Raw genomic sequence first — 72089 nt, forward strand, 5'->3', positions numbered from 1 at the left:
TTGAGCCTGTCAACAAGCACAGGAAGCTCCTCCCTCCTCCCTTGTCTTTACCCTACTTTTTCGGTTCTACCAACCCCCCCCGCGCCTCCCCAAACACCGGTTTGATTTATGGGCCTGTCGAGCTACCTGGCCAAGGACGACAGGTTATTTCCATTACTGCTGGGATTCTCTGTAATAAGGGTATCCGATGTAAGGGCATAGCACGGGGGCCAGCTGTCTTGTCCCAGCTAAGCAACGACAACAGACCTCCAGAGAGCGAAAATATTCATATACTTGTGTTCTAACGCTTGATGTTGTCGGGTTTATCGGCGGCAACACGTGTTTTCAGCTACATTTTAATCAAACCTTGAGTGATGTGATGTTTTGTAATCTCTATCTATAATTTATGTTTGAGTCATACAATGGAAATCCACCACACACAGCCGCTTACGTAGGCAAGCAGCCGGAGAGCTTGTTCACATTCGCCCAGGAGCTTTGGCTTCTGCACACAAAGGTATCAACACTGAAGCCATTGAAACATCTAAATGTGTGTGTGTGTGTGTGTGTGTGTGTGTGTGTGTGTGTGTGTGTGTGTGTGTGTGAGTGACACCAGAGAAGTGGCATCAAACTGAGAGACTTTCAAGACTTTTTTCATGCCTGCTCCGCTGAAGCACCTTGTCTGTCAGCGAGGCAGGACGGCGCGTTTGAGCAAACGGCCGGCCTCTTTGATTTTCAGCTCCGTGTTGTTTTTGAATCTCCTGGCTCGACGTTGCATCACTTCCCCTCTGAGGCAGACTCAGACAAAAAGTGTCACTCACCTGTCGTTACCTCTGACAAAGGTGAGTTTGCACGTTGTTTGAAAGCTCAGCGCCTCTAACAGCTACTTGAACACGGGTTATCTAACATGACTTTTGCTAAAGAAGTTAAAGGCATAGCACTTCTTATGGAAATACCACTCGCGTGTTTAAAAGAGTGTATGACAGAAATATTGTAATGCAAAGAGAAATTTACTTACCATTCACCTAATGGGTGCTGTTCTGGAAACAATGTCATTGGCTGAGCTATTTATTATCATAAAAACTACAGGTTTGTAGGCTATTTGAGCCTGAAATGAATAGAAAAGGTATTAGTTACAAAAACCTGAATGAATAGAAATGTACCTATTTTCTTAATTTGTATTTTAGTTTTTTTCTAAGCAATTTAGTTAATCTCAGCTAATGAGATTATTTCTATGTTTCTGTATTACATTCAATTTACAGGTTAAAGAAAAGCTTGAGATGAGCTTGATTGGCTAAGATTCCATAATTAAGCACACAAGCACTAAAACATACAATAGGCTGTTATTTCAAGAGAGCAATACCTTTCAGAATGAACCAACAAAACACACATATGTCTTCAAGAAACAAGATGGAACTTTTATATAGACGCTACCATATATGGTCTCCCCTTCAGACCCACATTTTCTCATGGCCATCAACTCGCAACTTACTTTTATAGAATCAAAACCAAACAATCTGTATTTTTCTAGCAAACACATACATTGTCATGTCGATACCTGTACATGCTTAACATAAAATGTACACATATTTTCATCCCTGCAATCAGAGCACATTACTGTAATAATAGGAGTATGAACATCATCACATTTACACACAAAATAAGTAGGGCATACAAAATGGTATGGTGGAAGGTTTTCTGTCAAACTAAAAGCCAGACATCAGATAGGTAAGCATTTAAAACAGATTTGTATGCTCTTCCATTCATTCAAGTCCCATTCAGAACGAGTCTGCAACCCACTTTTGGGTCTCGACCCACCAGTTGAAAACCACTGCCATATACTATAGTATATTATCTAGATTTTTTCAGCCAGCATTTAAGTACCACAAACATTTGTGTTTGATCTACACATTCTAGAAAGTTGTGGCTGTTGCATAAACATCTTCACCCACAAGAAACATACGTGTACATTGTATTTGGGTTCATTACTAACCAATTCAATAGCTGACTGATACATGAGACACCTGTCACTTTAACAAAAATATCCCAAAACATACTTCTATTGAAACTTTAATGCCTCCAGTATCCACCAACCACTACTAACACTTTATCTTTAAGCCACTATGTGTAGAATTTGGAAATGACACATCACATTACATACAGCATAGCATGGGCTTAGAAGAGGGATCCATGCCCGGTATTGAGCCAGCAGTGTCCAAGGCGGGGCACAACCACCAGATGATGAAAGAGACAAAGCCTAAAAGTTCATTAGGAAGTGTAAGATGAATTGACAGATGCTTGGCCCAGGCACCTGGAAACTATGCCACACACAACTTTTCAGCACAATGCATGAATAAAACACTTGGCTGAGATGTGCTGTAGACCGCAGCCCACAATGAATCACAGCAGTCTTTAATAATGGGAAGTTGTTTATGAACCTGAAAAGGCAGATGACTTATAATTGTCATCAGGCTGTTGACAGCAGTGCTGTCTGCCCTGTCTGCCTCTCCTTCTCTCTTAGTTTGTTTACTCCAACATTTATTAGGATATTTAGTAGTCAATTTAACACCTGAAACAATTGTAAACACCGTACCTGTTTATAATAACTGATTGTAATTGTAGGTAAACTGAGGTGATGTTTCCACGAGGTATAGTGGTTTCATGTGCGATGGGTTTGATTCCTCAGGAGCATGATAAACATTCCTCCTCTATGGGAGATGTGGGAAAGACCTTAGACCACCTCTGGGCCAATGTGTGCTGTAGTACAATCTTAGAGTTATAACCGAGTTAAGTGTATATTCACAGCATTACTAGATCAAAATTGGGTGCACCACACAATGCAGTGAGTAGCGGGCCCACACGGAATCTGTGCATGCCGAATTCAGGCACCTACACAGATTTTAAACTAATAGAGATACTGCTTGTGTAACACATTTTGTAAGATAATTTGCACCTGGATATGGTAGAGTAAGAGTCTTGAATTTTCAGCGGATGCATAGTTTTGGAGCATCTGGGAAAGTTTTATGTTTTAGTGTCATGTTTTATGCCTTTGCGGTTTTCAAAGACTCTTGGAGTTTATATTTTGTTGTGGATGAGTTGTGGTCAAGCACCTTACCAGTTACTTATGTTTATGTTTTGAAGTGGTAATTGTTGGGAGATGATTCATCAATGGTTACTGGTTTAAGTTTTGACATTGAACATTTTAGTGGCCACATGTCTTACATTTTATGCTGGTTGACTTGGGTTGTTTTAATAACAACCTAAAGAAAAATCTAAGATGAGCTGAGTTAACTAATAATGTTAGCTTGTAAATATAAAATAAAGTGGGAAGACTGTTAATAAACTGTTATTTTCGGAAGCAGCTAATGATGCTACAGTGGCTACATGTTTAATTGGTTGATTTCCTGATTGGATGGTACACTACGATGACTTCCTGGCAACCGATTCAAAATACCTTGTCTTTACCAGCTAAGACATTATGTTTCAATGCTGCAACCCAATCCTGACTCTCCTGTTCGGACTGCAGGCAAAGACACATTCTGTTCACTTCATTATTTCAGGCGTGTCTCCATAATACAGTCTGTGGTTTCCATGGTAACTGTTAAAATGTGTCTACATTTACAATGACAGCAAGAAATTGTGACTGAGATTTTGAATTAAGCTTTTACCTGTTTATTGTTGCTACGTGTCAGGATCACATCTAGTGCCAAGTCCAAGTGGTGCACCAGGAATTTGACTTAATTAATTGGTGCTGGCACATTACAAGACAGTTACACAATGCATGAAAAATAAGAGGACCTCACATACAGTGCAGACAAGATGTACTGTTTGACAGTAGACTAAACAGTACCAATAGTTTGAAATAGGGAAGTCATGTTTTTGCATCAGCAGTTTTATTGTAAACAGTTTTCCTTTGCTTCTATTAAAATATTCTGTTTATAATAGTGCAGTGATAACTATGATACATAGGTGCATTTACATGCATTATTGCTCATGCGCTGTCTGTGGCTTTGCTGTTATGTGTTGGTCAGGTGGAGTACTGCCTTGCTGCTGCAGAAAAGGACGCAATGAGAGGGGTGAGAATGAACAGACTGGAAAAACAAAACATTGGCCTGAAATCTCAGTCGAGCTGGGGGGAACTTCAGAGGCAGGTGATGATTCTCTTTATCACCATGAGTGACCCCTTTCTGTATACTTGGGCCTAAACACTGAAATGGAAAGTTGACCTCGCAAACAGTAGTTGAAAAAAAAACATCAGCATAAGGTCCATTTAGTAGCTGCTTAAAGGTCCAGTGTGTAACATTTAGGATGATCTTTGTGCAGAAATATAATATAATATTCATAGGTATGTTTTTATTAGTGGATAATCACCTGTATAAAGAGCTGTTGTGTTTTTGTTAACTCAGAGCCATTTTCATCTGCAGAGTGAGCAGGTCCTCTTCCATGGAGTGCGCCGTGTTGAGCCGCCATGTTTCCACAGAAGCCCTAACACCAAACACTGGCTCCAGACAGGGCCTTGGGCTTTTTTCGCAAGTTTCACGATCACCGTGGTTCCTCCTACATGCTTGGAAAGGGAGGGGTATTCAGTCACTGCTAGAATCCACTAAATTCTACACACTGGTCCTTGAATATAAAAATCAGAAACCACTATAAAATGTACGAAAAAGATGAACTTTCAGTCTCAACTGTATAATATAATTATAATATGTGGTAAGTGTATGTGTATAGATATTTTCAAGATGAACACAATTCACTCTCACATCAACAGGGACGCTGAATTTAACTCACTTGTGTAATTATATACACATACTAGTATACAATTTTGACTCTTACTTCTTATTTGGTGTTGAACATACCCTGTTAGTGTATACGTGATTTGAAATGCACTTGTAAATGACAATTATGATGTGAACATGCACTGTGTGTGAACATCTGGTTTGGGCTTGAGCACCTGATTTACTTCATGTAGGACGATCAGGGTGGGTTTCTTAAGTGACATTCGAACATGTTCTTCATGCACTATAAGGTACTTTGCATAAAGATATACAACAACTCAAATGTTATATCTAGTTCACTGTCACCCAAACTGACCCCAACCTATTTCATCACATCAGTTTTCTCAGATTTATTAACTTTTCCAGATACACTCAGATTCACATACAAATAGATTCTTTGTAAAGCGAAGAGTTCCTCTCCTCCGAGGTCATCCTCATCTTCCTCTAGATAGTTCAGAGCCAGGCTCAGTGTGGGCCACCTGGCAGGGAGAGGCAGGCCAGGGGTGGGGAAGCGTTGTGGGTGTTCTGCAGCGCCTGGGCTGGACCGGGCTAGCGCTGTCTGTGGCTCAGCGGGCGGGTGTGTGTTGTGTAACCCAAAGCTGTGGTTGGATTTTTTTCCCACATGAGCTGTCAACTGGCTTCATGGCACGCAGAGAAAAAGAGAGAGAGAGAAAGGGCCAAAAAAGAACAATAATTAATTCAATTAATTCCCACAGTGACAGTTTTCTTTATGAGAAAATAATAAATCAAGTATATTGTTAAAGTAGAACTAGAGAGAAATATGAGATGTTTGTACTGTAAGGCCGGCTCTGACAGCAGCTTCAGTAAAAGTAGGATATCTGAATTATTTTCCCTTCTACAATCACAAATATGAACAAAAAAGTGTATTTTGTTTTCATTATTTTTATTCTTTTCCCTCTTTAAAGACTGTAAACCTGGATGACTAACATTAGTTTGATGCCACTTAGTGTAATATACCCTATAAAGATTTTTATGTCTCTCATAAAAAGTGGTACCTGTAAATTAGAAGGTGTTCAATTGGATTTACCCTCCATTACATGCTGAAATTTGCCTTGGATGTTGGTGGGTGAGCGAGATCAGGGATGTAATTGAGCAGAAAAGTATTGCTTTTCCAGCAAAAAAAGTCTGCAGCAGAAAGTCGTTGCGAGTAAAAACAATTGTGTCGATGCAGATTTTACCTGCAACCCGTCCTTTCTCCTCCTATTTCCCAGACAAGACACTCTCACACACCCAAACAGGCGATAGTTGTGAGTAGAGAGGAGAGGGGGTAATTTAAAGCTGAATTAGGACCTTTTATACTGATGCTATATTGTCAACACGGCCCGTAAAACCTCCTCCTCCACTCCTCTTCCCCCCACCCTCCTTCTCTGCCATTCTCCCTTCAGTTCCTCTTTATTTGTTCTAATTCCAGGGACCGGCTGGGTCTTGCCTGGATTTGGAGAGTGCTTGGTTTCAAAGGGTAATTGACACCTTACCTGTAATTTCATGGTTTCACTCCACCTGCCTTTGATGTCTGGGTCTCGGTTGGGGCCAGGATGCGGAGGGAAGAGACGGTGGCGGTGTGCTGCTGCATGCTCTGCCGCGAGTCTCTTTCAGCCCGCCTGAGCGGGTTTCTGAACATGAATGACGTCTCATGCGAACCCAGGTTATTAAAGACGAAGAGGGGGGTTCCACGGGCCGCTGAGAAGCTTTTCTTGTGGTGACAAATAGGCCTATAGAGTTGTCAAGACTGACTTAGAGACAGAGGATCACAGATGAGTCAGGGGCAGAGATGATGACCTCAAAAACATCACAAAAAAGTCAAAGATGAACTTTTGTGGGATTTCAAAAAGAACAATTAGCAGTGCAGTTTTTGCTGTTATTATGTATTCCTTATCTTTGTTCAGCAGTCCACGACCGTGGAATATCCAGAGTGATTCAGTATTATCTTGTTAATCACCTTTTATAAAATATTCACTTTCTAGCTTTTTCCCAGAGCTTTTGACCATATCTGAGATCTTCAGCTAATGTATATGGGGGGATCTCAAACCTGTATGACAGCTTGTGATGGCATGAAGTTTGGTTCTTAGGTCACAAGTTCCATTCGCGGAAGAAGGCCAAGGGGTTTTGGTTGAAAGATTGGTTTAGCATAAAACATAAATATTAGTGCTTTCAGTTAAACGCGTTATTAACGGCGTTAACGCAAACCCATTTTAACGGCGTAAATTTTTTTATCGCGATATTAGCGTTCTTTTTGGCCTAGCACACTTTGTAGTTTTTTTTCACATGCTGTTGCAACAACTAGTAATGTTAGAAAAACTACAACACCACACTGGATCTAGCTAGACCGGAAACAAAACAACAGGCACGATGCACACACTTGTTTAAGAGTAGTAGACGTTACGTTTTGAGTGGATGGCGATAAAATAATCATCAACCATTAGTTTTGTTATCCCATCAGCCACCGCAGTCTGCTAATCCTGGGCTGTTATCACCTAATTCTGCTTGGTTGTGAACTGCATGTCTGCATGCTCACACACGCATGTTGACTGGAAGTAAATGGGTCGGATTGTACACTTGAATCATCCGGCTCGTTCTTTGTCGGCAGCAAATAATAATATTCAAGGAAGGAGCTGTTTTGGTGTGTGCGATGAAAGAATCACTTTGCGCTGGAAGGTCCGGTGCTACCAGAAACTACGTAGCGAAGACATTAGCATTAACATGAATGAATGGAAAGTTTTTTGCGTGCCTAACGTGTTTAATGTGTCTGGTTAGCACAGAAGAGATGCTCCTTGCAGGGGTGAGAAGAGGGTTACCTGCAGATTCAGGCGAGCAGCAATGAGTGATGAGAGGGGAGTGACAACGAAAATTGCATTTGTGCAACCATGAATCATTACAAACAAGCCTTTAAAAGGCAGCCCTGACTGTAATTACCTCCTCTGCGATGCTCTATTACGGGGTACTTTATTACCTTCTATTACTTTGCTGTGCCTGTCTTGGCAGATGTAGACCTCACACTGACTTACAAAGTTTGGCAGGTGAAGCTACAAGACTGCTTTTCTGTTTGAGTGCAAGAATAGTGACACAAAAAAGAGCAGTGTTTTAATGGAGGATTACATAATCTGTGACTTGTTGACTCCAACAACACTGACACACCACAGTTTAGAGCAGCCTAGGGCTCACACAAATATTCAAATCACATTTTAATAGTGGACATAAATAAACAAGCTAATTTGAGGACATGTGTTACTGAATATGTTATATGTGCCTTGTAGGGTCTTTTAGCTCATTGGTTTGGTTTTACAGCAGCAAATTTACTGTTTTGGTTCACTTTCAGTGCTCTCATAAACCTTGTTTCCACCACCAGCAGGCCGCTTTTTTCTGAAAAGAGATGGCACATTTTATATGTTTTGGACATGCAGAAAAATATGAACTCTGGTGACCATCAAGATCACAGTCAGGTAACATTGTCGTCATGGTAACAATAATAAATATGTGGTTAATTGTGAAACAGTCAGAGTTTGGTTAGAAAGTTAAGTATGTCCGGGCTCCCGGTTAGCTCAGTGGGCAGCGCTGGTGACCCACGTACCGAGGCCAAGTCCTTGCTGCAGAGGCCCAGGGTTCAAATCCAACCTGCGGCCCTTTGCTGCGTGTCATCCTCTCTCTCTACCCCCCTTTCCTGTCCATCTTCAGCTATATCTATCAAATAAAGGCTATAAAAGGCAAAAAAAAGTAAGTTCTGTTTTGGCTCTATACAGCACTTAGTCACACACCACCAACTATGTCGCTAATATTGGTAAAACTGGATCATATTTATAGAGTTGTGCCAGAACCAGAGTCAGGTGAGCAGGCAATGTAACCTAGTTCAGCAGCTTTTATGGACAAAGGCAAAGAGACTGAAGAGGATGACGGAGGAAGCTAAGAAGAGAAAAGGAGAGAGAAGCCGACGGACAAGAGTAAATTATTATTGTTGTTTATTTAATGTCATATTTTTTATTCATGCATAAAACATATGTTTTTAAAGAATTTATAATAGGAGAACTGTATTTCTACTGGTATGCACTCTTAACAAAGGAGTTGATGAACCGTCCCAAGGAGTCGAGGCAGACTAAACTGATCACAGAGAAGTGGATCAGTACAGTGAGAGAACAGGAGGGGAAAGTGGGGGGGCGCACAGAGAGGCAGTCTGAGGAAAAGCAGAATGAATGAATGAGTGAAAACATATTGGTCATCCTGAGTTCAGCCCCTCTCCCCCGCTGTGAGCCCCGACCGCGGGCTGCTTCACTGCCTCGCTGCCCAGGCTCTGCTGGGCACAAATCCAGTTTTCTGTCCAAATTACCAGCTCCGCTTCGCAGAAGAAGGCCAGCGGGGTGAGAAGATCTCACCCTCCACCCCCCCCTGTCTGAACCCCTCGCTGGCCCGGCGCGAAGCTGACGGAGCGTCGCGGATGGCCCTGGATTGCACCTGCACTGGGGGCTTTCCAGCCCCCCCCTTTAGTTCCACACACACACACACACACACACACACACACACACACACACACACACACACACACACACACACACAACCCCCAGACCATAACCCTCATTCCCTTTCTGTGGGTTTCAATCAGGTGGCCTAAAATTTACCAAGACTCCAAAAGCTGTAACCTGAAGTAACAGTTTGAACTGAGGGCAGCTTCAAAATGAAGCTGAATGAATGTAAAAAAGGTATAATGAAAATGTATAGTGGGACAAATAGCAGACCACATGGAGAAAATAAGAAGGAAGCATTTCCAAACCTACAAAATTAAATTACTAATTAATTTGCCACTTGACAGGGAAATGATGACTTCTGTCTTTGATACAAGCAACTGATTTTGTGTTTGATATCGTCAACCTTTTAGTTTTCCAACCATCTTGTCAGCTAACTGTTAAGTGTCGCACTCTATGACCACCATGTGTCAGAAAGCTTCACAGAGACAGAATGGAACAAAGCGAAATGATATGTGCAAAAATGTACTGTATATTCTATTAATACATTGCTGTTGCATTTTGCATGAAAATGTCTTTGTCTAAAAAATACATGTCCTGCTATTATCAATCTGTTATGTTCACAATCCATTTTTGTCATGAGATTTTGTAACTTTGTGTTGTTTACTTCATAATGTACCATATTTCTTTTAGGGTCTTGCTCACTTTTTAAGGCGAACCTATGTGACTTGTGTGGTCACTGTGGTTGGAAGGGAGAATTACAGGGAACTCCCAACCTCATTCCATCGCCTCAGCCAGGAAATGTACAGCATTATCTCATCAGCTCTAAAAAAGCTGAAACATATTTCTGGGCTTCTCTGTTCCTATTCTAATATAATTTGAGAATTTGATGACCCGTTGCAGCATGTCGCATCAACATGAGAAGAAAAAACTGCACTCACAAACACAAAGGTGACATTAATGCTTCATATAAAGCGTTTTCTACTAATGTGTTTTACTTTTACAGGAGGAAGGGCTACAAGGAGACTGATCTTCCAAACTTCCGATAAGGAGCAGAGCCTGTACCCTAAACTTTACAACTAGTGTCTTGGGCCTGGGCCTGGCTTGTTCACGGTGTATGACTCCTTGAGCTAGAGATACCTGGGCATGTGTAGAACTTGATAGAAACCTTGGAAAAGATATTCTTCTGCTTGCTCTTTGGTACGAACGAGAACTGAGTCAAACTTGGTGAGAGACGTTCTTTTTATTGTACTGCCAAAATTTCACACACAGAACCCTTTGAGAAGTCGTCCTTGGAAAAAAGGGCAGGGAAAAAATACTCAACAGGTGATTGGATGAACCATTTGTTTATTACCGTCTACCACAGGCTAACTTCATCCAATCCGATCAACGAACCGTATGACGCAGTAGGAAAGCGTACCCAGATTGAAAACATCTTTTAAGCTTTCAGTTAAGTGTTGCATGATTTGCATTGAAGGTAATTCACATTTCATACAGAGGGTAAAGTCAAAGTAAATTCACTGACAGAGCAAAGGGATATGGCGTCACCTTGCGTAATGTTTGCAATGCACAATATGAGTAATTTAGTGCCGCTAAACCTGGTCCAAACACGCAAAACGAAATTATATTGCTGGGACGTCTAAGTTTGAATCCGATCCAAATCTTACCCTTTCATTACCCTAGTGATTATTTCGCAGATAAACCTAGTAACCCCCCACCCTCGAAAGAAAAAAAAGAAAAAAGAACGATGAGTTGTTCTCGGAAAAGAACAGAGGCATAAGATCCGGACGTAATTCCCATCACTACCCTGGAAAAGACTGTGGACAATGATATCCGTGTAAAATATTCACTTTTCAAGTCATTTACTGTGATTTCTGGAGAGATTTGATTCAGACTTTTTCACTCTCTTTGTGCACAAATGTCTTCCCCTGGAGGTTTGGAGCACCGGGGTATCATGGATGACGGGCGGCTTCCCGGGGCTTTGCTGTTTGTCCTGGCCCTGCCTCGGGGTTGGGGGTTGTGTTTACCACATAACAAAAAGCAACATGGTTTTGATGCTCTGCCAGTGTGCTGCTGTGTAAACTGTAAACAATACACACACGCCCCCATCACACACACACAGACACACACACACACACACACACACACACACACACACACACCTACTGCTGCAGCGGCCACTCCCCTTCCTGTTCCCTGTTCTCTTTGTCGCTGTCTCTAAAATTTGCACACACTAACACCGTAGCTCTCTCTCTAATTACCATCACCATGGTGCCCTTGAGCAAGGCGCTGCAGCTCTAATTGCTCCAGTAGAGGTTGTGCTGCAGTTCCACTGATTTCCTTCCAGGTGGGTACTGGCTTCAGTTTCTTTCATTGCAGTGTTAATATGAACTCACAGGAACTTGAAACTTCATTGATACATACGGCGTGGTCAGTATTAAAGGATTCTGATTTGGCTGCAAAACAGCATCAATACAAGAAAAGACCACGTTGGCTTGCTCCTTTTCAGAAAATATACTTTTGCATTAGGTTTGATTTTAAATAAGCATACAGTATCTTTGTGAATTCAGTGTTGTAAGGACTTTAGTTGATGAGCATCATTTAATGTACAAACAAAAACAATGTACCAGCTTTTATACCCAATGGTGATGTTAAGAATATGAATATTATGTTAGAGAATAATAACAATTAAGACATGAAACCATTCATCTAAAGGGAGGATCTCCAGCAAGTTTCACATGTGATGATTTTCAAACACATGGAAAGCAATGGCTAGACATAAACAAGTGGAAATGAGTTTGAAGAGTAAGTAACATCTGTTTATGTTACATTACAATTACAATTTCCAATTTGTAGGAATCAACATGCAGAAACTACAACCTGTTCTATTTATCCTAAAAAGGTCAAGCTATGGTTAGGAGAGTTGAGGGTAGATTCCTATTTTCAGGTCATTATACTCTAATTAAAACATACAAGTATTATATTCGATTTCTGCCAATAGATCCTCCTAAATGTTACACACTGGACCTTTAGGGGCTCGGTGTTTCTCAGACGTCCTAAATTGTTCTGTTTGTCTCTTCAGACAGCTGCACTCTGCTTCTCTGCTGTCTTCTTTCCCTCCAGAATCTGTGGCCTCAGCCGCCGCAACCAGGCGCTGACCAGCAGCTTAGAGCAGACACTCAGAGCAGTGAACCCAGACAAATGTGGGCGAGGAACCACAGAACCAGTGAACCTCCCACACACACACACACACACACACACACACACACACACACACACAATAACCCAACCATCATGCCTACTCCAAACCATCGGGAATGATGCTGTCTCTCACTCAAACAGCCCCTCCTCAATTCTTCTCCTCCAAACACCCTCATATACAAACTCATATGCACCCCACCACATTAAAAACCCTCCACCCCACCCGACTGAATGCCCCCCCACCACCCCGCCCCTTCAACTCTTACTTTGCCATGGAGGCTGATTCCGCCCTCTGGATGAACCTTTCCCTGGGACCCTGAGCTCAGAGGGGGCTGGATTAGAGGGTGGAGGCAAGAAGGGTGTGTGTGTGTCAGTGGAGAGAGGGATAGATAGATAGGTAGATAGATAGGTAGGTAGATAGATAGATAGATAGATAGATAGATAGATAGATAGATAGATAGATAGATAGACTGATAGATAGACAGATAGACAGATAGATAGATTGATAGATAGATCTTGTAAAGAAGCAGATGGTTGAGACTGATGATCTGCATCTTTGTAAATATTTTGCATATGCAAATGTTTGCATTAAATCATTTTATACTTTCAATTCATTAAACACAGTAAAATTATGAAAGTTATTAAAATTTATATATATAGTATATATATAACAAACATTTGTTTTTACAACTTGAGTCTGCAGTTCAAGTTGTGGAAGTAAAGACCCCCCACCCCCCACCATGAAATCCAACCACACACACACACTGCCACTGCCAGTCTCATACTGAACCACAGGGGCTCCTCCCTGGACTCCCACCCATCATGCACCTGTTCACAGCTCTGTCCCAGCCTGCCCTCCTTCCCCTGCAGCATTCCTCCAAACACACATGAACAGACTCGGACATCTTTGATATCCCGAAACACAAAACCCTAAAAGAGACGGCACTATTTGGGTTTTCAGTGAGGTAATTAAGCATTGTTCATATCAACAGACTTCCTCACTTTTGATTTATGTGCCTGTACTGTATATTAATCCTGCAACAGCATAATTCAGAGTCTCCTCCAGGTGACAAATGAGAGATTGACACTCAGCGATGAACGTGAAGTCTGTACATCCCCAACATAAAATACTGCTCCCTCCCTGCCAAGCTGTGTGCAAGTATTAGCTCCTCAGACAGGCTGCAGCGCCAAGGCCTCGTCTAACCCCTTAATTTTCGGCCTGGAGGTGTTGGGACTTGTTCAAGAGATGTAACGTGGTTTAGGAAGGTTCCTTCCTCAGTGCCATCGTGCAGAGCAAAGCTGCACTCATATTAAATACATTTTGATCTGCAGGAGAATTTAACACGGCAGGTTGAGCACAAATATGTGAAAACAATACATTTTTCATTTATGATTTATGAAGTGCTGTCTGTCAACCCAAACAAGGCAAATATATTATATAACATTAATAATTTGTATTTCTGCTGATTTTTTCAGGCAAATTGAAATGTAAAATACAGCATTTTTGAGGGAAGAAAAGAAAAACAAATGATACTTATATATCAAACAAAAACTGAAGTCAAGAAAATACCAAGAAAATAATAGTATATATCATCTATCTTGTTCTCAAGTAACTGTGAGGGACGTGGGAGAGACTTGTGTGCTTCATGTCTAAAGTTTCTGGCACCAAGGGCAAACTTTAACTTGATTCATGATGATGTTATTTAAATAAAATCTGATTTATAGGAGGATGGAAAGCATGAAAAAATGTTGGGGAACCACTTTATTAAAATATAAATGTACTCAAGAAAGAAAAAGTTAGAGAAACCACAGAGATCGTAACAAATGCTGTTGCTCTCACATCTGTTTTTATGTTCACATTAATGATGGAAATGTTACTCGGCCAGTCGGTCACCACTTTGGTTCAGACTAAAATTTATGTTAAAACGATTTGATGGATTGTCATGTTTTTTTTGTGTCCGTGGTGCCCAAAGGCTGACCAAAAAGACTTTGGCGATCCCCTGACTTTTCATCTAGCGCCACCATGAGGTTCACATTTGTGGCTTTGCATAAAATGCCTCAACAGCTATTGAATGGATTGCCATGACATTTGGTTCAGACATTCATGTGCCTCTAGCGATGAATAATAATAACTTTGGTGATACCCAAACTTTTCATAGTGCCATCATCACGTTAAAGTTTTACATGTCCAACATTGTCAGTCATGACCAAACACCAGCAACACTAACAACATTCCTATCAGTCTCAGCTGTACTTTGCCGACTTATAAGCAAATATTAGCATGCTAACATGCAATGATTGCACACATAGTATGTTTTTTACATGCAGAACATCAGCATATCAGCATTGGTGTTGTGAGCGCCTTGATTTTAGCATTTAGCCCAAGTTCAAAGCACAGATGTGTCCAAGTACGGAGAGCTACTAACATGGCTGTGGAGTCTGGTTTTTAATCCACACAGTAACTGAATGTGTCCAGTTCAATTTTACAATGTTGTATCTGTTATATGCTTCCTCAGTTCAAATATGTCTACTGTTTGTTGACCCTACAAATGTGAGCAAACTGCACAAAAAAGGCTGAAAAAACTTGTATTTACCTTTAAAAATCTTGCTTAATGTGGCTCCAAACTCTATCTCTTACTCATTTCTGAATGTGGCAAGAATTGAGCCGGCAGCGTTATGTTAAAGCTGAGTTGTATTGTTAATTGCTACTGTCTGAGCTGATGGGGGGGGGGGTCTGGTTTTCTAACAGGTGCTCCATTGTTTTGGGACACGGCAGAAAGTCATATTTTTACCAAAGCAAGATGGCTGAACCAAAGGTGTTACAGTTTGTTTTGTTGTTTCCTAGGGGGCAGTGGGAGCGAGTTCACCTCTCCTTGATCTCCCCCTCTGTTTACCTCCCCCCTCCCCCTCCCCGCCCACCCCTCTTTCAGCCAGGGCGTGGGCGTCCAGGCCCTGAGGTTCAGGCAATAACAATAGCTGGACTGTGCTGTCCTGAGTCCCAGTCCCACACAATGACCATGTCCATGTCGATTAGCGTGGGGTGGTGGCGGAGCCCGGTCCGGCCGGGGCTAATAGCTTATTACACAGTGTAAAGTGACAGTGTGATCTGGAGAGGTGCCAGAGAACGGGCCCAATTAAAGGAGAAAAGAGAGCAGGAGGGAGTGTGTGTGCGGAGGGGATGGGGGGTTGAAGACGAGGGCAGCGACGTGCATTCCTCTGAGCTTCGGTCTAATTCGCCCATGACGGGTTCCCTGGGGACTGACACCCTCCTTCGTCGAAAATATTTGAGTATCCTCCTGCTCTGTTGTTCCAAAACACATCTGAAACAAACCCCAAACACACTCACAGGCTACGTTACCGCTGCACAGTTGTGGGTAAACAACGCTGTTTACTTGTTGATACAGTTTCAGAAATGGGACACAGAGAATATGGATGAATAGTATTCTTATTTAACCCAAATACAGCGCAGCATACAGCACGTACAGTATGGCTGCGTAGTTAAGGACATTTAAGTGTAAGTTGACGTGATCAGATGATGCTCTTACCCGGAGCAGATAACAGTGAGTGATAAAGCAGTATAAGCTTTTAGGACCATGCTGCCGTATTTTAGTCCATTAACCACAAACCACATTGTGCTGACTTTCAAAAGCACCTTTCTAAAGGGATTTCCTACCATCCAGTGAATAATACTGTATTACATATGCATATTCTCTCTTTGTGTCACATATCCCCATCTGATTAGCACCAACAAAGCTGTTTGCTTCTAATTTTCCTAATTTCTAACTTCTTGTCACTTGCTGCGCTGATTAATTATTGTGAAGCAACCATATGATTAGATCACGGATCACTCCTACGATGAATCAGATCCCACCACATCTGGTCTCATGAGCCACGAAGTTACTAGATGACGGTCTAAACCACTTGTTAACTTTTCATTCATTCACAACATCAGTGAAGAAAATTAGTTGATATGTTTGCACTCACATTAGAGATTATTTTTACGGATCTGAACATTCAGCTTGGAATCATCAGCTCCCATTGGCAATTATGCAATTATACCCAGTAGGCTGCAGATGTTCCTACATGTAAAAAACAATGAATGAGCCTGCATAGCGCCTGCAGGGGAGTGTGTGAGGATGGAAACTGTATTTAGGCGAAGTGTAGTTTGGTGAAAAAGTGACTTTCTGGAACATACTGGGCCTGCTGATGGACAATGGAGAAGTTGTAGGATGCAGAAATTGTTTGACAAGTTTGTATGGATGTTTTGATGCTTTTTCACCATAACAGCATCTTACCAGGGAGACCAGGTTGTTTCGGGGTTGAGGCTTCAACCATGTTCAATAACATCGCATTAGCTCGCATTCGGCTGAGCTAATCATTGCCCATCGTTCTCTCCCGTCAGTTCTCGCCATCTGTATACTGTTAAATACCTATAAAATCCCTAAATAAATGCCTAAAAGAATACTTAAAAAAAGAAAACTTACGTGGACCACTGCGGCCATTGTCCATAAGGGCTCAAAGTACAAACTTTAGAGTCACTTTTCATGTATCCAGGGAGTGTTTGATACTCAGCTAAAATCTGTTGTCTAAGACACTAGTGATTACTTTTTGAGCTTTGTGTACGGACACCCGACTCACTTTGCTGAATTACTCCACCCTCACACACTGAGTAGACCTTGTAGGTATACGGACATGTTGTTGGCTGTCTCTGCTTCTAAAGAAAAAAAACTGAACAGCCAACCTCAAATTCTTCAGCTGCCTCCTCAAGTTTAGTTTTGTGGTGTTTCTAATGTGTTTTTATTGCCCTTTACTGCTTTCGTGTTACTTTTCTTACGATCTTGCTTAAGTACTTTTGTACAGTCAACAGCATTAAGTACTGTAAGTAAAAACCAGTCAGCCAAAGTTTTACCACAGCTTTACAACACTTCACCAAGTCGTCACACAGTTTAACAGTGGAGACACAATACTTCCCCATTGGTGGACAAATTGGAATAAAGCTGTTGTAACAAAGTGTTACCGGGATTTTTTCTCAATGGGATGTGGAGTCTGTCAGTTCGATGTTTAAGCTCCGGGAGAAACAACAGAAGAAGGGGTTAATGTAATCCATTTCATTGGTGGGGGACTCTAATAACTGGTCTCTCCCTGCGTCTCCATTGGCCCGCGGAGTTTCCATTGTGCTGGCCGGTGCAGGTGTGGGACATGCTTTGTTGATCATAATCCCCCAGGCAAGGGGAGAGGCTTTGAGTGTGTTTGACGTACCCCACCGGCAGGCCCTTTGCTCCTCGGCCGCCGAGCAGCCACCGTCTCCAGCGGCCGCTCATGGGATCCGACAGGCGGAAAAATAATGAACAACACCTCAACCCGGAGCTGACCTGGCTCCAATTCACCAGCTCCACACGAGGGGTAAACGAACCACTTAATTGAGCCTTCCAGGATCAAATCATACTCAGGACCCCCCCAAGCCAAAACCCGCGATCAACCCTCCCCACCCCCAACCCCCCCACCTCAACCTCCTTCCCGGACACAACCCATCAAGATGTTTTCCTGCACACCCCGCCACTCTCATTCCTCCACTTCTTTACTGTTTGCTTTTAACAGTTTATGCTCATCTAACAGCACTCATACACAAGCTGCTTTACAAACTCATCTCATTCATTGTGAATATTCCCTTTGTATGTGTATATGAATATTTTCACTTCCAGTCTTTTGTTTTAAAGTCATTATGAAAAATAAAGGAAAGATATATGGGCAGCGAGTTTCAAAACCAGTTATGGAGTGTAACTAAGTACATTCACTCAAGCATTGTCCTTAAATACAAATGTAAGGTTCTTTTAATTTACTTACTATATCAGTGGGAAACATTGTACTCACAGCTAGAGTTACTCAGTGCCATACTGTTTCAATACAAAACATATGATGTGTTGTTGCAGACAATATAGAAAAAGTTAAAATTAGCTCCACCGCAACCAACTACAAAATATAAATGCAACTTACACATCGATGCATCAGTAATAATAATAGTACTACATTTTTCTTATAATGCTGTGTACCTTTACTTAAGTAACATATCCAATGCAGGACTTTTACTTGTTTTACAATATGTAATTGCTATTCTAAAGCAGCTACAAGGAACTTTAATTTTCTATTGATTCTGGCGGTTACACCTGTTTACACTGTCTCGTTTTCCTGATTACGAGGGAAATCCGAGTGGATGGCAGGCAGTGGCGTGCGAGAAATAACTAATAATCTTCTCGCTGGTGGTCTTGTTTGTTTATATAGGTCGTATACAGGCATCAGTTTTAAATTGATACTGTTTCATAACCAGTTAAAAACTAATTTTTAGTATGTTAGTTGTAAAAGATCTGAATGCTACATCTACCACTGTTCAAAACACACTGTTGAAGTGTCTGTTTTATCAATGTATCTAATGTATTTTCACTGTTTTTTGGACATACTCAGCAAAGTTTCTTGAAAAATCTGGTTAGAATAATCTAGTCCTGTCTGCAAGAGTTGAAATAAATCCATAATTTATTGAGGCTAAATCATAAATTAGAGCTGCAGGAGAAAAGAGCATCCCATTCCTTCCAGGTGAGACACCTGAGAGTCAGTCAGGATCACTTGTCCATCAACAGGATGGGGTAGTTTTATAAAACATAACCGACTGGATGTTGAAAAGATCGTGAGTTTGCAAATTAAAGCCATCAAGCTGAAGCGAAGTTCAAACTGTTACCTCTTGCCCCATTTGGAACTACCTTGATGTGCAGTTTGCCTGGGTTGTTACTTATTAAATTAAATAAAATTTTGTCAAAAAATAACATTTTACCACAAATTTACATACCATTTTCTTTTGTTCAGTATCTTCATTCCAGCATGTACTGGATGTAATAATCTATTAACAGCAAAACATTTCAAACTAAACTTGTTAAATCTAGTTTGTCCTGGTTTGACTGATGCCTGTGTCCTAAAATAGGCCACTAGTCTGACACAAAATCACTTTTCTGTCCTCATTTAACATCACAGTCAGAGATCCTCGATGAAGTTGAGCCCCAGCCCTTCACGTGAAACATGCTGACAGGACCAAATAGTTGCTTTCTGTGTTCCCTCTAAGATGTTTCTCATTAGCGAGGCGTCACCTGTTCCCTGTCCATTATCAGAGGAACAATTTGGGTTGGGGGGGTCCTGTGGGGTTGTTTGAGGACATGAACCTACAGTATACAGTCACGCACCGGAATAGCACTCACAGTCCCATGTTCAACCGGGTTCCCAGCCAGACCAACAATGGCGCTTTTCAAATGTCACCCGATAGAGCCATGTGGGTGCCAAATTAGGATGGGGTGCCTGATGTTCCAGGCGCAAAAGGAGGTGATCAAACAGAGCCTGGGTCAGTGGATCCCCTCTAATTGAGAAGTTCACACTTGGCAGCGGGGGTCCTCATTCAGCAGACAGCGCTGGTGCAGTGTGCCAGAGTGGAAAAGTTTTGCAATGTCTATGCAATGCATACAACAAGGTTTGACCTCTGTAGTCAGATCTGGGTCGTCAGATTGTCGTCCAGGAGTCATGTTGGCATTAGAGAGCAGACCAGTGCCTCACAGACAAGGAAACTCATATTTAAGACCAAAGACCAAGACCAAAATGGTAAAATAAATGCCATATTATGCACATTGGATCAGTAGTATCAGTATCAACAGTAGTCTTTGGCTAAAAAGTTGTTTTCATAACTGGCTAAATTCTTAAGTCTTAATTAGTAAGTGGCCATGTTTAATCAATATAATATGACAATCATGGTTTTCACCCTTTAACTATATTTAGATCTAGTAAATAAAAGTAATACAAGACAGAAACGTAGCTGTGCAGTTATTCCATAATAATTATACACTAATTAAATTAACTGAGGGCCAAAATGGACAGTAGTATCATATCAATTTCACGGCATATCTCAGAAGTACCTTGAGCACATGCATGATGTGAAAAAAAAAAAGAGTGAAAACGAAATAAATTATTAAATTATTGTCCCTAATCTGCATGATGGGTGGCAAATATTTGCAGGGGGAATTTCATGATGCGTTGTTTCTTAGCAAGAACAAAGCAAGATGGCCTCCTCTCAATTTGGGGCAAACACTGCCAGAGAATGGAGACAAAGGAGATGCTTAAAGCCCGTCGGTCTAAGGGGGATATCTTCACCTCTGTTCAGAGTCCCTAACTGATACATGGGGATTGGCGTGAAGGACCAAGGACAATACCTCTATTGTTTCACTGTTTTCTGATTCGAGACGTCTGTCAACTGCGGTGTCTTTGCTGGCAGCTTGGCTCGCCTCCAAACTTGAACTTTCTCTTTTGAAATGTGCCGGAGTTTCTCCTCGCACAGCTCGTCTCTGCCTGTGGCACTGGAGAGCGCGTTGCAGTACATCACCTGTGATATTTCCTTCAGTCAGAATAAATAAACACGTTCAGAAAATGTGCTTGTCACTTGCAGGATGGAGTGTGATTGAAAAGTCAACATTTAACATTATTACATATTATAGTTTACAGTTACAGTTTGTGATTTTTTTTTAGTTTCTTGTAATGCTGAACATAAAATCTTGATTGAACATGAATAAACCCACGTAAATATCCATTAAACAATTATTCAGCTCTCCATATATCTTGAATCATATGTTTTCCTGTATAATAATTTCACATTTTTGCAGTTGTTCACCACGTAAAAGAGTCCTGTATTATGTAAGCAATTCCAATGAATAATGTGTTGAATTAAATAATTGTAAGTTGAGTATTTGTTAATTTCATAGAGCTTCTGTTTTGACATGATCTCATTCAGGGTCTTAGTGGTAGCAGATGAGATTGTTTTGGGGAGGCTGAACAGTGTAAGTGGGCAACTTTCCGACTTCACAGCAATATAAAACAAAGTGAGACAAAGTGTAGATGACTCTTTACACATTTCTCTTCTTAGAGTAACATAATTCCTCAAACACTAATCACTGATACGACAGGAGGAGAAGCTGACTTAATAGAATAAAAGAGACAGGTAGATTAACTTTGTTTTAGTTGGGCGTGAAGTTGATCTTAAATCACCGGCATGAAAAGTAAAACTGGCGTTTCAGAATACGTGAAGAATGATGGGATTTAGGGAATTTATCGGAGTAAAATCTTAGTTTAAAACTTCTGCAGCAGGCTTTGCAATAAAAAAAGGACATGTAATGTACTCGGATACAGTATGTTAAAAGCACATATATTAAAGGTTATGTGAAAATAATTCTAACATGTTTCTGGAGAAAAAGGTCACCAAGTTTACAAAATTAAAATGTTCACAGTAAAGAGTCCTGCAGGAATGCAACTAACGCATGAAGGCTTTTGTTGTTTTTATACAAATGGTAAGAGGCTACATTGAGCTGAAATGGAGTAGAAGTAATTAAATATGAGATTAAAGTAAATTTATGGGTATGTATTCAAATGATAATGAAGCCCAGAATACACTGGTGGCCTATTTGAAAATGATGCATGACAATACAATAGAGACCACATGATATTTATTAATAGTCACAGTTGAAACTGCCTGTAAGCTGTATGTAATGTATAAAGATTAAAAAAAAAAAAAAAAAGACCAAAAAAAAGATACAAAAGCCATTCAATGATTGTCACACTGAATCCTGAGAGAAACCATGATATAGCATATAGTTTTTAATATATATATATATTTATAACATCTGGGTTTTAGTGATACTGTTTTCGGCCCATTTTGTAAGCTAATATCATTCACTTCTGCTTTAATCAAACTATGTTCAGACAACAGTAGAAAACAATGCCTATTAGCATAAATAGCATAAATAGTCACAAACTATCTTTATAATTTACAAAAATACACATTTATAAAGTCCACATGTATTTACAGGAGCCATAGTGCTGTGGTTTCAGTCAACATGAAGGATATAAAAATAAGGCCTGTCTCGGATTATATTTGTATTAAATCAATTGTTACTGCATTTGGAAACTGTCTAAATATACAGGTAAACCCTTCAGAGCAGGGCACTTTCATCTCACTTGATTGTCGTTTTGAGGTAATGGCGGTCTCACAAAGGCAACTTTGGCAGATTTGAGTTGATAATGAATTAAACAGTTTTCAATGTATGTAATCAACCGTGTGAATTTGGCCACTCCAAAGAAATATGGGCTAGATTTGGCAAAACTGGCAAAATATCAAACGTACATTTACATCTTGGACATGCGTGGTTTGGACCACGAGAATAGATAGGGAGAGGTTCTGTTGAAACTGCCAAAAAATGTAAAAATAGATGTTTGAAATATTATAAAAGAAATTAGTGTTCAGTGGTTGTCTCACTTTGCAAGTATAGTTTAGCATTAAGAGCAAAGTAGGAGCTTTTGATATAGTCACAAAGAAAGAGAGTAAAAAGATAAGTGCTCATTTTATGTTTGACTTTCCGGCTGGTGTTTCCACAGTTTGAGTGTTTGTCAAGTTGGATCAAGTTCAACTAAAATACTCTCTCTAGTTCTCTAATCTCTCCGGTGGACTGATCAGTGAAGTGTTGTGTTCATGGTGCAGAGAAGCTGCTACCCAGCCTGCCCTCTGACCTCTCTGCTGAAACGCATAATGCTCGTGTGTTTTTGTGTGTTTCAGAGGGATTCACCGAGCAGCAAGTCCCTAAAACAGTGTGAAGTTGTGGTAAATCGGCTCCTATAGCTCGGTCCCTTCCCTGGGATAAATCAAGCTGTTGACGCTGAAGCTGTTGTAGAAGTGACTGTTGAACTGTCCGCTCTGCCCGCTGCCAAACGTGTTGTAGTAAACTCCACGGTTGAAATGCAAACCCTCGCCGTGCTCTGACGCCCCCGTGTCCTGCCCGCCGTGGTTGAGGTGGTACGGGCTCAGGGCCGTAATGTTCCTATTCGACAGCTCGTTCACCAGTCCCAGGGACCCCTGCCGGCTCGGGGCCCCCGAGCTGAGCGTCGACATGCCACTGTAAAAGTTATTAAAACAAGGAGCGGCTGAGGACAGTCCCGGTGGCGAAGACGACGACGAGCTCTTGTGGTTCTCGTTCATCGCCTCCATCTCCGGTGAGGACGGCCCCATGAGCTGAGGACTGTCTGAAGGCTTCAGGGAGGCCGCCACTGCTGGCCTGCCATCCTCCGCTTTTGTGGCCCCTGCTGCCGCCGCCACTGCTGCTCCTCCGGCGCTGCTCGGATCAGACCGTCTTTTCCTTTTCCTGCGGAAGTTCCCGTTGTCAAACATCTTTTCACAGTTTGGGTCCAACGTCCAGTAGTTTCCTTTTCCTGTAGTTGAAGATGAGACAGGAAACATGTTACGACTTAATCATTTCAGTTTTGTTGAATGAAGCTTTACCTGATGGAAGTTGTGGGGCCTAAAATATCTAAGTTAGTCTAAATAAAATACTAAATTTCTTGTAAATGCTTGAATTTACTTTGTCAGACTTTTCCTCTCAAGATACGACTTTACAAATCAACACATCGGGAAGACTATTTCAGCAATTAGACGTAGTAAACATCTGCCCCATATATTCAAATGAATTGTGATCATTTATCTCATATTTCTGTTTTGAGCATTTTCTGAAGTATTGGACTTCTACATTAACAAATAACACCTTTTCTGAGTCATTCTAGTCTAGACTGAATGTCAGGTTAGGATTAAAAAAATAAAAAAAACATTCCACTCATGATCGAGTACATGCACTATTTTGTAGAGACAAAATACTGTAATATTAAAGTAATAGGAACATCTCTACTACTTAACAGTGACCCTTGTGTTATTACATTGTGTTTAAAATGTGTTTGTGAGGAGTTAATATCTATTGGAATTTCTCTGTATTCACCTTTTAACCTTTTTTACAGGGCTGCAACAGTATCTCACTGCGTCATATTTTAATAACTTTGAAAACAGATTAAATCACCACACAGCATCATAAAGTGTTGGGGGAAAGGTTTCAGAGAAAATTGGAGTCACATATATAACTGAATAAGCTCTATAAAAATTTAAATAATTAAGTGTTTATACTTAATTATTATTATATGGAGTTTCTCTCTTGTTTTTCACAATTTTAAGGGGACAACAGTTTAATTTTTCGTTCATTTACCATCTAATTAAACAATGAGACTTCAAGGAGAGTAATCTGTACCTAAATACCACATTATTAAACCACATATTATTTACTATAATTTTGCCCCTGGTGCGTTCACGGTACCTGGATCGTCCTCGTCCCTCGGCACTTTCTTGAAGCAGTCGTTCAGAGACAGGTTGTGCCGGATCGAGTTCTGCCAGCCGGCTTTGCTCTTCTTATAAAAGGGGAAGTTGTCGGCGACGTACTGGTAGATCTGGCTCAGGGTCAGCTTCTTCTCGTGCGCATTCTGGATGGCCATGGCTATGAGCGCAGAGTACGAGTAAGGCGGCCGGACCAGCTTCAGCAGCTCCTCCTGGCTTGCGATGGACAACCAGCCCAGGTCGGGCCCGCCAAAGCCAGGTGAGTTTGTTATGAACTGCCGCTGCGAGCCGTAGGAGGGCGGGATGAACGACGCCGGGTTGTTACCGTGCAGGTAAGATGCGGAGGAGTTGACTCCCGGCCCGTTGAGCCACAGGTACGGGTTTGGAGACGATGCGTAATCTCCGAGGCCGTAGCCGGCGGGTCTCTGTGCGCCCTGGAGGCTCTGCTGGTGGTACATGCTGCTGAAGTTGTCGCAGTAGACAGCGGCCATGTCCGGGGCCTCCTGGGCGCCTTTAGGTGGGAGAGAGCCGACGGTAGGGGAGGTGTGTTGGTGGTGCTGGTGATGGGACTGAGGGTCGATGGAGTTCATCACTCCCCGCGGGAAATCCCAAAGGAAATGCTGAAGCGGTTCAGGTGGCCTCTCCCGGTGGTGCGCTGGCAGCAGCAACAAGTGTCAGGGAGGATGGTGGAGTTTGGAGAGTTTTAATAGTATAAACCCTTGACAGCAGCCACATCCAGGCACCAGATAAATCCCAACAGCCAATAGACTCACGCTGAGTAACAGGGGGTGTGGTCATGTTCTACCTCGTTCAGCAGAGAGTGGGTCAGTGATTCCCAAATGTTTCCCCCTGGCAAAACCTCCTGGATGACACCACAGGTCTGCTGCTGGGTTCAGGTTTTCTATGAGGGACTGAGGCTGTGATTATATAACCTCAGTCAACAAACAACAAACCTTAGTCAGACTGCAATAATAACTTTTAGAATAACTTTTTATTGCCCCTCTCAACAGTGAGACTTTGAATTAGCCTGTGTGTGCACTGCTCCAGTAGGAGTCTGCACATTTTAATACATGGCCATGTTTTACCTTCTTTTATTGAAAGTGAAGATGAAGAAAAAAATTGCTTTATGTGAGATAAGACTGTCAATATTCAACATCATATAGCAGAATTACACTGTGGCAACACTTTCTAAAAATATCTCAAAATTAGTCTGACACAATTTATGGACTATTTAGTAACACTGAATAATATATATATATATATAAAATAATAAAAACTTTATCAAATTTTAATTTAAAAACAAAATATATGGACTTAACCCCACAGGTTTCAATGGATTGAACATTTAATGTGAGATTTAGCAAATTACTGATCAAAATAAATTGTGAGGACCCGCATTTGTCCCTCGATGGGAGGTAAGTCCGCACAAGGTGACTTTGTTAAAAGATTTTTGTCCCAAGAACAGACACAAAACTCTCAGACGGACCTTGTTTGTGTATAAAGATCTCAACTTAAAATTGCTTGACAATCCAGACATGTTTATATCATTATATATCCTTAGGCTAAAAATAACAAATCAGTGTCTTTGAAGAGTTTAAAACTTGGTTTTGTGGCTAATTAATGAAGTGTCTGGAGAAAATTCAGACATTTGCTTTTCATCTGTTCAGATGAGAATCTGCTTGCTAAAAGACGCCTTTATTCATTTGAGAGAATTAATTTTGTGTAGCAGAAAAACTTAAAATTATATACCTGAAGATAAATGAATAAGAAATGGTTATTTTTGAAGTATTGAACTGTGAACCATGTACCAAACTGTGAGTTGACTGTATTATAATTGTAATAAAGTCCTATTAGTCATAAAGTTGACTTTTGATTTCTGCAAATCAGAGTAAAATATATCACCTCCAGTGACAGCAGGTACATCAGACCAGCTGATTTCATGAATTAGATTTAAATTTGAAATAGGTTGAGTCTTCTACACTTGGAAATAGTAGTTGACATATTTATATAATGTCAAGCTCCACTTATTAGCCTTTTCACAGATCTCACAGGCTTCATCAGTGGATGAAGTTTACCTACCTGTCATGGAGAAATAAGTTACCAATTCAAGAAACTACACATAAATTGTCCTGTACATTTATCTTTTTATTTTGAAGAACATTCAAACTTTAAAACTTCTTTGATTTGCTGTGTGTTGTAAATTCTTATCTTATTGAAGTATTTTTTCTCAGTTATTGTTTGTCTCAACGTTGTCAAGACAATGTACGCTCGGCACGTCACTGACTTTAGACTTTTTGAAATGGATGAACTCATCTCCTCTCTTCTGAATATTCCTTTCTACCTGTTAATCAGGCTAATTGATGATTAAAAACAGCAAAATTACTTCTAGAACTGCCTCAACTTGATGTTTAATTTGATTTCTCCTAAATAAGCTGCCACTGTCTGTTTAGTGTCATATCTTGTATTGTCTTGTTGCAAATCAACTGAAAGATTACACTGATTGAAACCCCTGACTTCATTATCTTGATGACTGTCCAATTAAATTAGAATATTCTTGATGTCTTGTAGAAAAAAAATATTTTAGAAAGTTTTCCAGACTTCAGCTTGACATAAAATGCAAAATAAGAGTGGCTATCTTACTAATGTGGTGTGGTGATGTTGCTCAAACTAAAACACAAGCTGTTATAGTGCTTTAGAAGGACTGGGTCCAGGACTGGGTCCAGGTGATCCCAGTTGCACTGATGAGGCAGCCACACCTACCAGTTCCCTGCAAGAACAAACAACAACACCAAACTGAAACTTACTGTGAATATAGCACCTGAATTAAACCTACTTGTTACCTGCAACCTTAGTTTGCAGGTCAGAGCATTTATTTAGCAAATGACCAAAGAAGGAAAAACAAATCACTGCAGGAGCACTGCAGTCAGTGGGGTCATTAATCTGAACCAAACTGAGACACCTTTTTGATCTTCCTATAGTTTCTATAACACTTTTAAAACAAAGGAAATTCCAAATGTATAAAAAATTCCTGTATCAGCCATACTGAGGTCATGAGGTCCAGTCTGAGGTCCAGTGTGTAATATTTAGGAGGATCTCTTGGCAAAAATGAATATTCATAGGTATGTTCTCAATCACCTGAAAACAATTGTTGTGATTTCGTTACCTTAGAATGAGCTGTTTTTATCTACAGAGGGAGCGGGTCCTCTTCCACAGAGCACGCCACGTTGAACCGCCATGTTTCTACAATACATTGCCCGACTCACAACTCTAACCCTACGGTGACACTAAAACTTCTTAAAATAAAAAGTTATCCCTGTAAGGACCAGCTTTTGTCCCAAGAACAGACACAGAACTCTCAGACTCTCTTGTTTGTGTATGAAGAGCTCAACTTAAAATTGCTTAAGAATCCAGACATGTTTATATCGTTATATATCCTTAGGCTAAAAATAACAAATCAGTGTCTTTGATGCGTTTAAAACTTGGTTTTGTGGCTAATTAATAAAGTGTCTGGAGAAAATTCAGACATTTGCTTTTTATCTGTTCAGATGAGAATCTGCTTGCTAAAAGGCGCCTTTATTCATTTGAGAGAATTAATTTTGTGTAGCAGAAAAACTTAAAAGGATACCTGAAGATAAATGAATAACAAATGGGTATTTTTCAAGTATTGAACTGTGAGTTGACTGTATTGTAACAACATGTAGTAAGTATAAAGTCCTATTAGTCCTAAAGTTGACTTTTGATTTCTGCAAATCAGAGTAAAATATATATCACCTCCAGTGACAGCGGGTACATCAGACCAGCTGACGTTGAGCCCTCTACACTAGGAAATAGTAGTTTGACATATTAATATTATCTCAACCTCCAGTGACAGCGGGTACATCAGACCAGCTGACGTTGAGCCCTCTACACTAGGAAATAGTAGTTTGACATATTAATATTATCTCAACCTCCACTTATTAGCTTTTTCACACATGTCTCAGGCTTTATCAGTCTAAAATGTCTACAATGATTTGCTGATTGAAACCCAAGACCTGATGGCAGCCCCAGCCCATCAAATGGAAATATTCTGGATGTCTTGTGACAATGGATACCTTTAAATTGACAATTTTATTCACAAAATGTAAACTGAAATGCTAAATAAGTTAGATAGTGGCTATCTTAATAATGTGGTGATGTTGATGAAACCAAAAGACAACACACACAGAGAAAGCCTCTCTGAGGGGACTGAGACGGCAGCTGTTACAGTGCTTTAGAAGGACTGGGTCCAGGTGATCCCAGTTGCACTGATGAGCCACACCTACCAGTTCCCTGCAAGAACAGAGCAGCAACAAACAAAAACACCAAACTGAAACTTACTGTGAATATAACACCTGAAATGAACCTACTTGTTACCTGCTGCTTTCATACCTCATGTCATTATTAGCTGATGAATTTGTTTACATGTTGGTTAACTGGCTTCCTTTTCTCCTCTGGCTAGGAATGCAGTTTTTTAATTATTCATTTTAATTATAGTCTTTGGAAAGCCATGTGTTTAAGTAAAATGAAATGCTCTACTATTCATTTATTGTGCTTTTGTTCATATACATACTTTGCTTTTTATTACAGTTTATTACACTTCAATCACACAACATCATTAAATACAAAGACCAGAAATGGACACTGTTTCTTTCTACAGTCTTGCACTTTAGTGTAATTCCTTCCTGTCTCTCTCTGGCTCACATATTTTATAGGAAAATCACTTATGGAGACACACTGCCACCTTGAGCTGCCTTTTCTTCCCTCTGACATATCCCAGCGTGCCCACTCAAAATATTCAGAGTTTTTATGAAGAATATAAAATCCACCACAAGATGGAGGCAGCTCACTGCTCAGTGTGGGGTCTGAGCCGAAGGTGCAGATCATGAGGCATCCACAGGAGAGCGCTAAACACCGCTGTAAATGTCTTTGGATGAAAGAGCCATCAAACTCTTGGATGTTTTGGCCCCAGAAATCTAATATGAAAGTGTGGTTTTACCATGACAGCTCCTGGAGATTGAGAAAGTCTTTGAAGAAGTTAAAGTATGCTTTCTGACAACATTAAAGGTTATTCCAACCCAGGGAGTCCAGAGTAAGACTTTTAATAGTGCAAACAGCTTGCTTTATGGTCTTTAAACAAAGGCAAACAGTTCATATAAATGTTTCTTCGGCCAAAGCCTGTCTGCATTTAGCAAGAACCCGCCGGTGTTGCATTTCTTTTGGGAGAGGAACTTTCTAATAAAGCAGAGTCAGACCCCCTCTGAGCCCCGCTGTGATTACTTTGGTTGGTATTGACACATTATCTGCCAACACTTCCCTGTTTTTCAGCATCTGATAGACTGAGGTTTTTCTCTAATGCAGCTTTTCCACTGAGATCCAGGCCGCAGAGTAATTGTCCGCGCAGCACCAGGAGTCGCTCTGTCTGACTGTAATTCTATAATATCGGGGTTGGCTATGACAATAATCCCCGGGGCTCATCGTGCGTCGCCAAAACTGTTTCACAAACTCAAATGTATGTATGAGAATCTGAGATTGCGGAAAAGGGAAGACTCTCTGACTCTGTGGCTCCTGTCAGCAGACTCTTTTAAAGAAGAAAAGTTTTTGTGAAGACCCAGCAGCGTGAGTTTGTGAATTGTGACTTTTGGTTTTGTTGTCTGAGAAAGAATCCGAAGGATGAAAACCAGAAATGAAAGCAATACGGTTTTACATCAGGCATGAGGTGCAAATGAACTGAACAGAATATGTATCAAATATTTAGCAACCAGTAACAGAGGGTAGATCATTAGCTCCTCTTACTTGTTCTCAGTGTGATTGACAGACATATTCTTCTCCACCACCTTTTATTTAAAGATCCACTATGTAACGTTCAGGAGGATCTATTGGCACAAATGGTAAGAAGAGTTTTTGTTACCTTAGAGAGGGAGCCTTCCACAGAGGCTGCCATGTTTCTACAGTATCTCAGAACGGAAAAACTATTAAAACTTGCTCTAGATGGGCAGTGAAGTGAGGGCATTGAAATCTAAAACTACACCACTAGCTACCAGTAAATCACATACACAAATCTTAAATTCTACACCTTTAAAGGACCCTTAAAATACCAGTGTGTAGGATTTAGTGCCATCTAGCGGTGAAGTTGCAGATTGCAACCATTTGAATACAGCTCAACCTGGCTTTTGAACATTGCAGCTTCCATGGAAGAAAACCCTCTCCCTTTCTTGATAAAAATGGCTCATGGTAAGGTTACAAAAACATAACAATTCTTATTTTCGGGTGATGAAAACACTAATGAAAACATAGTCATTTCTGCCAACAGATCCTCCTAAATGTTACTGGACCTTTTAAAAGTTATTTAGGTTTAGCTTGAGTGTTTGTGCATGTCTGACATGTGAGATTGGGTAAGAAGACAACTCATAGTTTTCAAACCTTAACAGGACGTTGCCAAAAAGGCATAACAGGAGGCAGGGCGTGAAAAGAGAAGCAGACTGTGAGCTCTGCTCTGCCCAGCTGGTGCATCTACACAGCACAGAGTCAAAATCAGGCCTGTTCAAAGCATTTCACTGGTAAATCTATAAAAAAAAAAGCTTCTCCACAACTAGTGGATTGCATAAATAGTTTAGGGCTTTCATGTTGATATCATGTACTGACTGTAAATTATGGAGAAAACATGCAGGCATGATGCTCCCTCGTTCCTAATTTGGAGATCCCATCCAAACAATGCATTTTAGATCAAATGTGTTTCGTATTTTATTTATGAGTATTTTTCAAAAGAAAGAACTAATTTTAGGAATGTTTAAACAGGTCGTACACACTTAGACAAGAACATATCATAAACAATTTAAGGGATGGTATTGTATTTTTGATATGAGACTGTGTAATTACAGACAAAAGAGGCAAAAACAGACCAGACAGAAAATCACAAACAACATAATTTTACATTGTTTTGTTGTGTATTTCTGTTAACGGACAAAAAAATATAATTTAACAAATAAAGAGAGACAGATGACATAAAGTGTCATATCCAGACGAAGGAAGGAAGGATTCAATAACAACAAGTATTTTAGTTTGTTAAAACCTTCTGAAAATCACAATGAGGACACAAACAAGTGCTAAATAAGGAGCAGAGTGATGGCACAGTATGGTGACACTATTTGAGGTATATGATTATATATGGACAAGAGGCATCTAATGTCAAAACAGGAAGACATGATACAGTCACAGACTTACAGGTCTCATCCAGACAACTACTTTTAGCTTGCTTTGTATTTTTTCCATCCATCGTGTTTGTCATAGACTTTTTATGTACTAGAAATACAAATATTAATAGTCTTTTCTCTCCATACTGGTACGTCTTCATCCGAGGGGATGAGGTTGGATGTCTTTGTCAGAGTTTCACAGTTTTTTTCAGGTAAATAATATGATCAGAAATTGCCAAACAAAGTCTTTCTTGCTGATCGGACTGGGATTTCATCAACAGGTGCATCATGTATTTGGAGGAAGTGAATAGATCCTGACAAATACAGAGTATTGACAGGTGTAGTGGTGTGTGAAGAAGGTATTTTTCTGAGAGGAAAAATGAGGTTGTCCTAAAAGCTCTGACTGTTTATTCAAATTGCTTAAAAATCACTTGTTCTGTACCAAAGCACAAAGTAGTGTGACATTCTTATACTGCACCAACAAGTGTTTGATTTTGAGATTTCCAGGGGTCATTTCTATTCTCCAGTCAATCAACACTGTGGTCTTTTAATAATGTTGAAGGTCTTTCTCTAAACTTCAACTTCAAGTTTAACTTTATTGTCCCAAAAAGGAATACTTAGTTAGTTATACTTAGTTGTCAGTTTATTAAGTGCAATATTTTGTCCACCTCATTTACATCAATGACTGAAGACTAATTAGATACACAAATGTGTGGTAAAAATGTGAAGACATTCAACCTATACTGTCATTTACACTGTAAAACGAGATTTGTACATTTAACTTGTTGAACTCGTCGATGTTGAAACTGATTACATCAGAATTCGTAAGTAACACCAACTCAGTTTATTGGATTAAAAAAGATTCTTGTTTAAAATTTCACTTCTAATTTTAAGTGGCACTTACTTAGTTTTGTAAGTTACAGAAACATTGCTCATTAATAACTTTTTACCAGGTATTTTATTTTCGCAGTGCAAAGAAAATTCGGTTTAGTCACTTAAAATTACTAAAGCTAGGATTTTTTACTTACAAAATTTTATTCGTTTTACAAATTTCGTTTGACATTATCAGTTTCAACAATTTGTGAGTGAAATTAACATATCTGGGCTAGGTGTGTGGAAACTTGTTGGACAATCACATGAAGACAAGGTTGAAAGTTTTAAAAGTGTTCCTGTATGTCACAAAAATCAAAAGACCTGAGAAAAGGTAGTCTAATATTATAATTAAAGGCATAAAATTTTAATCAATTATCGTATTTTTTAAAGGATGCTGGCTAAAGTAACAACAACAACAGTCAGCAACACCCTTGGAAACTTGATATTATACAAATATTGAGTGATGAACGTGTGGTAGTGATTTCTTCATCTCTGAATGGTTATACTGTATATAATCAATAAAATCTTCATGTACATAAACAGGTAAACTCGTCAGGCTTTACTGCTTTACCACTACTGGTGAGGGGGGAGGCTGAGCTGCAAATTTGTGCATGCAAAGACCTATTTATTCCTGTTTTCAAGACAGTCGGGCCCATTCAGCTGACGCACAATCTCCACCATTTACCTCCAGTCTATTTCTGTGACATATTTACGCCAACGTGTCAGGCTCTGTGAATCTACCTGTGTTTGGCCGAGCGGGATAATTTACACAGGAAGCTTTTAGAAATAAACATTTGCACTTATTATATGTCGCATGCTTCTTAGGAGCAAACACAGACATACATGTGAGCACAGCACAAGACAGATAAGAACATGTATTTACACACAGAAGGCATTCATAGCAGGCGGTAATAACATAGTGCTGCTTTTGAGAGGCCAGCCACAGTTCTGTGGGCAGCGGGGGCACATACAAGAGATGTTATTGCTCTATATGTTTATAACGCTGCCATGGAAAAATAAGAGGCTCAGCCACAGGCATTTCCTCAGTTCCTCTCTCCCCAGTCACCTCTCCAAGCCCTTGTGGGAGGGAGGCGGTGCGCGTTTAGATGAGGGCTGAGCACATGTCACACTCCATCATTTTCAGAAATATGCATCCTAATTTCTCTTTCTCTTTTTGCGTATATTCTTTCTCACCACCCGCCTCTCGTTTCTTTACCCAACCCAGATATTTGTTACATCTATTGTTTGGCTTCATGCAGCTCTGACCTCTGCAATCGTCTTATTTACTTGAAATGTTGATTTAGTGTAATGTTAGAGACATGGGAATTCATTCAAACATAAATATTTGAAGGAGAATATTTGGTGCATCTATTGTTTGGTTTGACCCTCATGCTGCTCACTACTGGTTGCTTATATTGCTGGCTGCCAAGGAGTTTAAGTTTATTTCATCACTGTACTGTTTAGAAGTTGTTCTGAGTTTGAGTTTCAGCTGCTGTTAATGCCTAAAATGAAAACATAACGTCTGAAGCTGGGAGACCGTTGATTTTCAGAATCAGGAATATATATGTTTTTATTTAGCCTTTTCAACGTTGGGGGCAGCTGCATTTGACAATTTCATTAACTTTCTGAAAGCAGCAATCCAACACTTAATACTGCAATTGGCCCACTGTGCAAAGGTGTGTAAGTAGGCAGGATTTCCAGAATTCCTCTCTCAATATTTCTTTTTATAATTTTCACACACCTACTTACATCACTTTTCATGTGTAAGGCCATGAAAGTCTTCCAGGACAGACTGGAAGAAAGATATGTTTTGGCTATTTTTAAACAATTATAGCTTCTCCTCTGTCTCTATGACAACAGACATTTGCCCCTTGCCTTTAAGTGAAGCTGCTACAAATACTTTTGCCTTTAGAGGTGGTTGGGCAACACAATGTAAATCCTAGTACAGATTAAACATAATGATATTGAACATAGTTTCAGAAAGTAGAGAGCATACTCTAGACAATACCCACACTTGGAGCAGGTAGTGGATACATGATCAGAATTCGTATCTGATGCAACTGTGTTAATGTTGGATTTTTCTCACTGATAGCACCACAACAGCACTACACAGAACTGTGTTTCCATTATTTTATTTACTTTGTCATACAGTGCAATGATGGGCTTCACTTACAGAACTGGAGTTACATCCAGGTAAGTAATATTTTGCCATGTCTCATTACTACTGGAGACTACTGTGATGCAATTGCCATAATTACATTATTTTACTCACTTAGAGAGTGCGGGTCATGGTGAGCAAAACCTTTGGAGTCTCTCTGATGTCTTTGTTAGGTGCGGTACTGAAAAAGATATACAGAGATTCTTCTTCAAGGCTTCAAGAAAACACAAGCACACAAGTTTTCATAGCCATCGTAGCCCTGAACACAGAATATGATTCTAAGGGTAACATTCAGTGATTATGGTTCTTTCAGCTCAGCTTTCATTTATTTTCCTGTCATATCCCTATTAAACATACGCTTCAAGGACGGAGGAAGCACAGGAAATGAAACTTATTCTACTGTTGCACTAAGTCACTCTAAATGATAGTGTCAGTCTATAATGTGAATGTAAATAACAGCTGAAATCATGTCACATTTAATTATTTTCAGATATAGCTATGCTCGTCTCTGCTCCTCTGAAACCAGCTCTCTGTTTGTGATCCAAAGGATAATTAGGCCTCGGAGCATGGCGGTGAATGTTTGGTCTCACTCTGCTCAGCTTTAAAGAGAATGCTCTTTTTGGATGCTGCAGTACGAGCGTATATATCCCTTAAAAAGGCAGAACTGTAGCTGCTCGTGCCTCTGATGTGCCATCCAACTTTAAAATACAGCTTTGCGAGCTCAGTCTTCTTCAAAGCCTTATTTTCTTTTCTTTTTTTCACCCTCCTTTGGCTTTTTTTTGCCCCCTTCTGCCAGCTACAATCCAGCTCTGCCTGCTGCTCCGACATGATGAGTGGAGTGAAGAAGTCGGGTGAGAAGCCTGAAAGGAACTGCAGCTAATTCATGAAACAAGCCACTATCTCATAAACTAAAAAGGAGTTATAGCAGCATGAAAAATACTGAGAACCCGGCATAAAATAGGACATTGAGCCGCTGGTGTTTTGTGTGTTGATCACTATTCTGTTTAGAATTCGCTGCAAGTAATCAGTGTAAAAAAGCACTCCTTTCACTCTCTTTGACTTCAAGGCCTAATGGCTTTTTTAGTAACGACTTTGTGTCTTTAATGGCACAAACATCATTAACCCAGGCCATTGTTATTCTAATCTCCCTCTGTCAGCGGCCTCGGAGGCACGGCTCTTGTTTCGTTGAAACAGTTTCTTCATTGTGAGATCTGAGGGAGGGGGAATGGAGATGGTGAGGTGGCTGCTTCAACCGCTGCCACCTGAGCGGGCATTGGCGTCCAGAAAACCTTACATTTAGGGTGGTCCAACCTGCCATCTCCAAACCACGTCCTCCTGGCTCTCCTCTTTATGTGGTCCTAATTCCACCTCCCACCATCCCTTTCCCCCTTCTTGCTACACAACCTCTCTCACAAAAAGCCCCTCACACGATGAACAAAGTTTCACTGGCCCTCATTTGTTGACTTATCTGGCATGGCAGCAGTTGGAGCTTTAAAAAAAAAATCTTTAAACACCGTTTGTTGGGCTTGTTTTGCAGCAGGGAGGTGGCGGACTGTTGTTCCCCCCCCACCCCAGACACACAGGAAGAGCCTCTGCCATCTCCTCCACGACTTGAGCAGGTGCAAAGACAAGGCTCAATGACATCTTTGTACCAAATGGAAGAGGTTTGGGGGTTTGACAGCACTCCTGGCTGGGCCCTGCACCACCTCCCCTCTGACTGCCTTTTTGGGGGAACTTGAACGTGAGAAGTTAGCGGTGACAGGCCGCAGTGGGGGAAACCATATATCCTGAAGTGACACAGACACCAAAGGTAGTTGGTTTTTGGCTTCCACGGCTGCCTGTCACATTGCTTTTATCACAGACTGCTCTGGTCTTTTACTGGCTGTAGTAATTCATGTTGGCCCAGTGTTGCCTCTAAGCCCAGTTCACAATGGAAACACACAATAGCAAGTCCTGTTTCGTAACTATGACTTAACAGCTAAAGGCATTCTATAGTCCAGGGATCTCCATGGTAAAGCATCTCTGAAATCATCTTCCTATTAATCAAGGAAGACGAGTCAACCTTGGAGTAAAACCAATATGATCTGCAACATTTTACACAAAGTTGTTAATTGAGAGAGAACATTAGCTGTTCAATAAATGAACCATTTCTTATTATTCTAGCTGTAACTCGATCGCCTACCTTAGAATCATAGGTGCTGGTGGAACATGTGCTGCCGAGTGGTCATATGCTAGAAATGGCAAGAAAGTGATTTCCGGTGGTAGCTGGCAGCTTTTTTAGGACATTATCCCAGATTTATGTCCACTGGGATGCTTTCCAAGTGTCTATTTCCTCCCCTGCCTACACGTTGCTATCAGATGTGAACATTCTGCCGCCTGCGTGCTTGTGATGTGATTCCCTCTCACTTGAGATGATCTGGGATTTCAACCCTGTCGTCTAAAAGTGTTATGTTTTTAAAACTTATTGCCCTTGTATACTTGTCTTACTTTTTCTGCTTCTCAAAAAAATGGTAGAGATACAGACAAAATGTGAGGATGAATAATACAGTTTATACGGGTTTATTCATAGAAAATACAGTCTAAACCTACATACAATTAAAAAATCCTTCTCATCCTAGGACCTTAGGCCTAACCATTTGATGCTCTCTCAGCCATGAGAGCTTACAGTTCACAGTTCACTTCATGTGGGCAGATCCAATCTAAAAAAACATTTGCCTCGTTCTCCCTGTTTGATTAAAGCATTTGGAAAAAAAGCAATTTCAAGACATTTTTTTATCAAACCCTGGACTGGTGCAGAGCTGACCCTTTTTTGTATGTAGCATGGGAAAACCAAAACCATAGACTGTATAATAGTGGATGGAGCTTCTCTAAAAAGTGAAGCCAGTGGTGAAGTGCCTTAAACCTGCAGTCTGTTTAATTGCCAACAGGGGGCAGCTCCATTGGTTTAAAAAAGAAGTCAGATTGCATTTACCCTTATGAGAAAAAGACCCTTCTTCTCACTTTATTTATTAGTGTTTATCTGTAGTACAAGAAAGTTTGACCAGGTCACCATTTTTTTCCTGCTTGAAATGGACAAGCCAAAACAAAGCACCGCCTAACATGGTAAGCTAGAGGCGTAGCAATGTGTATCCTCCCCAGCTCCATGCTCTCGTCCATGGTCACTTCTGGTTCCAAAAAAAACATAATGCCAAACTTGAGGCTTCAAAGCGGTTATCCACAAACCAAGGGGTGATGTCACAGTAGGTTCACACTTGACCAAGACAGATTGCAATTAGATTTTCCAAAGAAAAAGATGCTACAGTTGACAGCTGGGAAAGAGCAGTTCAAAGAAGATAGAGATGGAACACCCGACTCTTATCCTAAGCCTTTACCACTTCAAGAAAGTGGCCAGGAGGAGGACCTGTCTTTGACTCTCACTTCAAGATGAAGCATGGCATGCTGGCCAGAAAGTTTTTATAGCCCCTTATAGGGACTGGCATTGGAAATTAGCTGTAGCTATAAATTATGTTATATATTGCATTGAATAAATGTTGTGCAGTTCTCTATGTATACTGTCTGTCCCTATCAAATAAGAGAGACAAATTAAAAATCACCTTGGTTGTACCTTGAATAATTGGTTATAAACTGGGTCCAATTTGGGGCTTTATATTTCATTGACATAATTCTTCCTTTCTTAAAAATGGGACAGTTGCTGGTAATTGATGCCATAATGAAAGCCTTTATTGACTGTAATGGTGTGACAAATTCTGTTTGGCAAGAACCTCAATTCAGCCTGTTGCCAATTTCCCAAACGCAGCTGATATCATAGGAACAGGCGATGGTGGTGGTAAAACCTGAATTTTACTTGTTTCTATACTACTGATAAAAATACATGCAAATGTCTACTCAGTGTTTATGTTTAAGGCTTAGTCTTTTTAATGCTGTATAATGTCTATATGTCTCTCTATCAGTGCCACCAAGTGACACTGCTGCACATTTGTTATGCATGGTGATTATTTCTGAGCTGAGTCTGAGCCTAATGATCAGCCACGATAAGCCATCTTCTCTGAGTCCCAAAACGTGGAGAGTATGAGGTTTTATTATTTCTGGAGCTGGTCCCACGGCCCAAGCCTCTGCAGCCCACTCTGGATTTCATGGAGCTCTCAGGCGGTGATCTCAGGAACAATGTGGGGTGCTGTGCTGATTCTGGGGACCAGGCGAGCCCAACTGCCCCCACCTGCTAGCAGCTTTACTGGCCTGGCCACCAGCCCCGAGGCCTGTTTCTACACTGCAAAAAATACCACCAGATTTTATTTTGGTGTTTTAAAGTGATTGTTTAGTCAAAATAACTATTCAGATCAATGTGTTATACGTCTAATTGATTCACTTGAGCATGAATCTGGCAATCTATTTTTTTTTTGCTACAAGATTTGAGTCAAGAAAACAATTCTCAACAGCTGGAGTTATGGTAGCAAACTATAAGGAGTGATTTACTGTCCCTGAGCAGATCTCTATTGAGCCTTGTCAGATCTCAATGAGAAAAGTAACATTCGTAGTTGGCTTTTTGAGGCAAGTGCTGCAGTTTCTCTTGTTTAAACTAATTTTATTGACATAGAGAAGACTTCAGTTGAAATTGATTTATACTGTTGTTTTGGAGAAATTGAGAATTTAAAGGTTAAATAAGACTAAGAGTATGCAAAAAGCACATTTATTTTTTGCGGGGCAGGCCTGTCTGATCCTTCATGGGTGTCCAGCTGGGGGAGGAGGAGCCGTGTGTAGGGGGGTACGTTACGATGATCCTTTACTCAGCTGTCAGTCCATACACATACATTTATAAACACAGGCAGACACACACTTCGATAGCCACAGTAAAATCAGCTGCCAATGTGCACACACACTTTTTGTACTTTGATACTTGTGAGGACCCACATTGACTTCCTTAACCATCACAACCCTAACTCTTACCTTAACCTAAACCTGAACCTAAACCTTAAGGGCAGCCTTAAACACAAAACAGCCCCAACATCCAAAATCAACTTTCCCAAATGTCCTCACTCTTAAGGTCTGAACGTGTAAATGGTCCTCACAAGGATAGAGGAATGAGAAGGTAGACACACACACACACACACACACACACACACACACACACACACACACACACACACACACACCATGTAGATCACATGGTCTTGTGTGAATCTGCTCTTCCCCACCTGCCTCGGCTGTAACGAGGGTCCACATATGAACAGTGGTAGATTGTAATACAGCACAATGCTGGCACAGAGAGGACGGGGGATAAACACCCTTTAAGCTCATAACTAGGCCGTAAGAAAAACATTACTCAGTGTTCTCCTTTTACTCTTTGCTGCCTCTGTCCCCCTTTTCACCATTATGCCTTCTGTTTTTGCTCTCAGTACCTCTCTGTCAATCATGATTGTTGCGAAGAAAATAGTAATATTAATTTCATGGAGTATTGGTTTGGATTCTGGGGTTTTGTGGGGATGAATAGTACAAACAAAAGTACACAGTATGTAAAATAAAGATAATAAAAAGTGTTTGTTACACAAATTAATACAGTTAACATACATTGAAGAATTGGTTAATGATTAATTGCTTAAACACATAGCAAAAATATAATGAATGGCTCTTGTAAAAATGCACAGTTTTATTGTATTTACAGTTTATAAATTAAAGTCTTAAAATAAAATTACTTCCCTTGTCACTTGAATTAGGAAAAAGTCTTACAACTGTCTTATCTGGCAAATGAATCATGTAATATACATTTCAGACATTAAACAAACAGCCATGTTTGAGTGAACCTCGCCCACTGAGAGCACTGATATCAGACATATAACACTATAAGGGCCATTATGATACCTACAGGATTACATTATTTTTCTCAACACCAGCTTGCCTCATCCTATCCAGGGTTGTATTTTTTTTGTGTATTGACTGATACACCAAGAAAAGACATTTTTTTCAGTTTGCGCATGTGCCAAAGTTGATTTTAAATCAAAAACACTGTCAGGGGAATTGACTCAAACAATGGCAAGATCTTTCCTTTCATCTCGCTGTCTCATTGCTGTCACTTATGACGTCTCTTTTTGTTGTCATCTTTGAGCAAAGCAAACAGAGTGGCACCCAAAGCCACAATGCCTACACCTGCTGCAGCAACGCCTCCAATCACAGCTGCTGTTTGAACCTGCAAAAGACAAATGAGTAGCAGGCTGAAGGTCAAGGAAGTGCTGCTGAAAACATTTAACCATATCAATTGTGATTAATTTTTGCACACAACTAAGTGTCAAGTTGTTTGTAGCACACCATATGGTCATGTTAAAAGTAGAATAATTGTACTGCCTTAGGTCCTGGTCAAATGTGGAAGCTCATGTTTTATTTTCTGTGGCAGATGCATCTGACCTCTCTCAGATTTTCCACCCGATCTGGATCTATTCAGGCCAATCACAACTGTTTATCTAATATGGGGCAGCTTTGAGACGGTAATTGTACAGTGGAGCACGACCTTATGTGAAAATGTTTATGTTGAATTCCGTATCGTGTCAGGATGATATATTTTCTCTAAAAAAAAGCGACAAAAAATTGCACTTAAAGCTTTTGTTGATAAGAAAGAAGTGTTTGCTAGGATTTGGTAAGTTTAATTTAAGTGTTTGTGGCCCCAGGATGCAGTGTGTTGTTTTTAAATGGCTGTTGTTGTCTCAGCCACTGATGCTGTATTTTAGCAGCAGCACCAATAGACATTAAAAAAGGAAAAAACATCTAGCTGTAGTCAATCTGATTGAGCAGCATGGCTGTAAGAAGGCTTATTTTGGATAATTATGTATAACTACAACACAGTGGAGGTGACAAATGCACTAAGTGGGTTGATTAAACAACCTTTTTTTTGGAAACTTGCAAATGAGCCTGTTAATCATCCTCTGTTGTTTGAAATATGGGCAATCACAATTTATTTAGCACCACATCTGTTTCTTATCAGCTGAAATAGATTGCGCTAGATCTGTGTATGGTCACAATGAATGAGAAGCTTATACGATAAACTCGTCCTGAATCCAGGTGCAGACACACACCAGGCTGTGTATCACTTTGATAAAGGGATTTCCCACTGAAACATCAATAAAATATGTTACAACTTCATCTGTTAATATGTTCTGTTATGATTAGTGGAGAGGTTTGTTTTCAGCTGAATGACTTGTGTTTCTTTCAGTTTTTGGAGTTTAGTGCAACTGTATTTCCTGCTACTTCGTATTGAAATAATTAAACTATCAAACAACTATCAGTCAAACCTATCAAACCCTAATAACATTGGGAGATTTTAGAAATATGCTTTTTAAATTTAATGATTTTACATGTAAATGTTTTTATTAGGAATCTGTTTTTTTAACTAATGTTGATCTTTGTGTCCTTATTGTTTTATTGCCTAATGCAATCTCAGCATCATTGAAAATTAGGGTTCAACCCTCAATGAATTCCTAAGATGTAAATAATGGTTGAATTGAATTGAATTGGAATGGCAACCACAAAGTGGGCTTTATTGGGAAGCAGCCACAGGAAATTAAAATATACAGGTTAATGCTGGTTGCCATTGATAGATGCTTTTCAGCAGCAGAGCAGTTTTTCACACTTTTTCAACTATTTTTGCCTTGATGAGACGATTAGTACTTTTACATTTGAGCAGATCGCAGTTGTTTAATGGAATAATTGGAAATGAATTACTTTTTTCTTAAGTAAAATAACATGAGGTGATAGATCCTCTGTGAACATCCCAAATGTTTTTCTTGTAATTGCCACCAAAAACTGCAGATGTCACCAAACTATACTGATATTGAGAATTATAACTTTAATAAAAGGATATTTTTGAGCAAATACCTGATTACACATTTATAAATATCATCCATTCTTTCAAATAATCCTTTATATATTTGTAGATCATTTGTGTAAAATAATTTATGATGCCGAAGCATGAATACTTTATAAATGCAAACTACAACATGCAAATCTGGTATTATAAAGCATATAAACTGAAGTACAAAGTCATATTTTGTCTTACAAAGATCCAGAGTTTACATATTGAGTTTAAATACAAAGATCTAGAGTTTACATATTGAGTAGTCATGCAAGCAGTAGTATGAAAGCCACAGGGTACCCACCTGTTGAGACTCTGGCTTGCCGTATCGTAGCTCTGTGACAAAGTGCTCACAGTTGTGAGTGGTGAGTGAATACGGCAGCTCCCGGCCCACCATGCTACAGGCCTCTCTCACGATGATGTGGCGCTCACGAGGCTGGCACTCGCCATCTAGGAGGTTGTTGATTTTGAATTCATGGGAGCCAACCACTTCCCAGATCTTCTGACGCCTCACCTGTGCTGTGTTGCTATCCAGGAGCATTAACATGTTACTAAAAGTGTCGGAATCATCAGCGCCTGTGTGTGTATAATAGAAGAGATAGACAGGAAAGAAGTTAGAATAAAGTTGCTAGGAGAATAAAAAATAAAAACGGCTACCCTGTATTGTAGCCATTATCTGATAAAAGTAACATTAAGGAAAGAGGCAGACAGAAGGTTATAAATAGTCTCCCTAAAAACAATGTAGTAAATCCAACACTTTACGCACAGGGGGGAATCAAATGAACAACTTCATTTCCACCGATGTAGACGGCCCAGTGCTCATATGTCCCACGTGAGATCTGGATCAGGTCCCCGGGCTTTGCACTATTCTCAAACTAAAATGATAACAAAAACAGTAACATTTTAATTTAGTATTTTGTCAGTCAGTTCTTAAAAGGTATCGTCTGGAGTTTTTGGCTATTAGGAGAACATTTTGTAGTTTCACACTACTCCACTAATCTACAGGTGCCAGAAATGCACCAAAACAAATGCACATACAAAGATGGGAAAGAAGAAGACTGCTACCAAGTAATCATGGAACTTTTAAGAAAAGAAGTTTGCAAAATGTGTTTGCAAGAAATCCTAGCAGGGCACCATGAAGCTGACTGGCGTGGGAATGATAATTACTTTAATGGTGAAAATCTCTGGCCTACTGAATGTTATTGTGTTTAGTTAGTTTCTGCTGCTGCTTTAACAGTTAGTAGGAAATGCACAAAGAAGCAGAGCAATGGACAAACAAACCCAGGGCAGAAGACGGCAAGCTAGCAAACATGGATATAAACAATGCACAAAAAAATGTATATATATAAACATGAGTTTAAGTTATTTACAAGAAAACTCCACAGGACACCATGAATAATGACACAAGTCTCTCTCGCTACCTTTGGCTTACTGTGTGTTTCAGTTTTAAATGTATTTAAAGTTAAAACATATTTAAATGTTTTTAAAAAAATGACATTTATTGTTCTTATTCTAGTGTTTACTTCAGTGTTTACTTTTTTAGATTACTTTGACTAAAATGGTAACACATTGCTTTACAATAGAAAACTCAAAGTAAACTCTACGTTAAAATGTTGCCAGTGTAAAAGAACACAATCTTGTATGAGCTTCAGTTGAAGCAGCTTCAAATCTACACTAATTCATCAAGCTCAGCAGAAGGAGACTCACCAGTGTTGGAGCCATGTCTTCAGTTCTTCATCTATCAGGTGAGTACAGTACAGGGGCGACTCGGAGCCAATTTATTGCCGCTGGAACAGAAACCTAAGTGCGTTTACGTCTCAGAAGCGAAAGTGTTGCACATTATAACTCAGGTTAAACACAGAGAGGCAAACAGAGTATGCACACTGTATAACCAGGCTGCATGGCCTCAATTTGCAAATCATTGACTTGATGAGTCAGTGAAAATGTTGTTCTTGAGGAGCTGCCAGGAGTACAATAAAGGTGCAAAGGTAAAGTTTCATTTTTCCAGAAGTGAGCAGTAAACACTCATGCTGCTGCAGTTGTTTCAACCAAATTGTCACACAGTGGAAAAACCTCTGCATGCTGCACAGTAATGAGGTGAAGCTCCTCACCATCAGGTTATGTCTTATTTGAAGGTTTTTAGATTCTTCCTGGTAGTCTTTCCTGTAGGGCTTATAATAAAATGAGCTGAACTGAAAGACAAATAATCAAGCACATTTATCTTGAATTTCTGAAGCTTAATTGCTTACATGATGTTCTTTTTCACCAGTTTTTGGTCATGAGGTTTTTGCACTGAACTGATCTTGATTCTAGTTTTAAGAACTCTTATCAAAGTTAAAGTCTAAGTTATTGTTATTTACTGTACCCAATTGGTCATATTTAGCATGTTTCTGTAGAGAATATTTTCCCTGCTTTTAGTAGTAGGAATTTTTTTTACAGAACATATATATATATACTGTAGGAATAATCCACTGAAAAACAGTGCCATTGATCTGTTAAGTGTTACCTAAAATCTTTATCAGCATTATGTTTGGTGTGTTGCAATTTAATGATACATAAATTGATAAGACCATGAAGGGTAAAGCCAGCCTACTCAGCAGTTCCATTGCACACTTATTAGAGAAAAATGTCTTTATTGGCTTTGATTCCAATAAATGAACATGGTTTTTGGAAACTCAATACACATCGGGCACCTGATGAAAAGAAAGCAGCACCAACACACACAGTTCACAACAGAAGACAATCAGTAGCCTGTACATATACAAAACTCTGTATCTTGAAGCTTATTATGGAGGCGCAGCTCTTCACCTTTTTGCCCTTCAGGTGACACAGAGGGACAAAGATGGACGGGTTAGTTAATGAAACGTCCCTCTAGAGTAAATTAATTTGTAAATGAGATGTCTCACCCTGAATCGCTCAAGGGTAAACAAGGCAACCTGGCTTTACTGTTACTCCAACTGCAGAAAAAAAAACAGTTTCATTAACTCAACAACATTAATTCCACAGTCAACTAAGTGAATTACTTTAGTTTTTACAGTAATGAAAATATGGGTTTTGTGTTATAATGTAGGTCGCATTTGTCTTAGCGTAATAAAATGAGCAATGAATACCAGTACTGCCAACAAACACTGACAAATGATCACTTTTTAAGCCATAACATTCTGAGCACTGACAGGAGCCATGATAACCAGATAATCAGTGTTATTCACTATCAGTGTGTGGGATACATTAGGCAGCAAGTGAACATTTTGTCCTCAAACTTGATATGTTAGAAGCAGGAAAAAATGGGCAGCGTGAGCATTTGAGTGACTTTGACAAAGGCCAAATTGCAATGGCTTGACAACTGGGTCAGAGCATCTCCAAAACTGTAGCTCCTGTGGGGTGTTCAGGGTCTGCATTGGTCAGTATCTATCAAAAGTCCAAGGAAGGAAACCAACCACCAACTCCTGAGGGAAATATCTGTATCTTTAGCTGCTCCACTATGTTCACAAACTAGTTGCTAACTTTCGCAGTCTACCATTTAGTGTTGGGCAGGTGGTTTTCTGAGCTGCTGGCAGCGCCTGGAAATGCAGCTGTGGGAGCAAACCAAAACAGTAACGCTGCCGACCAGAAAACCAAAACAAGGTGCTGAAAGATTCTGAAAAGTTCCATGGAGCTGAGGGAAACTACAGTTAGGTGTTTGTTCTCTTCATTACTATGAGCCACACCTTTCACATAGTAATTTATAACTTTAACATTGCTGAAAAGCTGAAGCGTGGTGGCATATATGTCAGCTTTTTTGATGTTTTCTTTGTCTACATTTTGGTGAAATACACTTTTTTCAGCACTACCATTTAGGAAAATCTTTTGGAAACTCAGTTTTTGTGTGAAAATGAGAAACCGGAGATATATGCACTTTGAATCCCTAACTATAGCTGTTCCAGATATTTTTCTCAAGAGTTGGTAGAGATCAAATGAGAGCTAAACTGAGAGTAAATGTTGGATTTATCAGGTAGCCAAAAATAAGACTCCAGTGAAATGTTGCTGTGTTTGCTGGAAGTAGACAAGGATTTGCTTATAACAACTTTATAGGTGATGATATGTCAGGGCCGTGTTTTTCAGTACCCCCTTGTGGCCAAAATCTATCAAAGCAGCTTTAACAATCTAACACACAGATGTAGCAGTGGCAGGTGAAAGGAGGGAATATCACACAGAGCGAACTGGAAAAAAAGCTTCTTTTTTATTTGCAGGAAAGTGTCCAAGCTGGGAGACCTGGAAGTTAAATTTCTCCCCAGTTCCTCATTAAGTGCTTAAAACAGGAAGCCCTCAATCAGACCAGCACAGGGATCCCATCAGCCTTAGCTCTGCAGGATGTTTGGAGAAATTCCCCCCACTCAGATCAATGCTGCTGTGCTTTTTATTAAATACAGCTGTAATACAGTATGTCCTGCATCCCAGCCAAGAATCTTTTTTCTTCTTTCCCTTTTTTTCCCCCCTTCTCTGCGTTTTCTCTTCACTGTTCTGCTCTCTTCTGGTTGTCTTCACCTCATTGACAGCAGACAGAAGCCAGAAGAGGGATTTGACACCAAACATTCATCTCTCTTCCTGTCTGTCAGCGCTGCCTTTTACCACAGCACCTGTTGAACTGCATGCCATATATGCCGTCACCTGCCCGCTGCCTCACCCACCCTTTCAACATCATATACTGCATGTTTTCTCTCTTGTTCTTTCTCTCACGGAGCACGAGAATAGCCCACTTAAGCAGAAGTATTGCACTTGAGACTGTACACTTGCAGTCTCTACATAAATGGGTAAAACCCCTCACTTTGTCTCTTCCAAGCTAGCCTATTCTTATATTTGAAATGAAGGTGCTCTTGATGCTAGTGGTTAGTTTATACCTATTATGTAGTGTTATATGAGCTATTTTGATGGATGAGATTAGGCAACTAAAACAAGTAGGTGAGAGAAAAATCATGGTTACACTTATTTGTGCAGTGGCACTGAATTTTAGCATGTGAATTGTGACTTATATAATAATTAGCGGGACACTGGGCTCGATGTCTTCACGCCTGTATTCTTCCATTCTTTCCATTTGTTGTTTCATTCACTCCTGCCCTTTTTTCTTACTCTCTCAATTACTTCACATCCTTTTATTCTTCCCACCCTCTCATGACCACCCTCCCTCACCCTTCCACTTTTGGCCTCTTGACCTTTTCACTAGAGACTGTAGTGTGTGTGTGTGTGTGTGTGTGTGTGTGTGTGTGTGTGTGCTGGAATTAATCAGAGCCTGAGGCAGAAAGCCGAGCTCCCATCTCTAACGTTGGCTTCCTCGTATCCCACCTAATCCCTTCCTTGTGGGTGCAGGCTACCTCTCCTCTTGCGACTGACGATCAGCAGTAAAAACCCCTTGGTGAGCTTCGACCGGCGCACATTCACTTTTCCCACCTCCTCCTCCTACAGTCGAAACCTCCTCCTCCCACTGCACCCCACTTACTGTAGGTTCAAGCAGGCAGGCAGGGCCGTGTCAGATGTTGGCCTTTGATATGCTAATACTTTCCTCTTTTTCATGTCTTTTTAAAGTATTGACTGGTAGCTATGCCAGCGCAGTGTGATCCTCGGCCTGTTAGGCCGGGAGAAGGAGGAGATATTGTTGAGAGCGCTCTGCTTAGTCAGTGATTTGCACTCCTTTCCTTTTCACCGTGTCTTAAAAAGGAGGTACCGACTCCAATCAGCTGAGAACAATGCAAGATCAGGAATTTGTGGTGGTGATGGAGGAGTGTAGACCGACTGACAGACGGATGTTTATTGTGCACATATAATGACTCATCTCCTTTTATTACCTTGAGCTCAAACTCAAGGTAACTCAAGTACACACAAACGTGAATGGCTTATTTTTCTAACCGTGTAAATAAAGACACAACATGACACATGGATGACTGTAGGTCACATACAGGGCAAGAGAAAAACATACACATCATTATTCACCTTTTAAACAATAAAATGTGCTGCTTTTAAATCACACATGAAGGGCTTTTATGTTTGAGTTTATGGCTTAATAGTCCACAGTTCAGTAACAAGCCATTAATAAGAACATAATAAGAACTATTTGGTTGCCAGGTTGTGCGCATCCCCTTTCAGTATTTGCAAAGCACTTGCTTGATCTTTTTTTGTAGCTCTTTAGTGGCTTATTAGAAAAGCAAAAAACTAATTTATAACTTCAGACATGATGGCTTATCAGATAGTAGGGTATTAAATTGATCAATTAAGTTAATTTAGAAGTAATAAATACAACATTTAAAAATTATTCATTATTTATGTAAATGAATGACTTGTTTAGATTAAACAATTTGGGACTTGGGATTTCATTGCTAGACTCTTTTGTGACTTGTGACTGCCCACCTCTGCTGATCTATAAAGCCTTATTAAATTACAAGTAATCCTAATTTACATCACTAAAGAAATTGTGAAAAACTCTTTATAAAGTCTTCCTTATTATAAGTAAATTTTAAAAAGGTAGAAGAAAAACCTTATTTCCTTATTTAATTAAAAAATAACAGCATAAATAAATGTTGACTATAGACTTAAAAATGTCTATATTTCGGTGTTTTAGATATCAGATTAAACCCTGTGGCTCTAACTCAGCCTGGACTACTTTTTTACAACAGAACAAGCCCAGCTGAAGCCACCTCCTGTACCCACATTCAACCACAGGCAGACCGTAAATCATGCCGGCTGTTTGGCAGAAGTCGTGGATCATCGTACAATGGTTAATTAAAGCCAGATCAATCCCAGTGCCACCGGTCTTTTCTTTGCACTGCGTCTACGGAAAGCAGTCCCACGGTACCTTCAGCCCAACCAGCGATGAGGAGGAGGAGAATGAGAAGGAGGAGGAGGCCTGTGATGTTTGCTCAGGGCTAGAAAAGAGGCTGCCACTCATATTTGTACAGAGGACAAAGCCACGCAGGCTCTCTGGCACCATATGAAAGATGTGTTTTCACAGCGCGTACAGCAAATACAACTGTTCACTTTTTTTTTTTTTTTTTTTTTTTTCAAAAGCCATCGCCAAATTTCAGGAAAATGAGTTTTGTGCCAGTTGCCATGGTGACTGGTCAGCGCACTGAGCAGAGGATAGTCGGGGGCGACTGGGGCCAGAGTTCACATCTGAGTTCCTTATTACTGTAGTGGTGGCATACTGTGCATAACTACACTGAAAGGCGGATGGATATTAAAAAGAGAAAAAAATAACACAAAAATGTTAAAAAGCAGGAGTTTGTCCACTTTAAAGCCAATTAGGCTTCTATCACTATTTCCAACCTCTGTGTCCATTCATGAACTGATCCTGTGTCTGTCTGATGTTAAGCCAGTATTATGTTCAAAACGTTCATCGTGATATGTTAGCTTGCTAACATTTGTCAACTAGCACTACACAGAGAGAGGGTACAGCTGAGGATGATGGGAAAGTCATTGATTTGAGACATATTTGGTCATAAACCAAAGTACAGGACAAAATAAAATGTTGACCATCTCTACCTTTATGCCGGCAGCAAAATGATTGTACAAAACTGGTAATGTGATAACTTTCTCTGTGTTGGACTCTCGGATCTCTGCTCTCTCAAAGATCAGCACATCTGGATCTACGTTATAAATATATGGTGATATAGATGGTTTTTGTTTACACTGGTACTTTTCAATGTAAATTTAATCAAAAAAAGGGTTCTATAATTTTAATTAAGATCACTTAACAAACTCAATATTTTTTTCCTCATTAGCTTGACTTTTTTCAATCATACTGTTTATGGGAATATTATACTTTTATACATTTATATTATATATTATATGTAATATATATGGTCTTACAATTCGAAAGTAAAGCCTTCACAAACCGAGAACTCAAGTCATCTCACTTCTGATGACTAAAAACCAGAACCAGATTTTTCCCAAATGTCTCACCAAATGGGACAAACATGCAGCAGTAGTGGCAGCGAGCACACATGGTGCAAAGCGGGACTTCACCAACTGTAAAAACAACCGCTTCTTATCTCTGCAAGCTGGTTCTTTTCGTTCTGCCATTCCTCTGGATCTTTTTCTCAGCCAAGGATTTTTTTTTTTTTTGAGAAGAGACGTGAGGAGAAAAGAGTAGAGAGAAAAAATGCCAGCCACTGTAGAGTTGTCATCTCTGAAACTTGACATGCCAACGAGTTCTCTGCAACTCTGGCCAGTAAAACTCAGAGCAGCTAGCAGCATGGGATGATGGGTGATGTGAAAAGGGTTCTTGGTCCCCTGTGCAGACTTCCTGCTCTGGGCCAATCAACCAAGACAACTCATAACACAGTGTACCCGACAACCCCAGGAACTGATCTGACCCTGAATGCAACTCTGACCTCCCTCTGTAGGCTGTGGCCTCAGTCAATGATTTTTTATTTATTTTTTTACATTTTTCCTGTACGTGCATGTGGGTGCAGACATTTATGACTGTGTGCACGTGTGCCAGCACATGTGTTTATTCTCACTGTGTGTTTACTTGCACGTGTGTGCTTGCTGCCTCAGTCTTTAAAACAAGATTAACAAGATTTGTTGATTTTGTGCATCACCTCTCACTCCCAACTCCTCAGCTACAGCAGCTTTGTCAGTGGCTATGCTTCAAAATATTACTGTCCACCTACCCCTGTGGTATCCGTTCTGTACGTGCAGGGCGCTGTGGTCAAATTAGCAATAATGATTATTCAATGTCCCGTTAGACTTTTAAAATAAAGCTTGCTTAGACTGTCTGGTTAGACTTTCAAAATAAAGGTTATTGAGAAACATTTCACATTTTAGGAGTTTTGGATGTTCAGAAAAGGACAAAGTCAGGTGACCTTTGTCGTCATGGTAACAGTTATAAACAACTGGTTAAAGCTGTGAAAAGTTGCAGTTTGTTGGGTTTGTGCTCACTTGATTAAGTTTAGGAAAAGATCATGGTTAGGGTAAGTTATATCATGTAAGTTATGGTTATATATTATGTAGTTAAAGGTCCAGTGTATAACATTTAGGAGGATCTGTTGGCAAAAATTGGACCAGATTGGCCCTTTTGCAATATTTGACGCCACCATAGTTTCTCCTACACACTTTGAACAGGAGGGTGAGGCGATCAGCGATTACACATGCCACTAAATTCTACACACTGGTCCTTTAACTTAGTATATTTATGTATGTCTTTATGAGTGTTGATGACTGTATGAGTGCCTCTGTGCTTAAAAAGAGACGTGGAGGAAACAAACTCTTCAGAGTTCAGTTAAGTGTCAGAATCAGCAGGCAGAAGGTGGATGATGATTCACAGAGAGAAGAAGCTGCCGTCTGCTCGCCCTCTGTGGTCTCCGCTGAGATCTCATCCATGTGACAGAAAGAAATGGTGGATATTTTAACCAGCAGGCAACAGTTGAAAGGTGCCCAACTGCCAGTGACTCATACAAAACATACTGCTTTTACACGTCTGCTGGGTTGGAAATGATTCCCATGTGAAGAGAAGAAGAAGAAGAAGAAGAAGAAGAAGAAGAAGAAGAAGAAGAAGAAGAAGAAGAAGTAGTGAAAGAATGCTGTGGCTTTTCCAACTTTAAAACAGTAAAAGTAATAGTCCACAACAGTTTTATGTAAATTCAGGTCAGTTTTGCTACCAGTGATTCAACCTGCGGCCAGTTCATGAAAGCTTTCACATTTGTGGTCGTAACACGCAGTGTCTGGTAGCTCTTTCCCAGGAAAAACCTTCTGTTGCTTGAAAATGAGGCACTAAACAGCTCTGGTTTGGAGTAAAGACAAGAAGAACTTAGCATGAGAAGTGATAGCAACCAAAAGTAACAAAGAAGGAAAACAGGAATGGAGGACCTTCCACAGAAAGTCAGGCCTCACTGAAAAAGACATCACAGTGGGGTTTAATAACATCAATGCAATGAGCAATACACAGCAAGGAGGGAGAGAAGGTTTAAAGATGGGAAATTATGACAGAGCTGTCAGTCTGACTAATTCAGTGCAAATTCTTTTTTGAACATATCAAGGGCAGACAGCAGTAAAAAGAAGATGTATCCAGGTTTTTGTGAGAAAAGCCTCTTTTCTTCAGTAATATTATTGGGTTCTGTTTTTACAGAGACTTCCATCACAGTGTAAGTAAAATTATTGGAAAATCAATAATTTGTTTTCCTTTAAATATGTTTTCCCTCTTTTTTCTAACCCTATTAAAACCTATACAGTATATAAACCATGTTAAAAAACTATCTCCTTTACTCGCCCACAGAGTGATCCTACATCAGATTTGACTGGTTTAAATGAAACATCGCCCCCAGACTGAGCCGAACAAGACCTGAAGTTATATATATCTATCTATATATATATATATATATATATATATTTTACATCAGACATCTAGGTTGGCTGTATGTTTTCTTAATTTACTTGATCTCAGCTGAACAGTTGCAATGGATGGAACATGCAGATCTTACCATGATGAAAGATCTTCAGATTAGAAATACTTGACAATTGAAGGCATCAGTTTGTTTCCAAACATGCTGATAGTTTCTAATGGAGCAGGTATAGAGCGGTCTCATTTTCTTTAGAAACATAATTACATCACCCGCACTTTATCATAAAGCTTTCCAGAGGTGGAGCTATTGAATAAACAATACCTATCTCTACTAGATTACAGTCCTGGTTGCCAGGGAGAGATTCTATTATACATCACTAACTGCTTCTGCACAGCCGCTGAACTGTTCCCATGTTTGCACCGACCTCTGCACAGATGAGGTAAGAGTGCTGGACAGTTTTATCTAGATATTAGTTCATGTGTGGCTGTGAGTCGGCCCGTCTACTGTATATTCATTACAACTTGTACAAATGACTTGATGATAAGCCTGTGCTCACCCACAGGGGACGGCACAGAGCGCTATTGTTCAGCAGACCTGTTTTCTGACACAGCAGCTCTGTGTGAAAGCGTTTGACAGGACAAGCCCTTGCACCTTTGTCTGAGAGTCGTCAGCTGACTTTGGCCGAGCACTGCTGGACTGACACATCCTGACGTTGTTTGCACAAGGCCTGGCCACGGATGATTGATTATCCCTTATCTCCCCTGGCGAATCAGAGCCTTAATTGAGCATGGTTTGGTTACAGATCCCTTTCTCTGTCCATGAAAGGCTTGGCCAGCACTCCGGCTTCCCCCTCGCGATGAATGGCTGCATTCTGGGCCAGACCATGCTGTGGGCGGGCCTTTGTTTCCCTGACTGATGGCTTTGGGTTGTTGAACAGCTTCCAGGAGATCGTTACTGACTTGATCTGACAGTGCTGGTGACTGGCAGGGCCTGGCGGCATCGGCTGCCAACGCGGACAGCTGCAGAGAGCGGGGGGCATCGTTCAAGCACACTGACCCCCGCTTAGATCGCCCACTGCAGCAACTTCAGTTTCACAGCGCAAATTATTTCATGCTGCAGATGTGCCCCTGAGCAAGGCATTTAATCCTCAACTTTGTGGTTAAATTGGCTCACAAAGGCGGCTTGAACATTTTGGTCTGGCAATGCAAAAACATACACTTGGTTGGGTTAGGGATGTCTTCAGCTGGCAAGCAGCCAAATTGATTTGCAGCCCATTGGATACACTTTTTACCAAGCAACACAGTATTCTCCAGTAAATTCCTGCACCTGAATGGATGAACATACCAATCACTGGGCTGTCATACAATTTAGCTCCATCTGGAAAAACATGTGGTTGTTTTGGAAATGTCAAAGTTGAATGAATCTGAGGCAAGAAATCAACTGTAGGTCTGCAACACCTGATTGAAAGTGTTGTTTGAAGGTTTCTGAAAATTAGAAGCAGCAAGTTGGCTCAATTCAAGACACCTGGACTCATTTAGCATTTAGTTTTTAATTCCCTTTCACTTGAATTTTATGTTCCCATGTAAGCAACACAACTTCAAGAAGACACTGATCGTAACAACCACATCTCCTGTATGGATATATATGCTACTAATTTGTTTTGCGAAATGAGTTTTGAAGGACACATAATTACAACTCAAATTATGTTTAGTGTCAACATTTTCTTCCACTGACGGAAGTGTACCACACATTATCCGAGGTTATCCGGATCGCAGGCATCTTGAGTCTTGTGTATGGTTAGATTCAGACAACTAAAGCACTCAGCTAAAGATTATTATTAATGTTAACACGTCCTATCACATGCACGTTCAATAATTAATAATAATATTTAACCTTTTCTTCATCTTATCATGTGAGTATCTAAACATCATGCTTTATTTCCTGCAAATGGATATCATATTCGAGTGGATGGAGAAAATAAATGTAAGTGCACAGTGATATGTCTCGCTGTTGTAAGTTGGTAGTATACTGTATAAACATAATTTCTTGGAAACAGAAATCTGTATCCCTCAAAGTTATTACAAGAACAAGTACAAAATCTATGCCTCAAGTGTGCTATACATATTATATGGATATACCCATTTTTGTATAATTAAAGTTTTATCTTTAAATGTTAAAACAGAAAAAAAACATTTTTCAATAAAAATAAAGGCTGGTTAGTGGTTTACTGTGTACAGCAGGAGAGAAATCAGTTCCACAGATTCCTGATGAGTAAATAACTGTGTGAATGAGGACAGAAGTGTTGCCAAAAAGAGCAAAGAGAATAGCAAACTTCCCTTGAATCAATAAAAGCTAAAAATACATGATATGTCTATTTAATGGCGAGGAGTAAATGCTAAAAGAGAGTGGGTGGTGCTGCTGTTGTTGTGGTTCTGTGGTGAGATGATTTTGGCGGAGAGAAGAAGACCAAACTGGCTGCTGCTGCACTTTTTAATTAGCCTCTGTTTCCAAGTGTGAGTTTTTTTTTTTTTTTTTTTTTTTGTTACAGCACAATAAAGCTCTGTTCAGAGTTTATCTATGAAAAACAAACGTTAACCTTTCAAAGCAGGGTCAATGAAAAATGTGTGAGTTTTTTCTTGCTCTGTGATGAAGGTCAACAACAGGGCTCCTACACGCTTTTTGTTTGGAGTACTGGAAGGAACAGAAACTGTGGCTATCTTCTCTCTTCATTTCCCTTTCATACGCTTATCTGGTCCACCTCCAACTGGACAAACATTTTCTGCAAAGCACAGAGCTGTTATTTTGTTTCTGCTCTGACTGTAATTAATGATTCCTGGTCTCATTTGGGAAGCAAATCAAAGCATAAAAACTCCAAAAGAAATATCTGAAAATTTAAGTAAAATATGTCATGCTAAATGAACTGTTACATGCAGTTTTTTTTTCTATATTAGGGCCAACAACACCCCTCATCACTCAAATTAAGATGGATTCAGAGTGACTTTCGGAGGCAGGAGAAAGGATCTCCAAAGTGAAACCGCCTCTATGCACTTGCCTCTGGAAGTGAGGAGAGACGAAAACCAGATTGGTCCTGCAGAACTGACCTCGCCTGAACTCCCCACATCACAGGAACTGATTCCTTTTAATGCCTCTTTGCCTAGCAGGCGCTTTCCTGAAAGAAAATCCTCGAACCACAAACATTCTCAACACGTTTTTCCATTTGTACAGCTGGATGTTTAATGAGGCGGTTCAGGTTAAGATTCAGGTTAAGTGCCGAATGTATTACAGCAGCGGGGGCTCTCTGGAGACCTGAACCAATGACCTTCTGTTCATTAGCCGCTTTCTCCTCCTGCTAATGGATACAGTAGACGGGCCTGAGATACTGCTGCTGCCTCATATCTCAGAGTTTTGTCTTGTTTTTCTCTCAGCATCTGAACGCTTTGCTGTCTGTACAGCTATGGGACGAACCTGCGCATAGAATATATTTGATTTGACTTTTCATCTAACACCTGTTGCGAGAAAGAGGAGAATCAAATCCAGCTCAAGGCAAATGAGAAGTCCGACTGAGAGAGGAAATCACAGAGTGGCAGAGCTCTGCGTTCCTGTTGGCGTTTTCTTTTTCATAAGCTTTTAGGTGACTGTGACAGAAAGCAGACACACGTCACAGAGAGCCAGCATCCCTGCTGCGGCACCGTGGGAAAAAACAAAACCTTCTGATATTCAAACCACACCTGTTTTGCAGTGATGTTTGCTCTTTGTCTCTCACCTGAAGTATGAGTCACAGTTCAAAGCACACAATTTTTACACATCTAAAAATATGTATCCGTGTAAAACTCCTAATTGTCCTAATTCTTTATCCTGCGAGTGATTTCTTTGGCAGCTTGGGGGCATATTGTGACATTGATCACCTTTTAAGTTGATATGACTTAACATATTAGCAAATCACCAACTTTATTCTGGTTCATTCTCCCTACTCTCACGCTAGCTTTGCACGGCTCTATGAAAACCATTTAACTCCTCACAGTAGAGGCAGAAACGTTCATGCCACCAAGAGACATTTTCAGTTTAAACCATGTGAGGCTTTATTGTGCCTGACAGAACAGGCTGCTGCTGTAAAACGTATTCACCAGGGCCTGATAACAAATGAGGTGACTGTCTGTGTTTTAATTTCAAACATGGCAACCGAACGTAGATCCTGAGGGCCAGTCTGGACCCATCCTGCCTCCCCTCTCCCACCTCCCTGTTTCCCACTGCTGCACTGAGCACCTGTCTTGCTAAAATCACAACAGAGCACAAGAGCCCCCTCGTCTCAGGATCGTTAATTCACTGTGACTACGTACAGAACAGTTGTGCGTGTTAGTGTAAACATTACGTTTGGCCGGCAGCCATACCATCCTGCCATCCAACAGCTGAGGCTGAACAGAGGCTGAGCTGAGGCCGATGCCGATCCCAGAGGGGAGATCTCCTCAGAAAGAAGCTTCTATCCGAGTCTGATGGAGAATCAATCACAGCTCTTCTCTGGGTTTATCAGAGTGACCTCCTGTTTTACAGGCATGTGTTTGTAAATCATATTTTCTCATGCACAGGGATATCATTTGCTACACTTTAGGTGGGGTATAACAAGTTTGCTGTCCATTTTTATTCTTGCTGCTGTCAGGATCCAACTGTTTCCTAAATCTCAGAATAACTGTAAAAACGTAAGAATGATCACCAATTTTAAACATTAAGTTTAGATTACTCATCATGTTGTACTACACAGCCCGTTAAAAAAGCTGGACCAACTTTGTAAAGTTTGAAATAAAATAAAAAAACCCTGAAGTTTTAAGATGTGGGCCTTATTTTGTTTGTGTTTTCAAGTACTTTTTATGGTTTACTTATATTCTACTACTTCTATTAATGTGAGTCATAAAAAAACTACAGAAAAAAAAGCATTACATATTATCTTTGAGCTTAATTTTATTGTAAATAGTTTATATTCACATTCACACAATAAAATATAAAATAATTTATGAGTGTTTATTTAGAATTTAATAAAAATGTGAAATCTGATAAAAAAACAAACCAATAATAAAAAAGTGTATATTTTTATAAAGATTATAATACAACTGATATGTGCATTGGTTTAAGCTATTATTGCTTTTTAATACGTTTGTCACAGACATCACAATAAGGGAAGGAGCTAATTTCATCTTGCAGTAGAAAACATGATTATAGTGACTATATATCTTAGCAGATTTAGTAAACTGTGCCCATGTGGTACTCCAAGGAGCTTAAACAAACCATCAAAATTATTTACAACTACTATCCAACCCAGAGCAGGAGAACGTACTGTACTGTTCATCTTCTTTGTCCCCATCACACAGGAAGAGAAATAAAAATTAAAAGTGTGTCCTCTTCCCACCCCCTGCACTGGACTGTGTAGATAATAAAGATTTAATAGGTGGGGGAGAGGGGGGGTGTTTTGTGTGGCAGTGGCAGCTATACATCTCCTCGTCTGCCTCAGTCCAAACAAAGCTCTTTGGGTACAGAGCCCTGAGCACCGTCTCCAGGAATAGCCCGATTCTGGCATCGCTCAAGGCCTTATAAAGCCAGGTACAGAGTCCGGATGCCAGGGATCGAGCTGTCTCTGGGCTCGGACGCCAGAGAGAAGCTGAGATACTGCAGGGTTTCTTGAGTCTTTACAGCCAAGCCATGTTTCTCTCCCTCTACCCTCTAACGCTTTGACAGGAAGCTCTGTGATAGATCAGGACTCATCCGTGACTTTTCACACAAAGACGACAAGCTGGATGTCTTTTGTTGCACTGTACAGCTCTCTGTGAGGAAACTTTCTGATATAGGGCAAGTTATAAATAAATCCAACTTCCAAACTCTTTGGACACAATGTTTTTTGCGACCTGATACGTGTGGTGGTAGAGAAAAACTGGTGACTGGCCGCCTCTGGAAGTTGTGATTACTTACTTTTTCTATTTGGAGAAGATTTCCTGCCCATGACCAAACCCAACGATAGATAGATAGATAGATAGATAGATAGATAGATAGATAGATAGATAGATAGATAGATAGATAGATAGATAGATAGATAGATAGATAGATAGATAGATAGATAGATAGATAGATAGATAGATAGATAGATAGATGCTTCAGAGTGTAAAAAGTAAAAATATTTCCATTCACAGAACAGTCTCTTATACCATGTTTCCACTGTATGGCTTGGCTCTACTCGACACACTTTTGGCACGTTTCTCAGTTTAGTTTTCTTTTGGAGACAGTGCCCCTTCAGCATAGGTGGGACTGTTAGAGCAGATCGTCATAGCAACAACGTGAAAGTGCCATGACATCTTCAACGCGTCACAAACACTGAAACAATGGAGGATATCGAAGGGATAGCTATTTGTCACAGCATGGACACAAATTTGTTTCAGAAAAGGCTGAAGGCAACCAGACAAATGACTGCCGAAAAGAAGAAAGAAAGTTTGGAAAGTCCTACATCACAGCGAAGACGACGAGACAACTCGGCTGCTACGTGTTGTGTGAGTGGTGATTGACGATTCTCTGACCAAATAATAAAAAAGGGCACCACGCACTGATGGTTGTGCTGCCACCTCAGGATACTTCATCACAATTTCTCCTCTGGAAGGGCACCCTAGAGGGCACTTCATCACGTTGTATCTAAAATTATTATATTTTACAATTACTGCCAGATAGAATTCTGGTGTGGAAATATTGAATCCTTTAAAATAAATAGTGAGAGAGTGTGTACTGAATGGGAGTGTTCAGAGTCAGAGAGACTCTGGACAGACAGACAGAGGGTTGTATGCAAGGGTTTCAGACACAAGGCCACTGCAGCAACACAGTCCACAGTGGCAGTATTTGTTTTTACTGCAGATTGAGCAAAAAACCTCTTTTAATCACTGCCAATAGCAACATTTCCTACCGGAGTAAACTTTGTTATCTTTGTGAGAACTCTCTCTCTCTCTCTCTCTCTCTCTCTCTCTCTCTCTCTCTCTCATTTTCCTGACTTAACACGTCCACAACAGCTCTCCTTACCTGCAGCCGGAACAGGACTTAGACACAAGGTCAGAGAGACCTCAGCGCTGTGATGGTGATGAAAGCAGAGACAGCGTGTATGAGGTGATCTTTAATAATGTGGGAGCAGGATGTTCAGGACAGGCGGGTTTCCTGCTCAACAGATTCTGTATCTCCACCTCTCCCACTCGCTGGCTGAGAGTAAATCACCTTCTGAAGGTCCTTACAGGTCTGAATACCTTTCACCTGGATAAAGTCAGAAAATACCACAACATGGTAAATGTTTTTGTCAAAATCATCTTATATTTTCAGGTGTATAGACATTTTTAAATTGTAGGTACGGTACAGATCTCAATGCACGGCAGTTTTAGAGCTATAGTTTTGTCTATTTTCTGATGCATTGAGTTCTCAGGACCTCAGTGGGAAACAAACCAACTATCCACCGCCGGCAGTAACTAATAGCCAACAATCACAAAATTTGAGAATAACCAGAGTGATGCACCACATTAAAATCTCTTATATTCATCTTCGTGCTGGAGTTTTGTAAACACTTAGACTGGCACATTTACTCTCTGTCCCCTGTTGTTTATAAGTGCTTACTTTGTCTCGCCTTCGAATGCAATGCCAACAAAGTCTGTTCAAAACACTGGAAGAGATGCATTTCACACCATGTTTATATTTCCACACATTAAAGCCAAACATACTGTCCTGCTCACTATTATTGCCCCCCCCTTTTTTTGCATAACCTCTCATCTTCAGAAACAAATAGAAATGTACCAAATTTATATCATCAGGATCTTTTAATTGGAGGTCCAAAGTAATTTAACAAAGAATTGTTTTTTCATCTTACATATTGTAATTTCAAAGAAGAAACAAAAAAACAGCATGTGCAGCAATAATGGCACCCCTCTTTAATATTTGGTTGCACACCCGTTGGCAGTGATGACAGCCTCCAAACGTTTCTTGTAGCCATCTATAAGCTTTTTGCACTTCTCAGCTGGTATTTTCTCCCACTCTCTCTTTGCAAATTGTTCAAGCTCTTGAATGTTTGCAGGTTTCTTTTTCCCAATGGCAGATTTCAGCTCATACCAAAGATTTTCAATCGGATTGAGATCAGGACTTATTGCTGGCCATTTTAAAACAGTCCATTTTTTCCTTTTCAACCATTCCTGCGTGCTTTTGGATGTGTGCTTTGGGTCTTTGTCTTGCTGGAGGACCCATGATCTTCGACTCAAACCAAGTTTTCTTACACTGGGTAGGACATTTCGCTCTAAAATCTCTTGATAATTCTCTGATTTCATGATTCCTGTGATACGGTCAAGGCCTCCAGTACCAGATGCAGCAAAGCAGCCCCACAGCATTATGGATCCTCCACCATGCTTAACTGTTGGTAGGGTGTTCTTTTCCTTGTAGGCTTCATTGCGCCGTCTGTAAACAAACTGTTGGTGCGCATTGCCAAAAAGCTCTATTTTTGTTTCCTCTGTCTACAGAACATTTTCCAAGAAGGATTGTGGTTTGTCCAGGTATTCTTTGGCAAAGATTAGTCGTTCCTTTTTATGTCTTTTCCTCAGCAATGGTGTCTTCCTTGGCCTTCGCCCATGAAGCCCTGTTTGGTTTAGTGTGCGGCGTATGGTACTTGTTGAAACCATGACTCCAGACTGTTCCAGGTTGGCCATCAGGTCTTTGGATGTTTGACGTGGTGTTTTGTCCACCATTCGCACCAACCTTCGAAGACTTCTCTCATCAATTTTTCTCTTCCCCCCACGTCCAGGGAGGGTCTTGACAGTTCCATGCTTGGCAAACTTCTTAATAACATTATGCACTGTTGAAACAGGGATACCAAGGTCTTTGGAGATGGCCTTATACCCTTTGGAGGTCTTGTGTTTGCTAATTATCGCACTTCTGATGTCCTCAGACAGCTCCTTTGTCTTCACCATTGTGGCAAAGGAACAGGGGATAACAGATGGCTTTTTAAAACACGGAAGTCATCATTCAGTGGCTAATTCATGTCACATGGGCACAGACAATTTATCACAGGTGATTCTCATTTGTGATTTACCACAGGTGAGTCACAATGTGTTTCCATACTGATTTACAGCAAAGGGTGCCAATACCAGTGACACAGCAAGCTTTAAGTTTTTCTATTTTTTCCTCCCATTGTTTATTGTTTTAATTGTTGTTTATCATTCGCTCTTTTGTATCAAACACAAGTTCTCTATAGGAGAGAAATGTTCCAATTGATTCATTTTTTTCAGAAGATATTCCACATTATGTACTTAAACTTCATGGGTGCCAATAATGGTGAGCAGTACTGTAAGCTCACAGTAGTATCACACTTCACTTCACACCACAGCGGCCTCTACAGATAAACAGGAGGTTGCTGGGACTTTGTATGGATCCCTGCTTTAAGTCTATATACTGTGGGACTGAAATAATTCACCTATTTTGACTTAAAGATCCAATGTGTAGAAGGCTCTATTGGCAAAGATGGGATATAATACTCACATGTATGTTTTCATTAGTATAATCAACTGAAAATAAGGAAGTGGGTCCTCTTCCATAGAGGTGCATGTTTTCGCAGTAGCCCAGAACAGACAAACCAAACACTGGCTCTAGATAGGGCCCAAAAGACCTGCCCAGGGGCCTCAAAGTACCCTGATCCGGCCCTGGTGGTTTCAGAGTTTATAAGGTATGCACTGTATATGTGTAATTTCAACAGATAATTGTTTGTTTTCCTCCCAGTATCAAAGTTCTGTTCATACCAGCCATAGCAGCTTTGCTTTGGCACTAAATAGTAGTAAGGGAAATGATGTCAATATATGCCCTCTATTACCTTAATCTAGTAAGTATTGTGTAAATGTAGTGATTGTACTTCTGCCTCTGGCTCTTTTACTGTAAAACAGGCTCAAAGCCATCTGTAACACACTACAGGCTTCAGGGGCTAATAGAAACATAATTAGCATTGTACATCCTATGAACACCGGCTGCTGCTGTCACACATCTAACACTTGTGAGAACAAAACAGTTTATCATCACACACTGTGCTCGGGTGAACTGCTGAGGTTTATGTGTGAGCACAGTGAATATGAGACCAGAGAGCAAGGGAGCAAGAGGGCAAGAGGAGAGAGTAGGAGGCAGCCATTCATCTGTGTCCGACAGACTGTAATTACTGCATTGTCACAGACAGAAATAGGGTATATGGACGCTGTTTAAATGGCCTTTTAATAGCACAGAGGGGTACTTAGTGATTTCTAATCATTCGTGGCGGCAGCGGGTGTAATTCCGGTCCTTAATCTGATCTCATTAGCGGGTCCCCGTCTGTAGCAGTGATTTATATTGATCGTCAAGACTTGCGGCTGAAATACTGGAAGTTAATTAAGCGATAAACTGGGAAACAAATTAGTGAGTTCTAAATGTTGGTGTTGTTGCACAAGGAACTCCTGCCGGGGGTGTGAAGGCACAAAGTCAGTGTCCCACTGTAACCCGCAGGGTGCTTGTGCAGCAACTACAGTACCTGAAGCTTGTTTGTCCAACCCATAAAGTGATCATTGATTCTTCTGTACAGATAAATCATGAAAATACACACATTGATCTTTAAGCGTGTTTCTTAATTTATATTATTGCATTTTGCCTTTAATCTTTATATTGCATTGCATTTTAATTTCAATAACAAATATTAGTGGCAATATAAGTCAGATTAAAGATTTTCTTATTTGTTGAATTACAAAAAGAAAATTAAAAAATACAATCAATGGATGCACAGCACTTTTACTGTAACAAGAACTGAGATCAAATGTGAACAGAACCTGTGTTTTCTGTCATTTAAAAGATACTTGGGCAGGCATCCATGCCTACATGGTTGCTGCTGGGTAAACAGTAATTTTAGTTCACGTTTTAACATTTTTTTGCTCAAAATTGATGCCTTGTACCTGATATTTTAAGTTCAAAGGGGACCAAAAGAATCCAATATTCAGTAGAGTCTAGAATATTAATGCACTGCAGATGTGGTATCATGAGATTCGCCTTGTAGGCTCTGACATTTGGTGACACGAGTAAATGGCATGGAAGAGAGAAAATGGGAAGGCGATGGTGTCATTAGTGAGGAACGGATATTAAAATGATGGAGAGAGCGGGAGGGAAAGCGGGAGGGAAGAGGACATGTAAAACTGGATGACTGTGCTGCTCTGGAAAAGCAACCTCTCTTGTTCACACCCAAACTCCTCATGTGAATGCTGAATGCCTGAACTCTGAATCTGTATTCAGATCTGGTGATGTGGTGCTCTGGTTTTAAAATGTTGGTCATTGCCAAATAAAAACCCCTCCCTCTTAGATTCAATATTGTCTTTGACTTTCCAGCTGGTTACTGTTTTTCTACATGATCATATTCTTTGAAGCAAGACTATGTAACTTTTAAAAAAGCAAATAGCACATTCTTCTTCAAAAGTACATTTATTAACAATAGTACACACTCTTGCTCAATAAAAAAAGAAGAAAAGAAAAATGTGTATATATACAGGACATATACAGTGAGAAGGCTATTTTTTATTAGCCTGACACAAATACATTTAATAAGCCTCCTTAAAATCTTAAGGAAGGAAGAAGTTCCAGTTCAATCAAATTGAAATCAATGACAAATCTGATCATTTATAAATCATGTATATAAATATAAATAAAATATTTGCAACAGTTTATGCGGACGAACTGTTACAGGAAAGTTACGGTAATCGACCAATAACAGCTTTCCATCTTGTCAGTAAAATAGTTAGTTTTGGATTTCTGAAGACATTTGCAGCTTTTTGTAGTTTTACAAAAAGGTTTAACTGGAGAAATCCTTGGCTGGAATTGACAAGTGGCATAATATGAGCATAATGACACAAACAGAGTAGATTCATACTGTATATTCACAAATATCAACGTATATCTGCTACTTTAGTTTGATAGTAGAACATTGTGATGGAGAATAGACAGACGAGAATATTATTATAAATGTAGTTTTTTTTTATTCTATAATTTTTTATCTCCTCTACCAGACACAGAAAATGTATTATGACATTATGACTTTGCAAACAGAGAACTGACTGTAAAAGACATTTACGGTGATCAGTGGAACTTCTCTATCTTTTGTATGTTTGACGGAAATGGACCTTGCAGTGATTTTTTTTTTTTTTTCAATTAATTTCTATCTATTTAACCAGAAATGCTGCATTAGCCATCAGGTTGTGATGTGGTGTTGATACCACAGCCAATGAGAAAAGCCTCAGCAGAAAAAGGACAATCTGGACTAATGCATGTACCCAGAAGAAAATAATTGAATTTTTATCTATTTTACACTATAATGAATCCTTAGACATTAGCACGGACTGAGCTCTGAGGACTTTGCAGAGCATGGATAATTACTTAGTGGGAGCTGAATCTATGGGCCAGTCAGAGAGAGGTGGAGAGAGCTTCATTATAGTGGGGGCTAAAGAGGACACTGTGGTGCTGCAAGCATCTGTTACTACAACCACACACATTTATCTGTTGCCTGGTTTCATTTGTGGAGCACAGAAACTCTTCATTATCAGATAAAATAATTAATGCAAACTCCAATCAGATTGTGTGTATGTTTGTGGGATTATTTCTGTTTCAGGACTTGTGTGAGCGATTATTTACTAGTGTATTCGTGTGTGTTTTATCAATAAGACTGAAAGTGCAATTCCCACTAGTGGCCTCTAGAAGCTACAGTGTTCATTACTTTGTGGCAGTGGGAAGGCAGTGAGGGATAATTTCCTTGTTTTTGCACTTCCAACCCATTCTGGGGTCTTTTTCACCAATTTTGCAACATGAAACCACTTCTGTTGACTCTGTTGAAGACACGGTAGTGTCAAATTGTCTGTTGCATAATTAAAGGTTATGAATTAATCAGTGTGCTACAATCTTTCTTTGTTCTCAGCAAGACAAATATGCAACTAGTGACAGGAGGTAGCAAGTAGATATTGCTTTATGTCAAGGGGTCACAGGCCAACAAGGTTTGGAGGTTAGAGAATTTGCACTGAGGTTGGTAGAATCTAAGATGGAATAAACTGTGGGTATTACTTCCTTGTTGGTCTCCTTGCTGGCAGGTAAACACAGCAACTGTTGACTCCATATATGCAGATCCAATGTGTTGGCCAAGCTCATATTTTGACCTGAGGTGGTGCTGAAAAAAAAGTCATGGGGTAACAAATGTAATTACAAATCATCCTCTGGGGATCATAACTAACCACAATAAAATGTGTGACAATCTAGCTTTAAGTTATTGAGATAACAGACCTACTGTAACACTGTTCCCATCTTTAGGTGCTGTATGTGAACGTGTAACTGTGTGTGCTGTATAAGCATAGGTCTGTGGGGTTAATATGTGTATTGTATGTTTCAGTGAAGGCAGCTTATATAAATATTTCATCAGACACGTGTAATATGATTGTGTCTGAGAGATTTTGTGTGTTCATGTGTAGGGTTGAGATTGAGTGTTTCTGTTCACGCTTTTGTGCATGAATATGTATGTACATATATATACACATATCAGTTGGGGTTGAGCCCATTGTTTGCATTAAAGGAAAACTACACCAGTTAGTTTCACAAACACAACACATCAGCAGAGAGGAAGAAACTGCGTAGCTGAGGGTGTTTTTTCCAAGAGTAGGGGGGGCCATTGCTGCTCAGTCGACCATTGCTTATGAAATCATCACCTAAATCTCCACAGATACGCAACTGTTGTCAATGGACTCATCGGCCTCTCCCCCTGCCCCGCCCCTCGCCCTCTGTTCCTAAAGAAAAGGCCTTGTCCTCGCCTTCCCTCCTCCGAGAATCCGGAGGGGGATTAAGACGAAGGTCCCAAAACGAGACAGCCAAAGACCAGCGTCTTCATGAAGAGTCTATTTCACACATGAGTGTGCCTCCATCTCATGCTGTTGGCTACTCTTTGAATGGGCAGAAGGAGAAAATGGAGGAGGGGGGGATTCCAATTGATCTCTTTAAGCTGTTGGGGCTTACTTAACTCATCCAGGAGCCGGCGCTCTGCTGAAGGTATCGCTAAGGCCCCACTTTGCATGAGAAAACCAGGATTAATCCAAATATTTATCCATGCTGAGAGAGATGTTTTCCCAGTCTTTACATCCCCGAAAGAATTCTGCAAATTTTTTACCCTTTGAAACTCTAATATTAATACATTTTCACCTCCCTGAAGACTAGTTTGCATTGTAGCTTGAGTTGAATATAGGAAATCCTATGCATTGAGTGAATTAGAAATTATCAAAAGCAGGGCATAAATAATTTACGCAGAAAAATTCATCATCCCCTGCTCCTGGAATGGGCTTCTGGCAGCGTGGAGGCTGACTGGAAAGTGAAAATGTCTCACAGAGGCGTTGCTGAAGGGAGTGCGTGTGCGCCACAGTCGACTTGGCTGCGAGTCTACCTGCAGACAACAACAGCTCCACTTGTGAGACATGTCTGATGTCAGAGCTGTCACCACGGTTACAGCCGGTAACGACGTCATTTGACAATTCTCTCAGAAGACATCGAGAAACTCCCCGGGACACTCGTCTCTGTGCTGCGAGGTGTCCATGGCAACCGCAAGCAAGCCGAGCGTACAGTAATTCAATTGATACCTCACACTCTGCGTGCATCCAATCTCCCCATTCAACCCGACTCATCTTGCTCGCTCTCTCTCTCTCTCTCTCTCTCTCTCTGTTTCCATCTGTCTTCCTCTCTCTTCCAGTCTGCCACTCTCAATCACTCTGTCATTATACTGGTGTTAGTCTCCCCCCATTGCAAGAATCTCCATCTAATTAAGTCATTTTGGTCAATTATTAGTCATCTTTCTATTAAAATGTTGTTTCTTCCCAACAAATCAACTGAAAAGACCAAAACCAGCATTAGAAGTATCCTACTAACAAGTATTATCTGTGTATCCAAAGCCTGATACATCTTATTCTTCTCTACCACAGAGCTCCATTGTTGCCTAAAAACGCTGCTGCTATGGGAGACATGCTCCTTCATTACAAATGGGTGCTGTAGTTTCGTTCGATTTAATCCCACATACGCTGTCCTGAAGCAGTGACTAATTACCAGCACATCAAGTGTATTTTAATTTGAGGTTAAAAATTGTACCAAAAAAAATCACTTTTTACTCCTGCCTGAGTAAAGTCTGGTAGAAACGACTGTGCTGAGCTGTTTCAGGACATGAGTTAGCCTTTATTATGTATTTGTGACACATTTAAATCAGTCAAAGTGAATGGGCTTGGGGCCTAGTTTCACACAGGATGAGAAATTGGAAAAAGAAAAAGATGGTTTTAGTCTTTTCATCACAACAGAAATTGTGACAATCTCATCCTTTAAATCTACCACAAAGAGTTTTTAACTGGCAATGAAACATTTTCAGTTTAATACTGATGCTTCTGTATGACCACGATAAGCACATGAGACCATCAGTGAGAAGACTGTCTATTTCTATATGGGAAGTTTTTCCTTGCTGCTGTGGCCAAGTGCTTGCTCGTGGTGGGAACTGTTGAGTCTCTTTAAATCATTTTATAAGGAGTGCGGTCTGGACCTGCAATATTTGAAAAGTGTCCTGAGATAAGTTTTGTTATGATTTGGCGCCATACATTTTTTATTGTACATACATTTCAGTTTTATATGTGTCATGTTTCCATCAACTAACACTCATGCCAACTCAAGATGGCATTTTGTTGCTCCCTCTGAACTAAAATGTAATTTGGAGGCAGAGGGGGCCAGGGGCAATAAGGGCCCCTATCTGGACAAGCAGGTGCATTGCATCTTCTCCTTTTCAATATGTCTACTTTGACACCAGTGAAGTATAAATACTTTTTTGAAATATTGCTTATTTTTCCTTCAAATTTCTGGTGTTTAAACATTTATGCATGTTATCACAAAAATGATAGGTGTGAATGAGTGCTAAAATTCTTTTATTCTTAACATAACTGAACAAATCCTCAAGCGCAATTGTATAATTTCAACCATTTTCATAATTTTCCAGAGCAAACTCAGCAATGTGACTATTTATGTCCTTCCTAAAAATAGAAAATAAGTTGATTGGTTGAAGCAGGGTTTAAATAACATAATTCAACTTGTTTTCACTTGATTGTAATGACTCTTGCAATTGTGTAAACATTTTCTGCGTTGCAGTGGACCCTCTTTACTTCTCTCTTTCCTTTTGTCTTTATCTCTCTCAGTCTGCCAGTATTCTGTTTGTGCCCCCGTAGTAGTAAGTCTTTTGTGTCTTATTGTGACATTCCTCTGTGTCTTCCTGACTACTGTCTCTTCCTATCTCTTTTTGCTTCTCTTCTTTTTCTCTTGTCCTCTGTCTCCTTATCTTTCCACCTCGCTTCCTTTCCTTCCAGCACTGCCTCCCTGTCGGAAGGCATGTCCTTGGGAACTATTCTGTCTGTGTGTGTGTGTAAACTGGTAGTTTGGCTCCAGCAGTATCTCAAGCTCTTCCATAAATCGTGCTGTCAGACTAACGGGCTAGCGTTGGGTCAACCCGGTAGCATAGTTTTCTTTTCTTTCTTTCTTTTTTTGCTTTTGTCTCGGAGCTCTTTAGTGAGGGGCGTGGATGGACCCCTCTTCTCCACCGCTCAGCCTGTGGTGCTGGGTTTTCACTGGCCCTAATGGTGGGGGGTGAGGGGAGCACGGAGGCCAGGTTTGAGGGTCCCAGAGAGAGGAGGGACTCTGCTGCGGGCCCTCAGACAACTCAGGACTCTGCTGGGGGAGTCAAACAGAGCTATTGAGGCAAGAGAATAGTTAGGCTGGGCCAGGAGGAGGGCCGAGTCCAGCCCACGCAGCATGAGATGCGGTATCATGGGAAAGACAAGCTAAGGGGAGCCATAAGCTGATCCGCCTCTCTCATACACGATGCATAGCTGCACTCTCAAAGACAAAGTGGTCCTCACTCCGCTCCACACTTTCTGTCTCCTGCAAACATTCAGCTGTGGTGGTAACAATGCCAGATACTGTCAATATGAGAGCTCATTTTTACATTTCATCAGTTATCAGAGAAAATAACCCAGGTTTGATTTCCCATCCTGGATGTGTGGATCTGTTTGGAGTTCTGCAGGCTTTGATTTCACCTGTAGTTTCCTCCTATAAGTGTGTGTGTGTGTGTGTGTGTGTTTGTGTCAGTGAGTAACTTGTAATCCAAAGTACCTTGAACCAGTCCACCTGGTTCCAGAGATCACTTCCTCAGTATTGTGTTTTGTTACAAACACCTGTGGATTTTAGTGACCTAAGGAGCAGATCACATTAAGAAAAATATAAAAATACAGACACTAAAATACCCTGGGTGGAAAATGGACCCAGTGTGGGTCCAATATAGCACTGATGCAGTACTGGGTTACAGCAACTTTATCCAGTACCAATGGGGTGTTTTCACCCTGTGAGCTTGTTGGATGGTTGTCTACGCATTAGTAGTGGGGGAAATGATTGCCTTGAGGCTATATTGACCCCACACTGGGTCAATTTTACCCCGGGGATTTGTGTGTGTGTGTGTGTGTGTGTGTGTGTGTGTGTGTGTGTGTGTGTGTGTGTGTGTGTGTGTGTGTGCACATGAATCAAGAGAAAAAAACTGTGTTTTGCAGTGATTTTCTGACTAGAATTTTATTCCTGACAAACTGGAGAAAGCTTGTGGAAAACAGCACTTAGAGCTTCATGTAGAGGAAGTCTGAGACTGCCTTTAAAACAACATTCATCAAAAGTTATATTCCAGTTGAATTACTGAAATAAACACAAAATCTAACTCAACAAAAAGTGGGATCTGAGACCTCAGCATGTCCCTGACCACAATACAAGTCCTCATTTCCAAACTCTGTTGGTTCAACATACTGCAAAACACAGACAAGGCCACTGTATTTGTTGAAAATCAAGACAGAAACAGACTGAAAAACAGTTGGTGATCATTTCAGAACCAATGTTGACGATCAATAACACAAAGATCGTTTTCTCTAATGTTACCTTTCTTCCTTTGCATGAGTGCTCAAAAACCCATTACAGTTTAGACTCCTCAGGGCACAGATCTAACATAGGGACCCGCCTCCACCAGTAGAGGGCACTTGAGTCACACCTCCTCTGATTTACATGTGCCAACGTATGTAGAGAACAGCTACAAACACTTAAAAAATCACCACACCCAAACCACAGGCACATAAAGCAGTGAGGCTGCAAGAGGTGTTACAGTTATGAGGCTACATTTTAAGGCTATGGGGATGAAATTGTGTGTCTGTAAAGAATATGGCTTCCCTTTTTAAGGAACACACAGACATAAAGTAATTTTGTCCCAATTAAAAATTCATAATCCCTCCATAACTGGCCAGCTGTTCAATCTCCAAATTCTGCTCCTGTGTCACATATCTAACCCTCTTCACAGTATATATAATATGGATCCTGACTGGATTCATTAAAATGAAGTACTAATTAATCATTTAGATGAAGGTAGATTCTTGCCTTTTCTATAAATATTCCACACATAGCCCACACTGAATTTCATGAAAAATATATACCTCATTGCATGCAATAATGAGATTCTGCCAACAACTATTCTTGGCCAGTAGAAAAAATAAAAGCTTGTATAAAAAGACAATAATTATAAGGCAGGACAAAAAATGGATGGAAAAATGGTCATTAAAAGAAAACGAGAGTAAAGTAAATATTATCTTTAAGTTACCATGAAGTAGAAGGCAGCCAAGAAGTATGAGCTGTATGGTTGGAGGATTCTCTGTGGCACATTTTTTTGGAGGGAATATCTTAATTTAGAACATTATACAGCTGGACAGCTTAACTGGTAAAACAGTTAAAAATATATGAGGAGAAAAAAATACAGCTTAGACAAGGTCAAGGTTTTAGCAGAAAAAACAATTTAGAATAGCCTGATGCTGTCTCTCTGTGTCATGGTTAATTTAGAAAATGTAGAGTTTAACAACTGCAGAAGTAAAGTGGTAAAACAGAATATGAGTTTTAGAAAATATGTGCACAAAACAGAAAGTCTGAATGACATTTTAGTGT

General features: G+C 40.2%; 2 protein-coding genes and 2 long non-coding RNA genes across 4 annotated transcripts; 1 reads left to right on the plus strand and 3 right to left on the minus strand.

Annotated features, from left to right (window-relative positions):
• Positions 1–230: 230 nt before the first annotated feature.
• On the plus strand, positions 231–5034 carry LOC127358706 (uncharacterized). Its single transcript, XR_007882508.1, has 3 exons — positions 231–818; positions 4008–4127; positions 4401–5034. It is a non-coding gene; the product is annotated as an uncharacterized LOC127358706 (long non-coding RNA).
• LOC127358713 (uncharacterized) lies at positions 4469–6016 on the minus strand. Its single transcript, XR_007882509.1, has 3 exons — positions 5768–6016; positions 5138–5389; positions 4469–4540 (listed from the first exon to the last, which is right to left on the minus strand). It is a non-coding gene; the product is annotated as an uncharacterized LOC127358713 (long non-coding RNA).
• A 15915-nt stretch (positions 6017–21931) lies between these two features.
• On the minus strand, positions 21932–25365 carry foxi2 (forkhead box I2). The gene is made up of 2 exons (XM_051395974.1): positions 24631–25365; positions 21932–23704 (listed from the first exon to the last, which is right to left on the minus strand). The coding sequence occupies exons 1-2, from the start codon at positions 25235–25237 to the stop codon at positions 23112–23114; spliced, it is 1200 nt and encodes a 399-aa protein (XP_051251934.1). The 5' UTR covers positions 25238–25365; the 3' UTR covers positions 21932–23111.
• Positions 25366–39559: 14194 nt separating this feature from the next.
• Positions 39560–44598, minus strand: LOC127361390 (phospholipase A and acyltransferase 4-like). The gene is made up of 4 exons (XM_051395970.1): positions 44431–44598; positions 43490–43598; positions 43028–43299; positions 39560–41067 (listed from the first exon to the last, which is right to left on the minus strand). Exons 1-4 carry the CDS (start codon positions 44443–44445, stop codon positions 40951–40953), a joined length of 513 nt encoding a protein of 170 aa, XP_051251930.1. The 5' UTR covers positions 44446–44598; the 3' UTR covers positions 39560–40950.
• Positions 44599–72089: the final 27491 nt, after the last annotated feature.

This window comes from Dicentrarchus labrax, unplaced genomic scaffold (genome assembly GCF_905237075.1).
Source record: "Dicentrarchus labrax unplaced genomic scaffold, dlabrax2021, whole genome shotgun sequence".
NCBI classification, from domain to species: domain Eukaryota; kingdom Metazoa; phylum Chordata; class Actinopteri; family Moronidae; genus Dicentrarchus; species Dicentrarchus labrax.

Bases quoted from the DNA above. Each gene is read 5' to 3' on its own strand.
- foxi2 (XM_051395974.1), bottom strand. From the start codon at position 25,237: ATGAACTCCATCGACCCTCAGTCCCATCACCAGCACCACCAACACACC. The intron at 23,705-24,630 runs GTACCGTGAACG...CTTCAACTACAG, and splicing joins GAGGGACGAGGACGATCCAG to GAAAAGGAAACTACTGGACG.
- LOC127361390 (XM_051395970.1), bottom strand. The intron at 43,300-43,489 runs GTGCGTAAAGTG...ATACACACACAG, and splicing joins TGTTCATTTGATTCCCCCCT to GCGCTGATGATTCCGACACT. The intron at 41,068-43,027 runs GTGGGTACCCTG...TGTCTTTTGCAG, and splicing joins GCAAGCCAGAGTCTCAACAG to GTTCAAACAGCAGCTGTGAT.